This window comes from Chiloscyllium punctatum, chromosome 30 (genome assembly GCF_047496795.1).
Source record: "Chiloscyllium punctatum isolate Juve2018m chromosome 30, sChiPun1.3, whole genome shotgun sequence".
Classification (NCBI taxonomy): domain Eukaryota; kingdom Metazoa; phylum Chordata; class Chondrichthyes; order Orectolobiformes; family Hemiscylliidae; genus Chiloscyllium; species Chiloscyllium punctatum.
Genome location: NC_092768.1, coordinates 5,075,969 through 5,129,075, shown reverse-complemented (window position 1 = coordinate 5,129,075; position 53,107 = coordinate 5,075,969). Strand labels below are relative to the sequence as shown.

General features: G+C 46.0%; 1 protein-coding gene across 1 annotated transcript; it reads right to left on the bottom strand.

The window, feature by feature from the left end:
* Nucleotides 1–596: 596 nt before the first annotated feature.
* LOC140454968 (hepatic and glial cell adhesion molecule-like) lies at nucleotides 597–38,635 on the bottom strand. The gene is made up of 11 exons (XM_072549643.1): nucleotides 38,533–38,635; nucleotides 30,525–30,830; nucleotides 21,144–21,413; nucleotides 16,213–16,344; nucleotides 15,910–16,014; nucleotides 13,550–13,636; nucleotides 12,015–12,137; nucleotides 6,503–6,577; nucleotides 2,563–2,670; nucleotides 1,356–1,432; nucleotides 597–683 (listed from the first exon to the last, which is right to left on the bottom strand). The coding sequence occupies exons 1-11, from the start codon at nucleotides 38,600–38,602 to the stop codon at nucleotides 630–632; spliced, it is 1,407 nt and encodes a 468-aa protein (XP_072405744.1). The 5' UTR covers nucleotides 38,603–38,635; the 3' UTR covers nucleotides 597–629.
* Between the last annotated feature and the right edge of the window lie 14,472 nt (nucleotides 38,636–53,107).

The window sequence follows — 53,107 nt, the reverse complement described above, 5'->3', positions numbered from 1 at the left end:
GGCACGATGGGCTGAATGGCCTACCCCCAGTGTTTCTAACCAGAATAACCAATCGTTTATACTTAGCTTCAAACAGGCGAGCAAGGGTGAATGACCTTGCCTTCTTTTTAACTCCTTCAGTCGGCCACAACATAGATTTTAAATCCATTTCAGCACAAACATAGACCAGACTAAAATCAAAACGTAATTTAGGACATCAAAATAAACGAGCACATTCTAAGCTCTTCCTGAGTGAAAGAATGAAGAATTTTATTACCTATTTGACCCAGGGAAAAAGTTTCAACAGCAAGCAGACACACAAGCACAGATATAAAGTATCAAAACAAGTGTCCTGTATAAAACAAGTTCAAACAAGAATCAGCAATTTAAAATATCCTTAGAGGCCTTGAAATTTAGGTTTTCGCTGCAGTCCGTGCTTATTTTATTGATGATATGATAACACCACATTGCCCAGACTCAGTATGGAGTCACGGTTAGATCAGACCAAGGAAAGATGCAGATTTTCTTCCTGAAACGAGTCGCAAGCAAATCAATTTCTCAGTACTTACAGTCCACATTTCAGGCAGTATGTTGATCGTAGCAATGCACCAAGGTTTAAAGTGTTCTTTTGCATTGATCCCAGATTTAAGTCACTCGTTTGGTGATGGCTGTGCTCCTGGACTTGAGGGTGTTTCCTTCACCTTCTACAGAAAGTCAAAAGTAAATTTATTTAATGTCCGTGAACACCTTTTTAAAAAAATTGAAACATACAAAAAAAATGTATAATCGGTTATTAGTCCAACTTCTTCATGTGAATTTTGTTTGACTCTTTTTAAAAGCCAAGTTTTTTTTCCCTCGGAGATCTCAACCAGATTGATTTGTCACGGTTACGTTGTAAGGAGGTGTAATGTTTGCCCCATCTAACATTAAGAAACATGTTGACTGTGGACCATATTACAATACAGGTGTTTTAATGCAGCATTTCAAAGCATCTCACCTTTTCCTCCACTTGTATCATTTGCAAGAGACTATTTGCTGCAATCGGGAAAGGAAAATTGGCAACACGTTCACACTTTCCTGGCATTCAATGCTTGCACGTAAACTTACCTGCTTATACTTTGCCTCAAGGATTTGATTAATTCCCTTTTTAAACACTTAATGGAGAGGATAGTTTAAGAGGGATAACTCTCGTAGTCTGTACACCCCTCGGATCAAACGCCTCTCTTCCCGATGAGCTCAGTAGTAACTCCAGCTTTTCCCACCCTCTGAGCAAATGCCAAAATAAAAGGGAATCTTCCACTTGCACCACATTTATGAAAGATTCAGAGCAGAGTTGCCTGTCAAACTGGTCACTGCTATTGGAGTTTAATACTTACAGTATATTGATGCTGATCAGAATCTCCGAAACCGCTACTTGCAGGAGTTCCAGTCAGTTGTTTTACCCATTCGCTACCTGTTGACGTGAATACACAATAAATTATATTGATGTAAAGATTAACTAAGCAAAGGTTTTAAATCTGAAAGGACTGCGGATACTGGAAATCAGAAACAAAAACAGAAATTGCTGGAAAAAAACTCAGCAGGTCAGGCAGCGACTGTGGGGAGACAGAGAGAGAGAGAAGAGGAGAGTCACCACTTCAGATCCAGTGACTCTTCCTCAGAACTGGTGGTGTCGGTTAGTTCAGTTGGCTAACACCAACAACAGGGGGTCGATTCCCACACTGGCTGAGGTTACCACGAAGGACTCTCCCTCCCAACCGCTCTCCCCTCACCTGAAGATGTGGAGACCCTCAGGTTACATCACCACCAGTCATCTCTCTCATGATAGTGCAGCCATATGGTGCACAAGGGCTATGGTGACTTCACTCGATCTATTTAAGGCAGAGTAGACATTACTATTGTGCGGTTAAGGTAAACTCATTGCTTAAAGACAAAACTAACAGTACCAATGAGGAGAGAGAACTACAGTTCACAAAATGGCAGTGAACACAAAATGACTGAACAGCCTTGACAAAGATTCTCCAATCTTCCTGACACAAACGAGGCAACTTCAGTAAATGCCAAATTCTCAGCTCATATCTGTTTCTCATCAATTAGGTGGACGGTGATGGGCCAGGGTGGCATGGTAGTTAGCACTACTGCCTCACAGCACTAGGGACCTGGGTTCGATTCCAGCCTCGGGCAACTGTCTGTGTGGAGTTTGCACATTCTCCTCGTGTCTGTGTGGGTTTCCTCCGGGTGCTCCGGTTTCCTCGCACAGTCCAAAGATATGCACGTTAAGTGGATTGGCCGTGCGAAATTGCCCATAATGTCCACGGATATGCAGGCTAGGTGCGTTAGCCATGGGAAATGCAGGGGTACAGGGTGGGAGGGATGCTCTTCAGAAGGTTGGTGTGAGCTCGATGGGCTGAATGGCCTGCTCCCACACTGTAGGGATTCTATGAGGAGTTTGGGATGTTCCAATCTGCACTGCAGATGGTCATCAGGAGATGGCAAAGATGGAAACCCAGTCAAGGTTTCTGCTCACAACAACTGTATGTTCACTATAATAAATCTGAACCAACTTCAGCTGTCATTACTTACTTATTGTAAGAGGTAAAAAGGTCACAACAACAACAAGATTAATCAATGTCATCACCACAGTCGGAAGTATCGTTGATTGTAGAATGGTTGTTGAACCACAATCGCTATCTGTGAACACAGATCAATTAGAATTGAAGTTCAAATCAGGAAATTAGTTGGGAAGCTGATGGAATCTATTCAGAATAAATACAATAAATTCTTGCAACGCTCAGGTCATTAGAAATTTCGATACACTGTTCGGGGAAATGTTAGGTGTGACATGAGTTAGCATAGGTCAATCCCACATCAATCTCAAACTAGGATTAGAATAAAGTAATAAGTTTCAGTTATCCTAGTGAGCAATAACCACAAGATTCATTTCTTATTTATTTCCATTCAAGGGAAGTAGTTAGGTTAGGAAGAATTTTGAAAAATATATAAACACAAAATGCCACTGGCAAACACAGCCATGGGGAGTCTCAGGACTGAGCAGTTTAGAGGATAGGGGTGTAAATTAAAGCCAGGCCCTTTAAGCACCTCTGCTATTTTTGATATGTGAGAATGTTTCATTATTTGAGTCGAGTCATAGAGATGTACGGCACGGAAAGTGACCTTTCAGTTCAACTCATCCATGCCGACCAGATATCCCAACCCAATCTAGTCCCATTTGTGAGTAATGTACTGTTTGCATGACTTACAATATCAAGGGAGAGCATGGAGGTGATTTATTGAGACAGAGAATCAATTATGATTGTGTTGCTGAGCTACAGGGAAAGGTTGAATGGGCTGGGGCTGTTTTCCCTACAGCGTTGGAGGCTGAGGGGTGACCTTATAGAGGTTTAAAAAATCATGGGGGGCATGGATAGGATAAATAGACAAAGTCTTTTCCCTGGGGTGGGGGAGTCCAGAACTAGACGGCATAGGTTTAGCGTGAGAGGGGAAAGATAAAAAAGGGACCTAAGGGGCAACTTTTTCACACAGAGGGTGGTACGTGTATGGAATGAGCTGCCATAGGATGTGGTGGAGGCTGGTACAATTGCAACATTTAAAAGGCATCTGGATGGGTATATGAATGGAAGGGTTTGGAGGGATATGGGCTGGGTGCTGGCAGGTGAGACTCGATTGGGTTGGGATATCTGGTCGGCACGGACGGGTTGAACCGAAGGACCTGTTTCCGTGCTGTACATCTCTATGACTCTGTGACTGGTGGGACAGGTTTAATGGGCTGAATGGCCTAATCAAGCTCTTATTTTCTACCCTTTGAAGTTCCCAGAGTTGACACCTAGGATGCATAAGGTGAAAATCGAAGCCAAAACATTCAGCTGACGACCTTTCCCATCATTCGTAATGGGGGTCACATTAGTGTTCGTTTTCAAATAAAAGCCAAATAAGGAAACAAGGGAATTTGGAATGTATGAAGTAACCCTCCGAGGAAAATACCAGAGTGAAAGTATCTTCGGAAATCAACCAACGTTTTCTTCATGGAGATGGAAAGCTTCACCTCAGCAGATGCTTTCTTCATTACAAACAAATCTGACACAGTGTGACCAATGAAGCAGGAGGTCTGCTCATGACCAGTCAATCACTGACTCCTAATGAGTGGGAATCTATAGCCAGGAGTAACAGCCAGGTAGACGTTCAACTTCAGAACTTTCTTTCCAGAGTGTCAGTGCAAATGTGTCCTGGCTGGAAGTGTCCATTTTAACTCCAGGTGGGTGCTGCCGCTGTTTCTGTCTGTTCAATGGAATTGGGTTCTGGGCCAGCCCGTAGCTGAATCTGTGTTTGGTTGCTTTCAGGAATCAGCCTGACAGTGGACACTGAAGAGGAAAGTCTCTACAACAGCAATCCATTCTCTGCTATTTGAATGGAGGCGAGGGTCAATGTGTCTAAAGTTTGTTTCATTCTCCCTCAGTTAACTGTCGGAGTGAACAGAATTCATTGCACCTGGCATTCCCTGGAACACTTAGAAAACAGATAAATGAAGGTGCACTGTCTACCTCAGTAGAGATTTAGAGTTGTATTTAGTTGATGAAATTACGCTAATAGAAAGGTCAATAATTAATGTCTTAAAAAATAAACAACATAAATCACCACAGTACAACGACTTGAAATATTAAGCATATGTTAAATCTGATGAGAGTTTATTGTTTATTCTCTTATGGGGCTGGGTAAGCATTTATCGCCTGTCCCTAGTTGCCCCAGGAGAAGGTGGTGGTGAGCTGCCTCCTTGAGCCACTACAGTCCTTCTCATGTAGGTTGGCACATATTGCCCCTAGGGAGGGAGTTCCAGGATTTTGATCTATATTGAGTTCCTAGCCTTCGAATACATTGGTGTCCACTAACCCCTAGTGGGTTATGATGAGTGTTTTTCCTTTTTTTTGGCTGAAGGAGAGAGTATTACATTGAAATGTTTACCCTCCTCAGGACCCTTCTGACCAGCCACCCAGCCTGGACCCAAGGTGACAACTTAATCTCAGGCATCCCCCGACTGAACTGGCCAAGAGTACACAGGAATTAAGAGGCCTTCAATTCTTAGTGTAGAAGGGAACTACTGTCAAATGGTTGCCTCCAGACTGAGTGGCCTTACTGCTCTCTTACCTCATCCAACCTGACATTCAATCTGAGTTTTTTGCTTCTTTGATGACAGAATTAACCATGCCTCCAGGGCAGCGTGGTGGCTCAGTGGTTAGTACTGCTGTCTCACAGCACCAGGGACCCAGGTTCAATTCCAGCTTCAGGTGACTGTCTGTGTGGATTGGCATGTTCTCTCTGTGTGGGTTTCCTCCGGGTGCTCTGGTTTCCTCTCACAATCTAAAGATGGACGGGTTAGGGTGAATTGGCCATGCTGAATTGCCCATGGGTCTAGGTGGGTGCCTCTTCGGAGGGTCAGTGTGGACTTTCTGGGCCAAAGGGCCTGTTTCCCTGCTGTAGGGAATTTAATCACCTGAACTCCTCATTCCCTGCACCAACCCCCCCCACCCCCCACCTATTGCTTGGTGTCGATGATGACGTGACATAAAGCTGTGATTATCGAGAGAGTGGAAAAGCCAAGCCTGTCACCCTCTGCTCAGTGTCTTCAGTCCCCAAACCTACACGTTTCAGACATACCTCAACATCAAATGATAAAAAAATGTCTCACACGAGGTCAGAAATCGGCTGGTGTGACATGCATTGTGAGTAAGTGATCACACATTAGAAGGACAATGAAAGGCAGATAATCATAACGTGTTAAAGCCAACTAGATTCAGTAGTATAAGACTTGGGCCGAATTAATTGAAGGAAAGTAGGTTAGAGTATAAGGTGGGATCCTTCACAAGTATGTAAATAAGTTGATGAAGGGATTAGAAGAAAATCTCTTAAGAAGCTAAAGGCCATGAGGTATCAAGGAATGGGCCACTGGGAATCACTGATGAGAAAGATTGTACACATTCTAAGGAGATGACAGAATGAATACAGAAAATGATTCCTTCGATGAATGCGGGTTTTCAATGTGAAGAAAGGTTATGGATGTAGGTTTGCTCACTGAACTGGAAGGTTCATTTTCAGACATTTCATCAACGTAATAGGTAACATCTTCAGTGAGCCTCCGGATGAAGCACTGGTGGTGTAGCCCGCAAGTCAAGATGTTTGTTGATAGAGTTCCGGTTGGAATACCATGCTTCTGGGAATTCTCTTGCTGTCTCTGTTTGCCTTGTGCTAGGATGGATGTATTGAAGAAAAGTCACTCAAACATGAAAGGAAAGTTTAGAAGAACTTATAAAGCATGGAAGTACCTTTGCCATTGCATATTGATGGGCAACTGTGAGAAATGGCCACATTCAGTAAGGGCAATAGATTTAGTTGATTGAGCAAAGAGCAGATGACACTAGTTCAATGGGTTTCAGTGAAAATTTCAATAACTCCTAAAGACACAACTCCTGATGGGATGTTATACTCATTGATTTTATCAGTCCACACTCACCGGCTTGTTTCATAATTTCTCCGATGAGGATACTTGGCCCACACACTGTGCTGACATTCAGAATACCTTGGCAAACTGGGAACAGGAGTAAGAGAAGAATCATGGAGACAGAAACATACACACACAGATCCTATCCGTTTACAACTGTGCCCCGGAGTATTACAACTGGTCAAGGAAAGCACAGGGGAGAATTTACTGTTCCCGTCACGGTGATGATTGGATCATTTCAGTGTGTGAATCGCATAAGATCCAACAGGAAGGAGCAAGCATATGACAGAGCCCATATGATAAATCAGGGGCCTCCCCCCCATTGGTGTGTGCTAAGCGCCAGCTCTTCTGCGATAGGGAGAGGCTGAATAGGCTGGAGCTGTTTTCCCTGGAGCGTCGGAGGCTGAGGGGTGACCTTATAGAGGTTTATAAAATCATGAGGGGCATGGATAGGATAAATAGACAAGTTTTTTCCCTGGGGTGGGAGAAGTGCAGGGCATAGGTTTAAGGTGAGAGGGGAAGGATATAAAGGAGATCTAAGGGGCAACTTTTTCATGCAGATGGTATGGAATTAGCTGCCAGAGGAAGTGTTGGAGGCTGGTACAATTAAAGTATTTAAAAGACATCTGGATGGGAAAACAAAGAGGAAGGGTTTAGAGGGATATGGGCCAATGCTGGCAAATGGGCCGAGAGTAGGTTAGGATATCCGATCGGCATGGATGAGTTGGACCGAAGGGTCTGTTTCCGTGTTGTACATCTCTACGACTCTATTTATGTGCCATGAGGATCAAACAATTGCAACAAAAGGAACATTAAACCCAAAAACATGTGTTCAAGCCCAGCTCCAGAGATGGAGCATGTAATCGAGGCAAGCATTTCAGTGCAGTACTGCAGGAACACTATCCTGTCAGAGATGCTGTCTTTAGGATGAGATGATCGTCTGAAGTCCCTTGCTTCTATTCATTTGAATAAAGTTAAAAATCACACAACACCAGGTTTATTTGGAAGCACTAGCTTTCGGAGCGCTGCTCCTTCTTCAGGTGGTTGTGTGGTAGCAATTAAACCTGTTGGACTATAACCTGATGTTGTGTGATTTTAAACTTTGTCCATCCTCGCCCAACACCGGCACCTCCACATCAGGACTCATTTGAATGTAACACGTGGTATTTCTTCAAGAACAGGAGGTGAACTTGCTGCTATCCAGCAATGTTTGTCTCAAATATCACCACAATCATTCATTTGGAGTCATACAGCATGCAAACAGACCCTTCAGTCTGAATCTTCCATACCCACCAGGTTTCCCAGATTAATTAGTCCCATTTGCCTACCTGTGACCCATATCCCTCTCAGCCCTTCCTATTCATGTATCCATCCAGGTGCCTTTGTACCAGCCTCCACCACTTCCTCCGGCAGCTCATTCCACATGGGCACCACGCTCTGCGTGGAATAGTTGCCCCTCCAGTCCCTTTTCTAATCTTTTCCCTCTCACTTTAAACGTACGCCCTCTCGGTTTCAATCTCCCCACCCTGGGGAAAAGACCTTTGCTATTCACCTGATTTATGGACCCCATGATGTTGTAATCCTTTGTAAGGACATCCCTCAACCTCCAATGCTCCAGGGAAACAAATCCCGGTCTATCCAGCCTTTCCTTATAACTGAAACCTTCCAGTCCCAGTGACGTCTTTGTAAATTGGTTGTCCACCCTTTCCAATTTAACTGTACCCTTCCTACAGCAGGGCGACCAGAACTGGATGCAGTACTGCCAAAGTGGCCTCCCTAACGTCCTGACCAATCCCAACTCCTATACTCAATGCTCTCACCAATGAAAGCAAGCAAGCCAAACGTCTTCTTTGCCACCCTGTCTACCTGTGACGCCACTTTCAAGAAACTATGTATGATGCTTGTCGGGTCAGTTGTATATAGTTTGACCACTGTTCTTCAAAAGGTTCACAATTGGCTACGTACTGCCTAAAGTTGTGAAGAAATGTGAGTTTAATCAGCCAGTTGGCAGTGCACAGCGCTGTTCAGTCTAATTCACCAGAAGACAATCGCTGAACCACCTCATCCCAACATCCACAAACCAAGCCCTGGAACATTATTTAAAACCGAGCCAAGTCGGAAAACCAGAGCTGAGCTTTAAAAATCTACTATTTCCACCTGGTTCCAACTTGTCACCAGTCTCTCAGATTGTGATTTAAAGGTAATAATATTACTCTTTTGGGTTCTTCCTCTCACAAGAATTCATTATTCTAATTATGAAGAGGATCGAGGGTTATGGCGACGAGGCAGGAAAGTGGAGTTGAAGATCAGCCATGATCTCACTGAACGACAGAACAGATTCGACGCACAGGGGACAGAGTTCAAGCTGAGAGGACAGCAACATGAGGGGTAAATATTTTACACAGAGAGGGTGGTTCGTTGTGGAATCAACTTCCTCAGGAAGTGGTGGGCATCGGCACAGTTACATTTAAAATGTATTTGGATAAGTACATGAATCGGAGAAAGTGAAGACTGCATATGCTGGAGAATCCGAGTCGGAAAATGGTGGCGCTGGAAAAGCCACAGCAGGTCAGGCAGCATCCGAGAAGCAAGAGAGGCCACGTTTTCAGCATAATCCCTTCATTGGGAATGTGATTCCTGATGAAGAGCTGATCCCCAAAACTTCGACGCTCCTGCTCGTCGGATGATTCCTAACCTGCCGAACTTTTCCAGCACCACCCTTTTCCACAAAGTACATGAGCAGGAAAAGTTGGGAGGGATTGGGCCAGGAGCAGGCAGCTGGGACTAGTCTAGTTTGGGATTATAGGCAGAAGTGGGTACTGCAGATGCTGGAGATTCGAGTCAGGATTAGAGTGGTGCTGGAAAAGCACAGCAGGTCAGGCAGCATCCGAGGAGCAGGAAAATCAACGTTTTGGGCAAAAAGCCCTTCATTAGGACTGAGGCTGGATTTGTTTGGGTTACTCAATAGTTTGGGATTACGTTTGCCATGGACAAATTGGACTGAACGGGCAGTTTCTGTGCTGTATGCCTCTATAATGCTACTATATTGTATGAGCTTATTATAGCAATAATCAATTGCAATGGTATGCAAGGATATGGGGAAAAAGCAGGAAGTTAGCACTGGATAATACAGCCAGGCTGGATAACAGAGCTGGTGTAGGTATGACAGACTGAATAGCTTCCTCTGCACTGTAATAATTCAATAATTCTGTGATGATGAACCACACCTTAACTCTAGATTTCCACTCTGATCTTACTGCACTTCTGGTGGCTCAGTGGTTAGCACTGCTGCCTTACAGCGCCAGGGATCTGCGTTCGATTCCAGCCTTGGGCAACTTTCTTTGTGGAGTTTGCACATTCTCCCTATGGGTTTTCTCCAGGCGCTCTGGTTTCCTGGCACAGTCCAAAGATATGTAGCTTCGGTGGACTGGCCATGCTAAATTGTCCCATGGTGTGTGGGATTGCGCAGGCTAGGTGGTCATCCCATGGGAAATGTGAGGTTACAGGGATGGGGTGGGTCTGGCTGGATGACCTTTGGAGATTCAGTCTGGGCTCGATGGGCTAAATGGCCCCCTTCCACTCTGGACAGATTCTGCTTGCAAATTTACCTAAAACATCATTTACTTCACACAGATGGAGACCTCTTCCAGTGAAAGGTTATCTCAGGGGCTGTTGATATATCAACTTTACCCATCACTTTGGACTCTTTGTGATGAATCTCCAACCCTGGGAATTTCTGCATGTTGGAAACAGACGTTTTATCCGACAGCAAGATTTCCCCCGTTCAGTCAGCGGGTTTAGCAGCCTGTCTCATCAGAGACAGGCCAGCAACATGCTGACCCAACTAATGAGGGAAAGGGCTTCCCAAACATCTCAGAGAGACTCTAGTCGGTTTACATCCCCAGCTTGCTGCACCTGCACTTTGCCTGGCCCCAGATAGGATAATGAAGAAGGCGTTTGGGATGCTTTCCTTTATTGGTCAGAGTATTGAGTACAGGAGTTGGGAGGTCATGTTGCGGCTGTACAGGACATTGGTTAGGCCACTGTTGGAATATTGCGTGCAATTCTGGTCTCCTTCCTGTCGGAAAGATGTTGTGAAACTTGAAAAGGTTCAGAAAAGATTTACAAGGATCCTCAGTTCTTAGTTTTGTTTTAGTGGGTCAGGATGTACATTTAAAGCAAAAGACACAAGTCACCAGTGAATGACCAGCTATTAAAACAACACTTCCTGGAAAGGCAAGTGCGAGCATGTAAAGCTGTTCAACAATGGACCAAATATACTTGGGATAACATTAATAGAAGTGCAAAAAAAACAGCAAGAACATGGAGGCCCTGGCGAGGAGAAACAATAACAAGGCTGTTAAGTAATCGGTGTAGCTTTAGACAGTGAATCACAGTAAGGATGTGAAAATCAGTGTGGGCAGTCAGAAAACATAAAAGGACAACACCAGTCCCACCAAGACATACATTGACTAATGTCCTTTGGACAGTTACCCTGTTTATTGTGTAACCCATCTGTCCCCTTGAATCTCCTCCACCATTCAACAGGCCATGTCGTGGCTGTAAGGACATTGGTTAGGCCATTTTTGGAATATTACATGCAATTCTGGTCTCCCTCCTATAGGAAAGATATTGTGAAACTTAAAAGGGTTCAGAAAAGATTTACAAGAATGTTGCCAGGGTTGGAGGGTTTGAGCTATAGGAAGAGGCTGAACAGGCTGGGGCTGTTTTCCCTGGAGTGTTGGAGGCTGAGGGGTGACCTTACAGAGGTTTATAAAAGCATGAGGGGCATGGATAGGGTAAATAGACAAAGTCTCTTCCTCTAGTCCAGAACTAGAGGGCATAGGTTTCGGGTGAGAGGGGCAAGATTTAAAAGGGACCTAAGGGGCAACCTTTTCTCACAGAAAGTGTAACGTGTACGGAATGAGTTGCCAGAGGATGTGGTGGAGGCTGGTACAATTGCAACATTTAAGAGGCATTTGGATGGGTATATGAATAGGAAGGGTTTGGAGGAATATGGGCCAGGTGCTGGCAGGTGGGACTAGATTGGGTTGGGATATCTGGTTGGCATGGACGGGTTGGACCGAAGGGTCTGTTTCCGTGCTGTACATCTCTATGACTCTATGTTAGAGTAAAATGAGTGACAGTCGCATAAACCGTGGCTGTCCTGCCACACCTCACTCCCAAGCAAAACGACTTCATCTTGAAAACAGAGCGAGAATAAAAGTGAAGTTTACGAAAGCTCACTGCCTCAGTCATGGGTTGATTAAAATTATCTGTGGGGTAACACAGCCATAGAGATATCACCAACACACTTAATGATGTGGCAGAGACAGCAGCCAACTGCAACAGGCTGATAGGGCTCAAAGTAAAAGCCTTCAAATCACAGGGCGTTAGGTGCGGTGTAGTGGGATCAAATTAATGGGACTGTCTGAACAGAGCAGAGTTTGCCGATGAAAATTTCATTCAGTTGAAGGAAAGGTGTTGTTAAGACTGAGATTAATAACGACAATTATTAATTTACCTTTGTTCGCGATGATCTTACTCAATATGCGTTTGTCACGGATGAAACGACAAATTGAAAGTATCACTGCGAGATGGAGAATCAAAAACGCAAACAGAATTCCAGTGATTCCCAAGTGCCCTGCTGAAAGAACAAAAGATGCACAAAGTTACACATAGGTCAACAAAGGGATAACTATGAAAATTAGACTTAACTTCAGGCAATTATTAACTTACAGACTGATGGATTCTTACAAAAAAAAACAGTCAGCAATAAGTACACTGGTTGCTAGGCCACGTGTAGTCTTTGTGGCCTGGGGTGGGGGGGGAAAGGTTGTTCACATTTATGTTGAACGTTGCAATTGCAACCCCCTCCTTAATTTTTGGGAAGGGGCTGCTCCCGAGTTTCTGGATGAATTTCAGCCCCAGGCTCCTGATCTACAGGTACCCTGTGTCGGGAGGTTGTGGGAAATCGGGAGGCCAAAGATCAGAGTGTAACTATATAACTAGTCCAGGCAGTAGACCCTGGAAGAGGTGACCATGCTGGACTGACTGCCCCTCTTTTACTGTTAATGTCCACGTTCAGGAGTCCATGAAGACAGAGCACGAGGAGCGTTTTTTGAGACTGGTGGGCACCGTGTGGGATTGGGGCCCATCACCCATCGCGGTCAACATTATTTAGAGTTCCTGAGTTTCCAGTTCGTCTTTTGCAAGTTTCCTTTAATTGTTCATTTGCGTTTCTGATACAGTGTTAAATAGAGGGGCGCTGAAAAAGTCAACATATCGAGCATAAAGAATGCTCGAAACATCGATTCTGCTGCTCCTCAGATGCTGCCTGACCGGCTGTGCTTTTCCAGTGCCCCACTCTCTGACTCTGATCTCTAGCATCTGCAGTGCTCACTTCCTTTCTGTTACAGGGCCCAATCAGGGGCTAATTTTAGGTCTTCAAAGAAGAGAAGGCAGGCACATGGCCCTTTAAATCCGTATCGGTGTGTTGCTAGAGTAATCCTAAGCAGAATCACAATGATTTATTTTCTCCCTGAGATGATACGATGGTCCCTGCTTCGAGGAGAACAGAACAGCACCAGCTCCAGTGAACGGGATGCAGTGGTTCAAAACGCCAGCTCAATTCGACCTTCACACCGAAAGTAAATGCCACACTGGCCAGCGACACGCTGATCTTCTGAACGGAAACTTCCTTTTAAAAAAAAAGTATAGCTTGCTGGAACAGTTCTCAAAGTCAAGGATTTCCTGACGATCTCCCTCTTCATTCAACAGCAAGTTAAACCTACGGTTGGGAGAGAGAGTGAGGACTGCAGGTGCTGGAGATCAGAGGCGAGAGCGTGGTGCTGGAAAAGCACAGCAGGTCAGGCAGCATCCGAGGAGAGTCTCCTGCTCCTGCTTCTCGGATGCTGCCTGACTGGTTGCGCTTTTCCAGCGCCACACTCTCGACTCGAAACCCACGGCTGTGACTGGCTCTTCAAATTGCACAATTCTTCGTGGATTGTTGCTTTCAGAAACCATTCGCCGGCTCCGACTTTACAATGAAGCACTTACCCGCCTGTCCTGTTACATCAACAAATGGAATAGAATTTGTGATGATTGGAGCCACTGAAGTTAGTGTATGGGACTTGTCCAGGCAAACTGTGAACAAATGAAACAGGAAGAGTCAGAGAGCAACATCGGCGGGGGGGGGATAAACAACACACACACGGACAACCAAACTAACCCCGACCTGTCTGCCTCCAGGGAATGCAACTGGTGAAGTAACGCACGGGGAAGACTTCCTCTTCCTGGATCTGGATTGCTCGGGAGCACCGAGCCCAGGAAAGCTGGATGGGGGTAGGGGCACATTCCTGTTGGAGCCCAGTCCATTCTCCATCCATTTCAGTTAGTGAAAATCAGGCAGCCTCCCTCATGAACATGTGGTACAGCCAGCCTTGGTGTTTCGCAGGAATAATAACCCAAAGTCAGAAGGTCTGAGAGTGAAGCTCCATTTCAGAGAGCTGAGCTAATCCCCTGCACATTCTCCCCGTGTCTGCGTGGGTTTCCTCCGGGTGCTCCGGTTTCCTCCCACAGTCCAAAGATGTGCGGGTCAGGTGAACTGGCCATGCTAAATTGCCCGCGGTGTTAGGTGCGTTAGTCAGTGGGAAAAGTGTCTGGGTGGGTTACTCTTCGGAGGGTGTGAACTTGTTGGGCAGAAGAGCCTGTTTCCACACCGTTGGTAATCTAATCCAATCTAATCTAAATAAGGTAAACTCCAATTCAGCAAAGCATCGAGACAGCACTTCATGAAGGAAAGAACTCTCTTTCCAGTGAGATGGAGAGCCAAAGTCCCTTACTCCCTCTCAGCTAAAGGTAAAAGGAGACCATTTCCGAAGAAGATCAGATGCTTGGTAGTACAGAACTTGAACACTCCTGAGGAATAGGGGAGGCAATGGCCTAGTGGTATTAGCGGTGGACTGTTAATCCAGAGACCCAGGCAATGTTCTGGGTCCAGGGTTCGAATCGCTCGTCCTATGAATGAATAATTAAACAAAGTACATGCCATTGAGCTGTTTCATCCTGCACTCATCAGGACAAATGCAAGAATGCCACAACTCAAAGGGAGTAACAGTAAGTCTCCTTTTCTTGAGTAATGTCAAGGGCTGGTGAGCTTTCCTTGTATTCAGACTGCACTTCAAGCAAAAAGTGAACCAAAAAAGTCAAAAAACATCTTTACAGAAATTGCAGCTCCCAATATTATATGCAAATATAAAAGACGATCACTAAGACACCTCATCCCACCCACAAATCGCCCTCTCAAGGCTCTCAGTCAAAATGGCAGTGTGCAGTGCTGTCAGAACACAGCCCTCCATCATTTTCCACTTTCAGCTAGACTCTGTCACTGTTCTTGGAAACACAGAATCCTTACTGAGTGGAAAAATGCCACTGGCTCCACTGTGTCACCAGCGACAGTCGGACAGCAACCCATCCAGTCCCCCCCACCCTATCCCTGTAACCTGCATTTCCCATGGCTAACCGACGTAAGCCTGCACATCCCTGAACACTGTGGGCAATTTAGCACAGCCAGTCCACCTAACGTGCACATCTTTGGACTGAGGGAGGAAACCCACGCAGACACGGGGAGAACACACAAACTCCACACAGACAGTCACCCGAGGAGGGAATCAAAATCGGGTCCTTGGTGCTGTGAGGCAGCAGTGCTAACCACTGAGCCACTGTGCCATCCTCTTAACCACTTCTGTTTTCTGCTTTGAAGCCAACTTGGTGCGTTTCTGGAACCTGACCCCTGTCTGGCATCAAATGGCTTTCTTCCCTCGTTTCCGTTGGTCTGGTGGTCCACTAAGGAGCCTCGGCCCATTTCTGCCAACTTTGTTTACCCACGGGAAGGCCCATGCTCTGCAGTAGCTTTACTGTAAGGGCTGCAGGGGACACAGGTGTACCACAGGTGCTCCTCAAAATCCTACAGCCCCCTTTTACCCTCAGCCCAGTCTCTCAAATCTCCCCCCCCCCCCCCGACCTCTCTTTCACTGAGTTTGCACTGAGTTACCAGTCAATCCAGACTCCTTGGGCTCCTCTTCCTCATGGACTGCCTGGAGTCTGGAGTCTGTTCTGCAATGGAGCTGCCAGTGACTGAATTGGACAACTGCTCTCTGAGGCAAGACATCCTCCCGAAATAAGAGCAGAAGTCTTGCCCAACGGGCCATTAACACCGCTCCTGGTGTTAAATTGCTGTGGAACAGCCAGCGACACTGTCGGTAGGTTTTCCCATCTCCCTCCCCCCAACCAAACCCTGCCAACCTTTTAGCCGGTGACCACCGTGTGCCCTAACATCCAGCCCAGCGTGTCTGAAGAACGCTGGAAATGCAGTTGCTAAGAAATGAGAAAAGTATGAGGGAGCGAACATACGATACCTTCATTCAGCATCCAACATGCGCACGCAACAGAAAAGAAGATGAACGATAACACTGGTGCAGCCTTCAACAAATGCTGCATCTTCTCTCGAATAAACTGGCGCCCTGGAAAAATATGCAAACTGATTTCAATAGTACTCGAGCAGAGAATGTTCACCCAATCAAAGGATCGATTCTCAGAATGGGGGTTCGATATTGAACAGGGCACGGGCATCATTTTTCAAGGTTTTGCAGGACCTGCGGTGTTAAGTTCTAAGTTTTGAACCTTCAACACAAAACTATGCAACAACAATTTTCACTCACATTTTGTTATGTCCTTGTTCATGCTTGACTTTTTCTCCAAACAGGATGCAACAGCAGTGATCAGTGTGACGCCAGCAGTAACCAAAGCCGCCACAGAAAATGCCAAATTGCTATGGTGCAGACCTGTAAGGCCTGAAATGGAAATATTAGAAGCACGTCATTGTGTGAGCCAAACCAGATTTTAAAAATATAAACAGGAAGATTTGCAACCATTTAAGGATCCAGCACACTTCCTGCTACAAGAGTACAGGACAAGTGTCAGAGCCCTGTACAAGCTAGATGTCATTTACAGGTCAAATTAATGTGAGCAAATGTGCAGACAGTATTTCTGAATGCAATTAAACAGCTCTGAGAAGGAGATAACATTGTTGCTTCACATTATGTTCATGTAATCATACTTGATAATGTATTATAGAACAATGGTTCCCAATGTTTTCAGTATCAAGGCACACTTCAAAGAGACAAACATCTTAACAGCACACGCACTCTTCTCAGTTGAATTGATCGCTTACAAACATCACATTTTCTTGCATTTATGAGTCATGGCCTTATGACAGAGGTTTGCTACATAGAATCACTACGTTTGAGGATCTGAAATCCGAATACAGGCTGCAATAACTAGTTGTAGTCAGGAACAACCCATTTAATACATGCTCTTACTAACACAGGCAGCAATAAAATGGCTTCTTAATGCAAGTAACATGACAAAATGGCTTCTAGGCTGCAAATTGACAATTCTGCTTAAAGCTGCATAAAATGGCTTTTAACTCTGCGAAAAGCTGAACTAACCATAGTCTGTCTCAACAAAGATTAGCTTCCTTTACAGTGTAGAAATAACTAGACTGGATAAGACATTATTGGCCATCCTAACTGACCTTGCAAGTTCAGGTGCAGAGACTATTTTCGCAAGATGGGGGTGGTGAGGATGTGAAAAGTAAGGTTGGTTCCCAGGAAATATCTTTGGGCTAAGTTGCTGTCAGTAAAGCCATTTTATTAAAATTGATTGGTAATTGAATGCTCTGGAATGATGCCCTGTACTTCTCTCAAAAAAATTTATAAAAATGTCTTTGTCTTAAGCCATATGTGCAGTTTCTCCAAGGAACACAAAAGTATTTAACCTCTGTGTTACTGAGCCCAGCCAAGATTGAATAAAGTGTGAAATCTTACAGAACCAGACCGAATGGCTACTGTTTATTGGCTAAGTGTGGAACAGAGAGACCTCCCCACTCCCCCCAACCAAGGGAGGAGGTTGGGGGAGGGGTTCAGATCTTCACATTCAGCCCATCGAGTCCAGGACGACCCTCTCAACAACATCCCATGCCCAGACCCACCTCTTCCCCTACCCATGTAACCCTGCATTTCCTGTGGTTAATCCACCTCGCCTGTACATTCCTGGATACTGTGGACAACAAAGCATGGCCAGTCCGCCCTAACCTGCATATCTTTGGCCTGCGTGAAGGTCAGAGTGGTGCTGGAAAAGCACAGCAGGTCAGGCAGCATCCGAGGAGCAGGAAAATCGACATTTTGGGCAAAAGCCCTTCATCAGGACTATTCTTGATTTTACTGCTCCTCAGATGCTGCCTGACCTGCTGTACTTTTCCAACACTACTCTACTCTTGACTCTAATCTGCAGTACCCACTTCTGCCTACCTCTGGTCTGCACCTAGTGCACACAACAAGCTAAAGAGGGACCAAAGGCTTTAACGTTTCAAATCCACTGGGGGAAAAAAAAATACACTGTCCTTGACTGTAAACGCAGACACGGTTTCGAAACCTGCTCACCTCAACTATTTCCAACTCTTCACAAACAACGGATCAGACCATGACACAGGGTTAGTGGGAAACGTGTGATTGCCAGCCTGTGCACATCCTTTTGGCTCAGGGAGTAACTGATGAGAAGGCCACCCACAAATCCTGTTCTGTTGACGAGCTCTCCCTCCCTACAGACGCCAGTGTTGAAAATGCTGACTGACAGAGGTATGTCAAATACCCACGATGCCCGGTGCCCATAGGCACAATATTGGAGGTCTACCTACGAGGAGCTCCAGAGGCCAGGGCAGTTGATCGGTGTGGCTACTGCCCAATAGATACTGCCTTCAATAACAGACAGAAAGACTGTGGGGGGAAGAGGATTGGAAGCACGGGTGTGGCTTTGACATTCAGGAAAGCCGTGCCACTTCCTGAAAATTTCGCAGCGCCTGAAAACCCACCCGAGACCCCCATTATAGTGTGGAAAGAGGGCGTTGGGTCCATCAGGTCTGCACTGACCCAAACCACTGCTATTCCTCACTGACCTGCACATCTTTGGACTGCTGGATAAACCGGAGCTCCCGGAGGAAAACCACGCAGACACGGGGAGAATGTGCAAACTCCCCAAACAGACAGTCGCTGAGGCTGGCATCGAGCCTGGGTCCTTGGCACCGTGAGGCGGCTGTGTTAACCACTGAGCCACCGTGCCACCCACAAGCATTGTTCTTTAAACATATCACGTTCCGTGATGTTAGGTTCCAAGGGATGGCATGGTAGCTCAGTGGTTAGCACTGCTGCCTCACAGCACCAGGGACCCAGGTTCGATTCCAGCCTCAGATGACTGTCTGTGTGGAGTTTGCACATTCTCCCTGTGTCTGCACGGATTTTCTTTGGCTGCTCCGGTTTCCTCCCACAGTCTAAAGATGTGCAGGTTAGTGAATTGGCCATGCTAAATTGCCTGTAGTGTTGAGGGATTTGCAGGCTTGGTACATTAGTCAGGGGTAAATGTAGGGGAATGAGTTTGTGTGGGATACACTTGGGAGAGTCGGTGTGGACTTGTTTGGCCTGAATGACCTGTTTTCACACTGTCAGGATTCTATGATTCTAGATGGACAAAACAGCCTAACCTTCCCTCACTGCTTTGTTCAGGTGAAAGAAAGACTAGATGGATCCTCTGTTGCATTTATTGTAGAGTAGTAGGGCAAGGGGAATGGGTCTGGGTGGGTTACTCTTCAGAGGGTCAGTATAGACTTGTTGGGCCAAAGGGCCTGTTTCTACACTGTAGCGATTCAATGGATTCTAAGTCCCACATATCACAACAACTGCCTTCACTCACTCTCCATCTTGCCCCTGACATCAGCCCAACTCAAACACTCACCCAGCAGCCTGTCCTGCTTCCAGGTTTGACTGTTCCAAACCTGATAGAAACAACCGTCTGAATTGGAACAGAAATCGTGACGGTGAACTTGCTCTGTTTATCAATAAGAGGATGATTGATCCGTTTGTGTTCCAGATGCCATGTTACCATCCGCACATGATAACTTTTGAATCCCCTCCCCTAACTGGAATCTATGGTTAGCACTGCTGCCTCACAGCGCCAGAGACCCGCGTTCAATTCCCGCCTCAGGCAACTGTCTGTGTGGAGTTTGCACAGTCTCCCCATGTCTGCGTGGGTTTCTTCCAGGTGCTCCGGTTTCCTCCCACAGTCCAAAGATGTGCAGGTCAATTGGCAGTGCTAAGTTGCCCATAGTGTTAGTTTCATAAGTCAGGGGTAAATGTTGGGGAATGGGTCAGTGTGGACTTGTTGGGCCGAAGGGCCTGTTTCCACACTGTAGGGAATCTAAGCTTGACAACCTAAGCTGGTTTGCAAGGGCCAGAATGACGCCAAATGTGGGTCCAATTCTCCAACTGGCTGAGATTACCATGACGATCCCACCTCCTGACCGTTGCCCATTGGCTGAGGTTAAACAATAACCTGGCAGAAGTTGGTATTGCAGATACTGGACATTCGAGTCACGGTTAGAGTGGTGCTGGAAAAGCACAGCAGGTTAGGCAGCATTCGAGGAGCAGGAAAATTGATGAAGAACTTTTGCCTGAAACGTCGATTCTCCTGCTCCTCGGATGCTGCCTAACCTGCTGTGCTTTTCCAGCACCACTCGAATCTAGGCATTAAACAACAACCTGTCAGCTCTCTCTCATAGGTCCTCTGGGACTACGGTGGCTTACCCCTTTGTGAAGCCATGCTGACTCTACTGGGTTATATACATTTATAAAGACTCCATTCAATCCTTTGTAATCGACACTAAAATGTTCCTGATGATAGATGTTAAGCTGACTGGCGTAAAATTACTTGTTTTTACTCTCCCTCTCTTTTTGAATAAGGCAATACATTCAGTAGTTTTCCAATCTTCTTGGATTTTTCCATTATATGAGAATCATTGGAAGACTGCTCCCAGGATATTCACTTATCCCAGCATGCAATCCATTTGGTTCAGTGGACTTATCGGTCTTTAGTCCCATGAGATTTCCTGGTGTGCTTTCTCTAGTGATAACTATTATATTTATTTCTTGCCCCTCCCCTTGATGACCTATTACTTTCGGAATTAATTGTCATTCAAGTCCTCCACCATGAAAACAGATGCAAAGTATTTATTCAAATCTGCCATTTCCTGGTTTCCCATTAATATGTCCCCTGCTTTTTTTCTCTAAGGAATCCATGATGTTGGTCATTTTTCCCTTCTTAGATAATTAAAGAAGCTCTTTCTGTCTGTTTTCATATTATTTGCTAGCTTACCCTCACAGTTTGTTTCCTCCATCTTTTTTATTTTGGTCATCCCCTGTTGGCTTTTGAAACTCTCCCCATCCTCTGGTTTACCACTAATCTTTGCCACAATGTATGTCTTTGTTTTCGATTTGATACAATCCTTCACTGCACTGGTTAACCACAGTTGGTTCAATCCTTTCCCAGAATTCTCCTCCCTCACAGGGAGATACCTTTCCTGTCCGAAACAATTTTCTTAAACATCTGCCACGTTCATCAAGCGTCTATTCTGGCAAAATCCTTTCCCAGTTCAACGGTGTGGGTCAAAATAAGGGGAGACAAAGTTAAAAGTTGAAGGAAAATGGTAACAGCAAAATGTTTTATTTACAAAGTAAATAAGTCAACAAGTGGCTTGACTTACCGTGAAGCTTGAGAGAATATGACGCGTTCTTCTGACTAACAGGGTTTTCCACAGTGCAAGTGTACGTCCCGCAGTCTGACATTTTGGCTTCAGAAATGATAAGCGTGCTGTTGTTTTGCATTAACTGATAATATTGACCACTAGTTAACATTCTGTTGTCTTTCCACCAGTGGGTAGAGGTCTCTTGTCCCCCAGCCACTCGACAAGTGAGTTCAATAGCAGTATCCAGGCAGGTACAATTGTTGACAATTGAAGGCTCTCTCAGTGGTTCTGAGGAGGTAAAAGATAAAAAAAAGTATTAAGACAGTGTTATCACTCCACAACCTGTGTGTATAGTGAATAACAGCTCTGTCTTTCACATATGTCTCGGGTCGCTTTAAACTGGAGATGAACGTCTGATCCTCCAATCCTAACACAAAGACTATCTCCACCTCGGACTCAGTAACGCTGCACAGCTTTACCCTTGCTTCAGACCAGCTGATGTGCCTAGACACCATTTTCTCCTGCTCCACTCTCATCGAATTATTCCCCTTGCCGGACTCTTGCCCTTTCACCCAATGTTTGTTTTTTTTTCCCTCACATCATCCTCTTGCTTCTTTTGCACATCACTTTGTACAGATTCCCTGTCGTGCTTTTACAAGTAGGAAAAAGGTTCATCGTTTACCCATGGTGGGATTTGAACCCACACCCTGAGAACATTCGAGCCACTGTGATATTAAGCAGCATGCACAAGAGCTATATCACCATTTGCAGCTTCTTCTGATGCTGTGCTACAATCCCAGTCCAAGAAATCAAATCCAATCAATCTATTTTTCTGAACCTCCCATTGTACTTATCTCATTCGGAACATTTTAACTTGAAAAGTGAGAAGAACAGACAAAGGAAGCACATGGTGAGGACAGTGCAGGAGAGAGAGAGAGAGAGAGAGAGAGAGAGAGAGAGAGAGAGAGAACCTGCACAGTTACTGCCTTTGCTGTTTTTGAATTCATATGTCACTGGACATCAGAGTGCGTCTGGGAAAATTAACAAACAGTAAATTTCACAACTAATCTTGGAGGAACCTGTTTGGGCGAAGTTCACATCACAGAATCCGATAAGTTAATTGTTGTTTTAAGTCTGTCCAAGAGAAAGGCTGTATTAGTGAGTACAGTGGGTTCTTTTTTGATTATATGTTTTTGGAGATAAGTCTCTTGATTAAACTTAAAATATAAGCCATAGCTATTAATTTTACCTGGTGCAATGTTTGTAGAGGAATAAGACGGTGTTATTTTCTGGGTCTGTAGATTGTGAAGGTGCAAAAATGGCCTTTGCAGTGAGATGTACTTCTTGTCACTTGTGGGAGTTTAAAGAGATTTAAGGATTACTGCAGATTATATCTGCCACAAATGCTGTTGGATGCGAATCTTATCAGATCAAATGGATCGGTTGGAGAGATAGATGGAAGGGATTTACAACAGCAACAGGATGTAATGGATGGCAGTTATAGGAAGGGGGGAAAGTGTCAGATACAGTCACATAGATGGGTTAACTCCAGGAAGGGTAAGAGAGGTAGGCAGCTAGAGCAGGAGTCCTTTGTGGATATACCCATTTCAAACAGGTATGCTGTTTTGGAAAATGTAGGGGGTGATGGATTCTCAGGGGAACGTAGCACAAACAGCCAAGTTTCTGGTATTGAGACTGGCTCTAATGCAACGAGGGGTACGTCGGCTTCCATGAGATCAATTGTGTTAGGGGATTCTGTAGTCCGAGGTACAGACAGATGTTTCTGTGGCCAGCAGAGAAAAAGCAGAATGGTGTGTTGTTACCCTGGTGCCAGGAACAAGGGGGTCTCAGAGAGGGTGCAGAATGTTCTCACGGGAAAGAGGGGCCAGAACCAACGATGTAGGAAGGGAAAAGGTTAAGATTCTGAAGGGAGATTACAGAGAGTGAGGCAGAAATTTAAAAAGGAGGTCCTCAAGGGTAGTAATATCTGGATTACTCCCAGTGCTACAAGCTAGTGAGGGCAGGACTAGGAGGATAGAGCAGATGAATGCATGGCTGAGGAGCTGGTGTATGGGAGAAGGATTCACATTTTTGGATCATTGGAATCTCTTTTGGGGTAGAAGTGACCTGTACAAGAAGGATGGATTGCACCTAAATTGGAAGGGGACTAATATACTGGCAGGGAGATTTGCTAGAACTGCTCAGGAGGATTTAAACTAGTAAGGTGGGGGGGGTGGGAGGTGGGACCCTGGGAGATAGTGAGGAAAGAGATCAATCTGAGACGGGTACACTTGAGAAGTGAATCGGGCAGGCAGTGACAAGGTAGGACTAATCAATTAAACTGCATTAATTTCAATGCGAGGGGCCTAACAGGGAAGGCAGATGAACTCAGGGCATGGTTAGGGACATGGGACAGGGATATCATAGCAATTACAGAAACATGGCTCAGGGATGGGCAGGACTGCATGCAGGCAAGCATGCAGGTACAGCAGGTCGTGAAGAAGGCTAATAGCATGCTGGCCTTCATAACAAGAGGGATTGAGTATAGAAGCAAAGAGGTGCTTCTGCAGCTGTACAGGGCCCTGGTGAGACCACACCTGGAGTACTGTGTACAGTTCTGGTCTCCAAATTTGAGGAAAGACATTCTGGCTATTGAGGGAGTGCAGCGTAGGTTCACAAGGTCAATTCCTGGAATGGCAGGATTGCCTTACACGGAAAGACTGAAGCGACTGGGCTTGTATACCCTTGAGTTTAGAAGACTGAGAGGGGATCTGATTGAAACGTATAGGCTTATGAAAGGACTGGACACTCTGGCAGGAGGGAACATATTTCCGTTGATGGGGGAGTGCCGAACCAGAGGACACAACTTAAAAATACGGGGTAGACCATTTAGGACAGAGATGAGGAGAAACTACTTCACACAGAGAGTGGTGGCTGTGTGGAATGCTCTGCCCCAGAGGGCAGTGGAGGCCCAGTCTCTGGATTCTTTTAAGAAAGAATTGGATAGAGCTCTTAAAGATAGTGGAGTCAAGGGGTATGGAGATAAGGCTGGAACAGGATACTAATTAGGAATGATCAGCCATGATCATATTGAATGGCGGTGCAGGCTCGAAGGGCAGAATGGCCTACTCCTGCATCTATTGTCTATTGTCTATTGTCTTAATGTTCCAGGATACAAATGCTACAGGAAGGATAGAAAGGAAGGTAAGAGAGGAGGGGGAGTGGGATTTTTGATAAGGGATAGCATTACAGCTGTACTGAGGGAGGATTCCCAGAAATACATCCAGGGAGGTTATTTGGGTGGAACTGAGAAATAAGAAAGGGATGATCACCTTATTGGGATTGTATTATAGACCCCCTAATAGTCAGAGGGAAATTGAGAAACAAACTTGTAAGAAGATCTCAGCGATCTGTAAGAATAATAGGGTGGTTATGGGAGGGGATTTTAACTTTCCAAACATTGACTGGGACTGCCATAAGTGTTAAAGGTTTAGATGGAGAGGAATTTCTTAAGTGTGTACAAGACAATTTTCTGATTCAGTATGTGGATGTACCTACTAGAGAAGGTGTAAAACTTGACCTACTCTTGGGAAGTAAGGCAGGGCAGGTGACTGAGGTGTCAGTGGGGGAGCACTTTGGGGCCAGCAACCATAATTCTATTAGATTTAAATTAGTGATGGAAAAGGATAGACCAGATCTAAAAGTTGAAGTTCTAAGTTGGAAAAAGGCCAATTTTGATGGTATTAGACAAGAACTTTGAAAAGCTGATTGGAGGCAGATGTTCACAAGTAAAGGGACGGCTAGAAAATGGGAAGCCTTCAGAAATGAGATAACAAGAATCCAGAGAAAGTATATTCCTGTCAGGGTGAAAGGGAAGGCTGGTAGGTATAGGGAATGCTGGATGACTAAAGAAGTTGAGGGTTTGGTTAAGAAACAGAATGAATCATATGTCAGGTATAGACAGGATAGATCAAGTGAATCCTTAGAAGAGTATAAAGGAAATGGGAGTATACTTAAGAGGGAAATCAGGAGGGCAAAAAGGGGACATGGGATAGCTTTGGCAAATAGAATTAAGGAGAATCCAAAAGGTTTTTACAAATATATTAAGGACAAAGGGGTAACTAGGGAGAGAATAGGACCCCTCAAAGATCAGCAAGGCAGCCTTTGTGTGGAGCCACAGAAAATGGGGGAGATACTAAAAAAAAAATTTTGCATCAGTATTTACTGTGGAAAAGGATATGGAAGATATAGACTGTAGGGAAATAGATGGTGACATCTTGCAAAATGTCCAGATTACAGAGGAGGAAGTGCTGGATGTCTTGAAACTGTAAAAGGTGGATAAATCCCCAGGACCTGATTAGGTGTACCCTAGAACTCTGTGGGAAGCTAGAGAAGTGATTGCTGGGCCTCTTGCTGAGATATTTGTATCATTGATAGTCACAGGTGAGGGGCCGGAAGACTGGAGGTTGGCAAACGTGGTGCCACTGTATAAGAAAGGCGGTAAACACAAGCCAGGGAACTATAGATCGGTGAGCCTGACCTCGGTGGTGGGCAGGTTGTTGGAGGGAATCCTGAGGGAGAGGATGTAAATGTATTTGGCATGGCAAGGACTGATTCGGGATAGTCAACATGGCTTTGTGCGTGGGAAATCATGTCTCACAAACTTGACTGAGTTTTTTGAAGAAGTAACAAAGAGGATTGATGAGGGCAGAGCAGTAGATGTGATCTATATGGACTTCAGTAAGGTTTCGACAAGGGGAGATTGCTTAGCAAGGTTAGATCTCATGGAATACAGGGAGAACTAGCCATTTGGATACAGAACTGGCTCAAAGGTAGAAAACAGAGGGTGGTGGTGGAGGGTTGTTTTTCAGACTGGAGGTCTATGACCAGTGGAGTGCCACAAGGATCGGTGCTGGGCCCTCTGCTTTTGTCATTTACATAAATGATTTGGATGCGAGCATAAGAGGTACAGTTAGTAATATTGCAGATGACACCAAAATTGGAGGTGTAGTGGACAGCGAAGAGGGTTACCTCAGATTACAACAGGATCTGGATCAGATGGGCCAATGGGCTGAGAAGTGGCAGATGGAGTTTAATTCAGATAAATGAGAGGTGCTGCAATTTGGGAAAGCAAATCTTAGCAGGACTTATACACCTAATGGTAAGGTCCTAGGGAGTGTTGCTGAACAAAGAGACTTGGAGTGCAGGTTCATAGCTCCTTGAAAATGGAGTCGCAGGTGGATAGGATAGTGAAGAAGGCATTTGGTATGCTTTCCTTTATTGGTCAGAGTATTGAGTACAGGAGTTGAGAGGTCATGTTGCGGCTGTACAGGACATTGGTTAGGCCACTGTTGGAATATTGCGTGCAATTCTGGCCTCCTTTCTATTGGAAAGATGTTGTGAAATTTGAAAGGGTTCAGAAAAGATCTACAAGGATGTTGCCAGGGTTGGAGGATTTGAGCTATAGGAAGAGGCTGAACAGGCTGGAGCTGTTTTCCCTGGAGGGTCGAAGGCTGAGGGGTGACCTTATAGAGGTTTACAAAATTATGAGGGGCATGGATAGGATAAATAGGCAAAATCTTTTCCCTGGGGTCGTAGAGTCCAGAACTAGAGGGCATAGGTTTAGGGTGAGAGGGAAAAGATATAAAAGAGACCTAAGGGGCAACATTTTTACGTAGAGGGTGGTACGTGTATGGAATGAGCTGCCAGTGGAAGTGATAGAGGCTGGTACAATTGCAACATTTAAGAGGCATTTGGATGGGTATATGAATAGGAAGTGTATAGAGGGATATGGGCCAGGTGCTGGCAGGTGGGACTAGATTGGATTGGGATATGTGGGCGGCATGGATGGGTTGGGCCGAAGGGTCTGTTTCCATGCTGTACATCTCTATGACTCTACGGCTCTAAGATCTATTACAGCAAGGTCCCTTGCAAGCAGTGCTATCTGACTTCCCCAAAATGCACAAGAAAGGTTAACCTCAATCCTAATGCTGTCTGCCTTCCCCGATTCCTGATTAAAGGTTTCAAACATCCGTTTATTGGCAACGCTCAGGGAGGCACATGCTATATTTGTTATAAATGAACTCATCAGCAATTACTAATTAATGAACACAAATGAGAGATGGCAGTCAACGCACTGCGACTGCACCCCTTCGGAGTTTCTAGATGCCAGGGTCCCCTAGAGGGCACAGACCTGCTGTGAGGACTTGCAGGAACTCCAGCTCAGAGTTATTGAGCTAGATGTAGAGCTGGAGATGTTGCAGCAAGTCAAGAAAGGGAGGGAATGTTACCTGGCGTCGTGGTACTGGGGATAGTGTCGTGGTGCAGGAGGCAGTGTTGTGATACTGGGAACAGTGACACTGCAGGTAGTGTCACAGTGTAGTGGACAGTGTCGTGGTGCTGGAGACAGTGTGGTGGTACAAGGGACAGTGTCGTGACCACGACCATGTCCCCATTACCACCGCACTGTCCCCTGAACCACGACACTGTCCCCTGAACCATGACACTGTCCCATTACCACGACACTGTCCCCTGAACCATGACACTGTCCCATTACCACGACCATGTCCCCATTACCACAACACTGTCCCCATTACAATGACATCGTCCCCATTACGGACACTGTTCCCATTATCACGACACCATCCCCATTACCATGACACTGTTTCCAATACCACAACACTGTCCCCATTACGACACTGTTCTCATTGCTACGACACTGTCCCCAATACCACAACATGGTCCCCATTACCACGACACTGTCCCCATTACCACGACACCGTCCCCAATACCATGACACCGTCCCCACTATCACGACACTGTCCCCTGAACCATTACACCGTCCCCATTACCACGACACTGTCCCCATTACGATGACACTGTCCCCTGAACCACGACACTGACCCATTACCACAACACTGTCCCCATTACCACAACACTGTCCCCTACACCATGACACTGTCCCCAATACCACAGACACTGTCCCCTGAACCACGACACTGTCCCCGAACCACGACACTGTCCCCAATACCACGACACTGTCCCATTACCACAACACTATCCACTACACCACGATACTGTCCCCAATACCACAACACTGTTCCCAATACCACGGCACTGTCCCCAATACCATGACACTGTCCCCAATACCACAACACTGTCCCAATTACCACGACACTGTCCCAATTACCATGACACTGTCCCCCGAACCACCACACTGTCTCCAGCAGCACTACACTGTCCACTACACCATGACATTGTCCCCATTACCACGACACTGTCCCCATTACCACCGCACTGTCCCCTGAACCACGACACTGTCCCCTGAACCATGACACTGTCCCATTACCACGACACTGTCCCCATTACCACCGCACTATCCCCTGAACCATGACACTGTCCCATTACCACGACACTGTCCCCATTACCACCGCACTGTCCCCTGAACTACGACACTGTCCCCTGAACCACGACACTGTCCCCTGAACCATGACACTGTCCCATTACCACGACACTGTCCCCATTACCACCGCACTGTCCCCTGAACCATGACACTGTCCCCTGAACCACGACACTGTCCCATTACCACGACACTGTCCCCATTACCATGACACTGTCCCATTACCACGACACTGTCCCCATTACCACCGCACTGTCCCCTGAACCACGACACTGTCCCCTGAACCACGACACTGTCCCATTACCACGACACTGTCCCCATTACCATGACACTGTCCCATTACCACGACACTGTCCCCATTACCACCGCACTGTCCCCTGAACCACGACACTGTCCCCTGAACCATGACACTGTCCCATTACCACGACACTGTCCCCATTACCACCGCACTATCCCCTGAACCATGACACTGTCCCATTACCACCGCACTATCCCCTGAACCATGACACTGTCCCATTACCACGACACTGTCCCCATTACCACCGCACTGTCCCCTGAACCACAACACTGTCCCCTGAACCATGACACTGTCCCATTACCACGACACTGTCCCCATTACCACCGCACTATCCCCTGAACCATGACACTGTCCCATTACCACCGCACTATCCCCTGAACCATGACACTGTCCCATTACCACGACACTGTCCCCATTACCACCGCACTGTCCCCTGAACCACAACACTGTCCCCTGAACCATGACACTGTCCCATTACCACGACACTGTCCCCATTACCACGACACCGTCAGGTTTTACCAGATTTCAGACAGGAAAGGTGTGATTAGGTTGAAGGTAAGATCTTGCTTCCAAACTTCAGAGCTATGCAGCACTGTTTTAAAATTAGGGCTCAGCCTTTCATAAGGGGATTATCTTTCTTCCAGAAGATTGAGTGACTTTGGAATGCACATCCAAAGGGGATGGAGGGGGCAGTCAGTGGATATTTTTAAGGAGGAGGTGGAGAGTGCTTTGATCAGCAGGGGATCCGAATGTTATCAGGGCCAGGTGGGACGGTCAAATTCAAAGCACAAAGGTATCAGCTGTGACCCTAGTCGGATGGTGGAGAAGGTAGAAGGGGCTGAATGGCCTCATTCGAACGCTTGTGAGTGATTTGTTGAAAAGGCTTTCCTGTCCCAAACTTATCAAACTCTGTGAAGTTTCCTGACTGGATTAGGGCACAACTACACCTGGTGGGAGAATCCAAACAAAAGGGCAAAGATTTAAACTTAGACCTAGGGCATCTATGCAGTATATGCTTTTAGCACACACACACAGACACACACGGACACACACACACACACACACGGACACACACACACATACACATACACACACACACACACACAGACACACACACAGACACACACACACATACACATACACAGACACACAGACACACACACACAGACACACACACAGACACACACACACACAGACACACACAGACACACACACACACACACACAGACACACACAGACACACACAGACACACACACACACACACACACAGACACACACAGACACACACAGACACACACACACACACACACACACACACACACACACACACACAACACAGCCAGAAGCAACTGAAACTTCCAAGTCTAAGGCCGATGGGTTTAGTTTGACCTGCATCACTTTCAATGTATTTTCTACAACCTCTACCATCGGGGAGAAGGTGCAGAGGCTTGAACACACGCACCAGCTGGTTTCACAACAGTTTCTACCCTACTGTTAAGAATACTGAATGGACTCACAAACTCTTAACATTCGCCTGTACTTGTGTTTTTGTTTTTGCTGCTGCTTACCTATTATTTACTTATCTGTGCTTTTTAACTCTGTGAGCTGCCTGTACTGCTCACAAGACAAAGCTTTTTACTGTGCCTCGGGGCACGTGACAATAAATTCAATTCAAGTGATAAAAGTATTGAAATCACTTACCAATGAGTTTCAGATCCATACTCCTCTTCCAGTTACTACCCACAGTGATGGTATAAACCCCTTGGTCACTGGGTTTCAGATTGGTCAACGTCACTGATCCATTGGATGCATTAAAATGTAAACGGGATTTGAATGCCTCATTTGGTTTTTGTATTGGGAAATTTGGTATGTAATCCAGAATAGTGACAAGTTTTCCATCGCTGCCGGTGAATGTCCATTCAACTTGACTGTGGCTGAGATTAGCTCCATGTCCAGGATCCAGTAAAACTGATGAACCAATGGCAGCCAACACATCGCCCCCTCCAGCTGATTGACATGAAAAGTAAAAACAAATGTAATCCATTAACATGTGACAGTGAAGCACTGGAATGCAGCATTATTGTGGAACAGTGGTAGCATCTCTACCTCTGAGGCAGGAGGACCCAGGTTCAAGTAATAACATCTCTAAATGGGTTGATTAGAACATAGTTTTCCAGCATTGTTTTGTTCTTCTAGGTGTCACAAACCTGGTCCCTTCTTTCTAAAAGCTGATCCTTTTCTCAAGGATAACCGTGTCCTGGATTTTTTTTAGAGGGGGGGGCATAAAACTCTCCCGGCTCCATTTAGACTAGTTTGGTACAGAGATGAAAAAGGATTTCAAGAGGCCTTTTGTTTATATGTAAACAGATGAGACTTCAAGCCACTTCTAAAACATGAAGTGGTCATGTTTTAGAAGTGACCTGTATAATGAAAGGGGCGTGGTCAGCTCTCTAGCTGAGCTGTTCAGTCCAGAACTAGTTAGGAGTTCAGCTGCATGGAAACAGGCTGCTGAACTCTCCCTCTCTCCTCCTGCCCTTCTAACTTCAAACTGTAAGCGTTTGTCCCATTTTCACTGTTTTTTTAAGAGGGTTTGCTTATTGGGACTGCTGTGTATATGCGGAAGAGCATAATTAAGTCTAATTTGGATAGACTGAGTTCTGTCGGGGTTCGTTATTCTGTTCTTTGTGTTTCATTGTGTAATTTTGTGAATAAATTTTTGTTTGGTTTAGTCAACCCAGCTAAATTACTCCAGGTAATTTTCACTGTACACCTACCAAAACAAATTGCAAAGTTATAGTGTGGGCTCCCTGCTTAAGAATGTTTTGAATGGTCTGGCCTGGTCCATAACAGACTAGGGCACTTTGAGGGATTTTAAATAGTGAGTGATGGGTGCTCGTATCTTTATTTTGGGCGTTGGTTTGGTTGGGTAGACAAAAGCTTGGATAGTAATGGCTCTTTCAGTCGCCAAACATGTTCTGGAAGTGGATGCAGTGACTTTGGAAGTTTTACAAAAGGGGAATAAGACCAAGCTGCAGGAATTAGCAGAGAAGTTGGAATTGGAACTGCCTGCTTCTGTGAGGAAAGGAGAGAGAATTACAGCAGTAGCTCAGCATTTATTGCTGGAGAAACCATCAGAATCTGTAGTGATGGCAAAAATTTAATTGTAAATGAAGCAGCTTAAGTTAGAGGCGAGAGATAAAGAAAGGGCAACAGAAATGAAACAGTTTGAGTTACGATTAAAAGCAGAAGAGAGGGAAAAAGTGAGAGCAGCAGAACAGACATAAAAAGGGAGAGTGATTGAACTTCAGAAACTGATACTTCAAAAGGAAAGTCAGCTTAAAAGGAGATAAAAGCTGAGGGTAGGCGCAGTAAGGAAGTAGTGCAAACTCACGTGGAACAGCAGAGAGTTAAAACCCCAAGGTTAGCAGCTGAAGTGGCTGATGATTATGAGCTGGTCCATAAAACACAGTTTGGCTTTCACAATCAATTTCAGTCCACGAGGGATAGAAACTGGTGCAAAGAGAGATCCTCGTAGAGAGGGGAAGGTAGATGTCAGTGAAGATCATAAGGATAACTCACCCTAGGGTAAAGAAATAAACCCTTCAGGGGGACAAAGAAGTTATGGTGATTTCATTGTTAATAAAGTGGGTCACACAAAATCACAGTGTTAGTAGGTTAGGAGAAAGCCAGATGTAAGAAAGCTGGATAAGCCTGGGAGTGGTGCTGGACTAGTAGAAAAAGCACAAGGGAAGTTAGACAACTGCCTCAGAGTCTACAAGATGATCAGAGATTGGATAAGGAGTGCCAGATCTGCTTAAAAAATATACATGCAAGCGTAATGTTTATTCACATAAATAATAAACAGTAATAAATAAGGAGGTTACAGTATTAAGGGACACAGGATCCTTTCAGTTTGTGATGCTGAAAGACGAGGAGATGTATACTGAAGGACTATTGTCAGGAAAGGTACTGGTAACAGGAATCCATGGTGAGACAAAAAGTGCTCAGTTATGTAAAGTGAGGCCAGAGACTCCAGAGAAGGGTGGAGAATTGGTGGTAGGAGTACTGGACAAACTCTCAGCTCCAGGAATACAATTTGTCCTTGCAAATGATATCGCTGATTCACTGGTAGGCGTGCTGCCTACTCCAGTTGAAAAGCCAGTGGAGACACAGGCAACTGAAGCAATGCAGTAAGTTTATTCAGGAATTCTCCCTGATTGTGTGGTCACAAGATCAGAGAGGCACAAACTGAAACAGGAGAGATCAAAAGGCACAGATAAGGAAGCTGACGTCAAGTTATCCGAAACTCTCTTTGATCAGATCAGTGGGACAGAACAGGAGCAAATAAATAAACATGCTAGTATCTTTAGCTCTGCTAAGCTGGTTGAATTACAGCAAAAAGATGAGGAGTTAAAGCAGTGATGTCAAAAGGCTATGTGTTATTACTTAACGAATGATGTCTTAATGCGGAAATGGAGACCATCACACATTCAAGCAGATCAGAAATGAGCAGAGATTCATCGGATTATTTTGCCAGTGGGTATCGAAAAGAGGGGGTTGCAAGTGGCACATGAGCTACCACTTGGAGGTCTTTTAGGGAGGAGGAAAACACAGGCTAAAATACAAAGACATTTTTCCTGGCCTGGACTACACAAGGATGCAGTTGAATTTTGCCAGATATGTCATACATGTCAGCTAATCAGAAAACCAAAGGCAGTAACAAAACCTTTAATACCTATTCTAGCATTTGAGGAACCTTTCACATGAGTCTTGATTGATTGCATGGGTGCCCTACCTCAAACAAAAAGTGGGAATAAGTATTTATTAACAATCATGGGCGTACCGACTAGATTTCCAGACGCAATCCCATTCCACAATATCACAGCTAAAAGGGTTGTAGAAGAATTACTTACATTTTTTTTACGAGATATGGACTACCAATAGAGATCCAGTCAGATCAAGGATTAAATCATCCAAACTATTCAAGGAGGTTATAGATAATGTGGGAATAAAGTAATTCAAATCTACTACACACCATCCAGAATCGCAGGGAGCGCTAGAGAGATGGCATCAAACACTACAGACCATGCTGATGGCTTACAGTCTGGATTATCCAGATGACTGGGATTCGGGAATTCTGTTTGTACTTTTTGCCCATCAGAGATGCATCGAATGAATCGACCAAATTCAATCCATTTGAATTAATTTCTGGGCATGAAGTAAGAGGACTGTTAAAATCAATTAAGGAGAAATGAATAAGTCAAAACTCAGAAACTACCCATTTGACTATGTGTCAAATTTTAGAGAACGATTAAATAGAGTTGGACATTAAATGGTAAGACAGCATTTAAAAGTATCACAGCATCCAATGAAACAGAATGTGGCTAAGAAATAACCAATTTTGCAATTGGGGATAAGGTATTGGTGTTACTTCCAGTAACAAGTGAGCCTTCAAAAGCCAAGTTTAGTGGACTGTATCAAATCGAGAGGAAGTTGAGTGAGGTGAACTACTTGATAAGGACTCCAGACGGGAAGAAATCTCACAGAGTCATGGGAATGTACTCAAAAGGTATTTTGATAGGGAAGGAAAGCAAGAGGAGAAGGTGTTAATGATTACAGCACAGAAGGAAGAACCGAGTTCAGAGGATTCTGAATTGGACATTCCTCAAATCAAATTGGACAATGAGGAAGTTGTCAAAAATTGGGATAAATTATTGAGTTACCTTCCACAAGAAAATCAAATGAGCTGAAAGAGTTATTACTATCACATGGGTAGATATGCAGAAATAAACTGGGAAGTACGAGCCTATAGTGCATGAGGTAGAGATAGGAGATGTTGTTCCGATTAAACAACACCCTTATAGGCATAACCCTCTAAGGTTGGCACAGATTCAGAAGGAGATATAATGCATGGTCCAAGATGGCATAATCGGAGTGAGTTACAGTGACTGGAGCTCGCCCATAGTCATGGTGCCAAAGCCAGATGGTACCCATTGGTTATGGGTGGACTATCTCAAAGTCAACGCCGTTACAAAGATTGATGCATATCCAATTCCATGGTTGGAGGACTGTGCCAAAAAAGTGGGACAAGCAACTCACATTTCTAAGTTGGACTTGCTCAGAGGCTACTGGCAAGTGCCTCTGTCAGAGAGAGCAAAGGCACTTTCGGATTTTGTAAGCCAAATGGACTATATCAGCTTAAAGTCATGCCATTTGGTTTGAAAAATGTTCCAGCCACATTTCAGAGACTGACTAATAAGGTCATTGCTGGATTAACCAACTGTGTGGTGTGTATTGATGACCTGGTGACTTTTAGCCACACATGGAAGGAACATTTACAGCATTTATCGGACTTGTTCAATTGACTTTGGAAGGCAGGCTTGGTGGTAAACCGAGCTAAAAGTGAATTTGCCAAAGCCCAAGTCACCTTTTTGGGCCATGTTATTGAGTATGGACAAATGGCCACACGGGATGCGAAAACGAAAGTAATGGGGTAATTTCCCACACTGTCGACAAAAAGAGCAGTAATACGGTTCCTGGGGTTGAGTGGATTTTGCCAAAAGTTTGTACAAAATGATAGCAGGGTGGCTGCTCCACTCGCCAAACTGTTAAAAAAGGCCAAGAAGTTTCAGTGGACAGTGGACTGTGAGAAGGCATTTGACAGCCTGAAAGCTGTGTTAACCACTGCTCGGTATTAGCCACACTGGATTACACAAAGACTTTCAAGGTGGCTATCGATGCCAGTGAGGTGGGTGTCGGTGCAGTGCTCCTGCAGGACGATGACAAGGGGATAGAAAGGTAGAAGAGAGGAGATCTGATCGAGGTATATAAGATAATGAGAGGAATCGATAGAGTCAATAGCCAGAGACTTTTCCCCAAGGCAGGATTGACTGGTACAAGGGGTCATAGTTTTAAGATATTAAGAGAAAGGTATAGAGGGGACGTCAGAGGTCGGTTCTTTACACAGAGGGTTGTGAATGCATTGCCAGCGCTGGTGGTGGAAGCAGAGTCATTAAGGACACTTAAGTGACTGCTGGACATGCACATGGACAGCAATGAGTTGAGGGATAGGTAGGTTAAGTTATTATATTTTACATTTGGATTAAACCTCAGCACAACATCGTGGGCCTAAGGGCCTGTTCTGTGCTGTACTTTTCTATGTTCTATGTTCTAAAGACCCGACGGGTATTTTTTTCAGGAAGTTTGAACATTCATCAACAGAAACATTCAACGATGGAGAAAGCGACTTTAAGTTTGGTGTCTGCATTGCAACATTTCAGTCTTTATGTTACCAGCAATGCATCTGAGACAATCGTATACACTGACCGCAACATCTGTGGAAAAATTTAAGGACAAAAATGCCAGACTGTTCAGATGGAGTTTGTTGTTGCAGCCATTCGGTTTGACAACTGTGCATGTGGCAGGTCGCGAAAATGGGATTGCCGATGCAATAGCAAGACTCGAATGAGATACGCTGGTGTGCGGTAGTGGGTGTACCGCGGCCTGAATTTGCATGTGGTTATGCATGTTTATAGTTAGTACAGTGTACATTTGTGTTCTAGACTACTAACCAGTTTGTTTTTGTAGAGTTTAAAAAATGAAACCCTCTTTTGATATTGATGGGTTTTTTTTAAAAGAGGGAGGTGTCACAAAGCTCCTCGGTTTTTTTTTCTCAAAACTGTTCCTTTTCTCAAGGGTACTGTGTCCTTGAACTTTTTTCAGAGGGGGCCATAAAACTCTCCTGGCACCGATTAGTCAAGTTTGGTACAGAGATGATAAAGGATTTCATGAGGCCTTTTGTTTATATGTAAACAGGTGAGACATCAGGCCAAAGTGGTCATGTTTCAGAAGTGACCTGTACAATGAAAGGGGAGTGGTCAGCTCTCTAGCTGAGCAGTTCACTCTAGAACAAGTTAAGAGTTCAGCTGTGTGGAAACAGGCTGCAAAACTCTCTCTCTCTCTCTCCTTCGGCCCTTCCAACTTAAACCTGTTAATTGTTCCAATTTTACTGTTTTTTAAAGGGGGTTTGTTTATTGGGACTGTTACGTATATTTGGAACAGCATAATTAAATCTAGTTTGGATCGGCTGAATTCTGTCAGGGCTCTTTATTCTGTTCTGTGTTTCATTGTGTCATTTTGTGAATTTTGTTGCCTGTTTTAAAACCTGGTAGTCAACCTAGCTAACCTAATCCCGATACTTTTTACTGTTCTCTTACTGAACAAATTGCAAAATCATGGTTTGGGTTGCCTGCTTAAGAATGTTTTGAGTGGTCTGGCCTTGTCCATAACACGGTTCCTCTCACAACTGACATTTATATTTTCCATCGTTCTGCAATACTAAATGAAAAGGCCTAAGATGTTCACTCTGTTTTTCTCCACAAATGCTGCCAGATCAGCTGAGGATTTCGAACAACATCATTTTAACGATAGAAGTGCAGCTTAAGTTATTCAGAAAGTATAAATGACAAAACTCTTATTTTGGCTCTGCCAAATCTCTTTCAGAGCCAGCAAAGTGTTTCATGAAGTGAAGTCACCGAGAGGAAACATGACAGTCAATTTTCACACAGCAAGATCCCACAAAGCAGAAATGTCATCATGACCAATAAACGTGTTTGAATGAGGAGGAGCTAGCCAAAGACTGAAATGGCCACCGCATCTTTTAGGGAAATGGGGAGAAGGGGCACCGGGAAGGGCAAGGGGCAATGGGAAAGGGCTATTGGGGAAAGAGGCATGGGAGATGGAGGGGCAAAGGGTCATGGGGAAGGAAATGGTAGGAACACAGGGAGGAGGGTGAAGGTGCATGGGAAGAAATGGAAAAGGGCATGGGGTGAAGGGGCTTGGAGAGATTGAGGGGTGTAGAGAAAGTGGGGGTGTGAATGGTCATAGAGAAAGTGGGGAGGAAAATGGAGTGGGGGAAGGGGCACAGAGAGAGTGGGGGGTGAAGGGGCACAGAGAGAATGGGGAGGTGAAGGGGCACAGTGGGGGAAGGGGCACAGAGAGAATGGTGGAAAGAGGCACAGAGAGGGTGGGGGTGAAGGGGAACAGAGAGAATGGGGAGGTGAAGGGGCACAGAGAGAATGGAGGTGGTGAAGGGGCACAGAGAGAGTGGGGAGGGGTGAAGGGGCACAGAGAGGGTGGGGAGGGGTGAAGGGGCACAGAGAGAGGTTGGGGGGTGAAGGGCCACAGAGAGGGGGGTTAAAGGGCACAGGGAGGGGGTAGCAGGAAGAGAGGGGGAATGGTCGGAAGCAGGGGCGAAAGGAGAAGGGCCATGGAGATCAGGAAGGGAGGGATTAGTCCTGTAGGGAATGGGGTGGGGGGAGGGAGTTGGAGGTTTGGCTGGAAACTTCCTGCAATGACTGGGGTTGGGGAAGAGGTGTAGCTAGAGAGCCCTGGGAGGGAGAGGAGTGCCCCGTCGGGGGTGGGGGTGGCGCGGGAACCTGCCTGACCCAGGGGGGGGGGAACACAAGACAACTTACATTTACTGTCTTGGCAAGACCCAATGAGACGGGAATTAAACCTCAGGGGGATCTTTTAACTAAACAGCGCCTTCTCGATCGTGAACATGTCTCTGCAGAGACACACAGAGGGAGATTCCGGAGCCTGAGCTGCTCACGGCTCGCTCCGGGAGGAATGGTCGAAGTCCCTTTTCCCTGCAGATCCTGCGGGGAATTCAACCCCCGTCCCAACCCCAATGAGGGCAGATCCTCACCTCCTGCAGCGATCCCCCGGAGGAAGCCGAGCAGCAGCAGCAGCAGCACCGGAGCGGATCGGGGGTCCATCCGCGGTCCCCGGGATGTTCCGTCCGTTCTCTGGGAGAAACAAAACAAGGCGCCTGGGCTGGGCTCAGGGGGTCAGCGCTGGCTTTCCCGCCGCGGAGAGAGGACAACCAGGCAGAGAGAGCGAGAGCGAGCGAGGGGCGGGAATCAACGGGAATCCCGCCTCCCCGCCCGATCTCAGGTTGAGCTGACAGATCCTGTGCTGAGGAACCCACACCAACTCATCGCCTCACCCTCCAGTTACCACTTCCTGCTACATCCCCATCCCCATAATCCAGATTAAATACCCCCTTCCCCCAGCTCCAGGTTACTGTATTCCCCCCCCCCCAGCTCCAGGTTACTGTATTCTCCCTCCCCCCAGCTCCAGGTTACTGTATTCCCCCTCCCCTCCCCTCCCTCCAGCTCCAGGTTACTGTATTCTCCCTCCCCCCAGCTCCAGGTTACTGTATTCCCCCTCCCCCCAGCTCCAGGGTACGGTATTCTCCCTCCCCCCATCTCCAGGTTACTGTATTCTCCCTCCCCCCAGCTCCAGGTTACTGTATTCCCCCTCCCCCCAGCTCCAGGTTACTGTATTCCCCACCCCCCAGCTCCAGGTTACTGTATTCTCCCTCCCCCCATCTCCAGGTTACTGTATTCCCCCCCCCCCAGCTCCAGGTTACTGTATTCCCCCTCCCCTCCCTCCATCTCCAGGGTACGGTATTCTCCCTCCCCCCAGCTCCAGGTTACTGTATTCCCCCTCCCCCCCCCCCAGCTCCAGGTTACTGTATTCCCCCTCCCCCCCCCCAGCTCCAGGTTACTGTATTCCCCCTCCCCCCCCCCCAGCTCCAGGGTACTGTATTCCCCCTCCCCCCCCCCCCCAGCTCCAGGTTACTGTATTCCCCCTCCCCCAGCTCTAGGTTACTGTATTCCCCTCCCCCCAGCTCCAGGTTACTGTATTCCCCCCCCCCTCCCCTCCCCCAGCTCTAGGTTACTGTATTCCCCCCCCCCCCAGCTCCAGGTTACTGTATTCCCCCCCCCCCCTCCCCTCCTCCAGCTCTAGGTTACTGTATTCCCCCCCCCCCCCAGCTCCAGGTTACTGTATTCCCCCCCCCCCCCCCTCCCCTCCTCCAGCTCTAGGTTACTGTATTCCTCCCCCAGCTACAGGTTTTTCTTCTTCACACCTCCATCCCCCTTCTCTCGGATTCTTCATACTACCCAGGGGTTAAGGGTTAAAATGTTACCCATACTGCCAGTAATCACAAAGCAACTGACTGCTCCAGGTGTCGATAGACTAGCAAACCACATTATAGTACCAAGACATCACCAGTCTCAGATGTAGCAGAGATGAGGCTTATATTGGTATCTTTGAATTAATCTGCTCAGAGGTCCTACTACACACTTAGAGAGCAGATGGGACTTGCACTCTAGTCTCTAGACATTCAGAGGTAGGGACACTACCATCCTCTGTGTGGTCAACTATCTACAGAGATGAACAAAGCACGCATGTTCCCATTGCTGATATCTGAGCTTTCATGGTGCTTTTGAACTGATGATCTTTCCTATGTGAAGGGAAGGTGATAACCACCATAACCATGGAGACCTTGAGATGAAGGTGTGATTTGCAATGCATATATTTGGTATAAATCTGTGAGGAGTCTGTAGTTTTAGACATGCCAGTGATAAATCTAGCCCCTCCCTGTGTCCACACGATATAAACAATCATTAACCTGATTTCCTGAGTCCTCTTATCAATTTGTTCAGTTGTTCTGTACACCTCAATCTGCTTTGCTCCAAGGGGAACAACCCTGACTTCTCCATAGAGTCATAGAGATGTACAGCATGGAAACAGACCCTTCGGTCCAACCCATCCATGCCGACCAGATACTCCTTCACTTCAAAGCCATTGGTACCAGAGCTCCCCAGTAATCAGTGTTGGAACCTTTGCTCTTTTTGATGTGTTAATGACTTGGATCTCGGGATGTACAGTTTTAAAATGTGAAGATTGTATGAAATTAGGCTCCATACAGTGTGGAAATAGGCCCTTCGGCCCAACCCTTCCACATTGGCCCTCCAAAGAACAACCCAACCAAACCCATTTCCTGTACCTTATTACTCTACATTTACTCCTAACAAATTCACCTAACCTACCCTAACCTACACATCCCTGAACACTACAGGCAATTTAGCATAGTCAATTCACCTAACCTGCACATCTTTGGATTGTGGAAGGAAACCAGAGCAAGTCCATATAGACATGGGGAGATTGTGCAAACTCCGCAGAGACAGTCGTCCAAGGCTAGAATTGAACCTAGGACCTTGGCAATGTGAGGCAGTAGTGCTAAGCACTGAACCACCGTGCCAAAATGTGGAAGCCTTATAAAGTATGAGTACACACATCTGTGGAATAAGTGAATGAGTGACAGGGGAGAAACGTGGCATGATCTATTTTGGCAGGAAGTACATGGACACACAATGTAAACTAAAGGGTACAACTTTAAAGGGAAGCAGGAAGACTGAGAAGTGTGATTGCATAGGTAATTGAAGCTGGCAGAACAGGTTGAGAGCACAGTTGATAAAATGTACAGTGTCCTGGGTTTTATTAATAGGAGCACAGAGGACCAGCGCGAAACTTCTGTGTTGAACTTGTGACGGACACTAGTTCGGCCTCCCACTCATGAAAGAATCAATGTGAGAGCATGGGTTTAAAGCTATTCAGAAAACAAGCAAAAGTGACAGGAGGAAAATCTCTCTGACACAGAGATTAGGGTCTGGAATTCACTGCCTGAGAGTGTGGTGGAAGAAAGTTCAGTTGCAGCTTTCAAAGGGACTTGGACTGTTATCTGAAAAGGAAAAAATGTGTCAGGTTATGGGAGGATGGAGGGAATGGCGCTACGTAACTGAACTACTCATTGGGAACCTGGCACAAACACAATGGGCCAAATGGCCTCGTATTATGTTGTCACAAGTCTATAATTGTGGTAAATCACCTCTACACTCACTGAGGCACTTCACACCTCTCTGCGTCACATAGTGACAAGAACTAAATACAGAAATTGGAGGTGTTGTGGACAGTGACGAAGGTTACCTCAGAATACAACGGGATCTTGATCAGATGGTCCAATGAGCTGAGGAGTGGCAGATGGAGTTTAATTTTGGTAAATGCGATGTGCTGCATTTTGGAAAAGCAAATCAGAACAGGACTTATACACTTCATGGTAAGGTCCTGGGAAGTATTGCTGAACAAAGAGACCTTGGAGTGCAGGTTCATAGTTCCTTAAAAGTGTAATGGCAGATAGATAGGACAGTGAAGAAGCTGTTTGGCATGTTTTCCTTTATTGGTTACAGCATTGAGTACAGGAGTTGGGAGATCATTTGCAGCTGTACAGGACATTGGTTTGGCCACTTTTGGAATATAGTGTGCAATTCTGGTCTCCCTGCTACTGGAAGGATGTTGTGAAACTTGAAAGGGTTCAGAAAAGATTTACAAGGATGTTTCCAGGGTTGGAGGATCTGAGCTACAGGGAGAGGCTGAACAGGCTGGAGCTGTGTTCCCTGGAGTGCCGGAGGTTTATATAATCATGAGGGGCACGGATAGGATAATAGACAAGGTCTTTTCCCTGGAGTGGGAGAGTCCAGAACCAGAGGGCATAGGGTGAGGGGGGTAAAGTTTAAAAGGGACCTAAGGGACAACTTTTTCACAGATAACTGAGAAGGTGAAGGAGAAGATTTTGCTCATGCTACAGTCACACCAGACTTCGCAAAGTTAAAAATCACACAACATCAGGTTATAGTCCAACAGTTTTATTTAGAAGCACTAGCTTTCGAAGTGCTGCTCCTTCATCAGGTGGTTGTGGAGTATAAGATCTAATCACTGAGTTTATAGCAAAAGTTTACAGTGTGATGTAACTGTAATTATATGTGAAAAAGACCTGGATTGTTTGTTAAGTCTTAAGAGACTTAAAACAATCCAGGTGTTTTTCAATATACCGGCACGTCCAAATCAGACTTCGCAAGGAATAGATCCTCAGAGTGCCAAGGGACAGAGGTACCCAGGGATCTACCTGTGTAGGTATTTGAGGGTGGCACAATGTACCAACAAAATATTTCATGAAGTACATCTGGTTCCATTCTCCACAATCTAACTGTGGACAGAGAATCACTTGCAATGGCATCTCCTCCTGTACCATTTTCTGTGATGTTCTTCAATGATCTGTGCTTGCCGCACTCTGTTTCCCAACACATCCAAATGCTGTCCCTTGCTGATAATCTGCAACAGCTTAAAAGTATCAACAATGTGGCCAAAAGAAGTTATTTTAAGACTAACAGAGGAGGCAGCTTTAAAACATTAGTTGCTGCATGTTTGGAAAACAGCCAAGAAAGCAATGAGCCTTGATTGTGACACAATTGAAGAATAAGTGATTAATCAATAGGAGTGTGAGTAAATGTTGGGTCTATAAACTGTAATTGCTTTGAAAATAACACACAAATGTGGATCCTTATTTTGTAAAATGGTAATTTCCAGGCCAGAGATAAGGGATGTTAAGATAAAACCATGAATGAATTTGTTTCATTTCATTAAATAGGGTAAAGAATAGGTCGTTATTCAAGGAATATAGAAAAATCAGATGGAAACATTCTGAGTATAGCCAACACAGCACTGCATTGGGAAGATCTTGTGGTGCAATGGTAACAGCCATACCTCTCAGCCAGGAAGTCTGGATTCCAGGAGTTCGTTGTAACATTTCTGAAATTACAAAATACCTCTCGCTGTGTGGGGAAAATGCACATAGAGGTAAGAAGCTGTTTGTGGATGTCAGAAGCCAATTGAAATTAAACAGCAAGTTGGGTTAAATCAGTTACCATTTGAAAGGCTGATTTGAGGTCAGAAAAATGCCAGTTAATGATCTAAAATGGAGGTAGGTAGGGCACATGTGGTGCAGTGGTAGTGCCCCTATCTCTGAGCCAAGAGGCCCAAGATCAAGTCCCAGCTGCCACCAGATAATAATATGTGAACAGGTTGATTAGAAAAATAGGTTAAATTTAAAATAAAATTATGAAATCGAGGTAGGGAGGGTCACTTGTGGTGCAACAGTAGTGTCCCTATTCTCTGAGTCAGGAAGCACAGGACCAAATCCCACCTGCTCCAGAGTTGTGTATAGAAATGTTGTTTGGAAAATATATAAAATGGAGGTTGAGAGGCAGCCATTTTGTTATGCAATGGGAGAGAGGCTTCATTTGATCACCTGAGGAAGTCGTGGAGTCAGAGCACACAGAGTCCTTTCAGCCCAGTGGGTCTGTGCCAACCTTTCTCACTAAAGATGTGCAAGCTAGGTGAATTGTCCATGCTAAATTGCCCATTGTGTTAGGTATATTAGTCAGAGGGTCTGGGTGGGTGACTCTTCGGAGGGTCGGTGTGGACTTATTGGGCTGAAGGGCGTGTTTCCATAGGGAATCTAATCTAATCTAATCTCATTTTCCCAGCTCTTGACCCATTGCCTCGAATGTTATGAAATTTCAAGGGATCATCCATGTACTTTTTGAAGGTTGTCAGGTTTGTTGCCTTTAGTCATGAAAATCTGTTTAGTTCTTGAGTTGAGCTTTCACTTTTTACTGTTACTTGGAATTCTGTCCCCCATCATCCTTAACTTGTAATATTTTGACTGCTCAATGTTAAATAAACCTTTTGAGTTAACCATCTGAACCATTTGCGAGAAAGTAGAGATTGCAAATACTGGAGATCAGAGTCGAGAGTGTGGTGCTGAAAAAGCACAGCAGGTCAGGCAGCATCTGAGGAGCAGGAGAATCGTCGGTTCAGGCATAAGCCCTTCAGCAAGAATGAGGCTTGTGGGTCGGGGGGGCTGAGAGATAAATGGGAGGGGGTTAGGCTGGGGTGAAGGTAGCTGACAATACAATAGTAGATGGAGATAGGGGAGAAGGTGACAGATTGGAGAGGAGGGTGGAGCGGATAGACGGGCAAGACAATGGACAGGTCAAGAGGGTGGAGCCAAGTTGGAGGCTTGGGACTGGGATAAGGTGGGGGAAGGGGAAATGAGGAAACTGGTGAAATCCACATTGATCCCGTGTGGTTGAGGGGTCCCAAGGTGGAAGATGAGGCATTCTTCCTCCAGACATCGGGTGGTTAAGGTTTGGTGACGGAGGAGTCCCAGACCTGCATGTCCTTGGCAGAGTGGGCTGGGGGGTTGAAGTGATCAGCCACAGGACGGTGGGGTTGGTTTGTGTGGGTGTCCTAGAGTGGTTTTCTGAAACGATATGCAGATTGGCATCGTGTCTCCCCAATGTAGAGGAGAAGCATTCAGTCTTGTTTATGGTTGAGTCTCCTACAAACTTGGATAATTCATCATTGGGAACTCGATTTTAAAACATCAAGTTTGATAACAAAGTCAAACAAAATGCATGGGGTGGTGACAACTGGGTGAGACTTTAGATTGAATCTCTGTTGGTAAAAGATGAAAGGAAATTTGTGAATTAAAACAATTGCATGTTGGTTGATGCTAACTGATGTCAAGATGAAACCAATAGGAAGTGAAAATCACTACAGTCCCTCTTTTATTAAACAGAGATAAATGTTGGTGGTTTAACCTGAGGGTCACCACTCCTCAGGCAAGGGGTAAGTTTGAGAAGGAGAGTCCTTTGTAGTGACCTCAGTCAGTGCAGGAGTTGAGCCCATTCTTTTTAGCATCACTCTGCATCGCAAGGCAGCTGTCCAGCCAACTGATAGGGTAAATAGACAAGATCTTTTCCCTGGAGTGGGGGGCCAGAACTTAGAGGGCATAGGTACAGGGTGAGAGGGGAAAGATATAAAAGGGACCTAAGGGGCAACTTTTTCACACAGAGGATGGTGTGTGTATGGAATGAGCTGCCAAAGGGAGTGGAGGAAGTTGGTACAATTACAGCATTTAAGAGGCATTTGGATGGGTACATGAATAGGAAGGGTTTAGATGGATATGGGGCAAATGTTGGCAAATGGGACGAGATAAATTTAGGATATCTGGTCAGCATGGGTGCATTGGACTGAAAGATCTGTTTCTGTGCTGTACATCTCTGTGACTGAAAAACTCCAGTGATAGGATGACAGTTTTATTACATTAGTAGCATTGGCCAGTGAGATCAGTGGAGTGTCCCGAAACCTGTTGATCTTCCAGCTGAAGGTAGTTGACCCCCGACTGAGTGTTGCAGACTGGGACATTCCAAGGTCCAGAACTACATGTTGAGGGACGCGTGGAAGCTTGGGGCAGTTGCCGCCAAGGCGCAGTGGGGAAAGACCACCGTGTAAGGTTTGCCTGCCTAAGAAGAACAGGGGGCCCACTCAGTAACTGGGCCCTGCTGACACCTCAGCTAAATATCTGGATGGTCAACAACAGAGACTTGTATATACGAATAATTGATTCCGACCTCTGTATGAAAAGAAATGGAATGTATATGTACGAATGGCATCACCAATTGTGTAGATATCAAAATAATTTGATGAATAAAGTATATTTTTGAAATAAAAAATGAGATCAGTGGAGTGTCAGCAGTAATTTTCTGAGGCAGAATGAGAGATTGTTTCCCTTAAGTTAGAGTCATGTGACTTGAAAGTTGCCCTAGGCATCTATTGGAATGAAAGTCACGTTGGGTCAGACTATTCTCATTGCCATTTAAAGGTATGTGAATTAGCTTAAGGAGGCAGAATGCTTTTGCAGCTGCTAAATTAAAATATTGCACAACACCAGGTTATAGTCCAACAGCTTTATTTGAAAACAGGAGCTTTTACATTGCTGTTCCTTTTGAAAGCTAGTGCTTCCAAATAAACCTGTTGGACTATAACCTAGTGTTGTGTGAACTTTAACTTTGTCCACCCCAGTCCAACACCAGCATCTCCACATCATTTGTAGCTGCTGTTGGCCTTTAGTTTGTGTGGATACAGTCAAATTCCTGTGTTTGTTTGTTTCCTTGATGTGCTACTGTACAGAACAGAACTGTGTTCATGACTATATGTGTAAACATTCCTTATATGGATAAAGCATATTTTAAAAAAATGTGTTGGATTGGATGGATCCAGATCTGTGGCACTATCTGCAGTGACTGAAACAGACAGAAGTTGTTTGAGAACTCTGATCCCCTTTCACTCCTTTGAACAGAGGAGTTGTCAGTGAAATATCTTGCATGAAGGTGAATCTTACAATACTTTGACTATAAACGTCAATTTTGTCGAAACTCAGGAAGGGTTTTTCTCAGTGAGGCCTGGTCAGGTTTCTTGCCATATCGTCCCATTAACTATCAACCATGCCCCCGTGTAAAACACAGATAAATTGTTAACTTGGCTGGACAGCAAGGGATGCTGGGTACACTGGCCAAGTATTCTGAATTCACAAAATCCACACACCAACCACAGTGCAAATACAGCCGTCAGATGCTAATTGCATTAGCATAATGTGTTCTGGCCAGACCTATCCACAAAACAAAAGAGAGCTCATTCAGAAAGGCCTGCTGCATAAAGAAACTAACACTAGCATGCCATCCAAACGATTGACTCTGTTTCAAACTATGACTTGGAGGTGCCAGTATTGGAGTGAGGTGGACAAAGTTTAAAAATCACATAACACCAAGAGGTACTAGCTTTCTGAGCGCCGCTCCTTCATCCAAGGAGATTTTCCAAATAAACCTGTTGGAGAATTTGAGCTATAGGGAGAGGCTGAACAGGCTGGGGCTGTTTTCCCTGGAGCGTCAGAGGCTGAGGGGTGACCTTATAGAAATTTATAACATTACAAGGGGCATGGATAGGATAAATAGACAAAGTCTTTTCCCTGGGTTGGGGGGAGTCCAGAACTAGAGGCTATAGGTTTAGGGTGAGAGGGGAAAGATATAAAAGAGACCTAAGGGGCAACTTTTTCACGCAGACGGTGGTACATGTATGGAATGAGCTGCCAGAGGATGCTGGTACAATTGCAGCATTTAAGAGGCATTTGGATGGGTATATGAATAGGAAGCGTTTGGAGGGATATGGGCTGGGTGCTGGCAGGGGTGACTGGATTGGATTAGGATATCTGGTCGGCATGGACAGGTTGGACCGAAGGGTCTGTTTCCATGCTGTACATCTCTATGACTGTAACCTGGTATTTTTAACTGTTTCAAACTATTAAGTGTATCTCCCTGATTCGCCAGAACGGTAGAAAATTTCAGAAAACAGGGTTTACCTACAGACCTCCCTTGCAATCTCTTGGAACTGGACTTGGATTGTCTGAGGTCTTCTGAGCAGACCAGCCTGGTAAGAGGCAGAGACCAGCTGAGCATTCGGAGAGAAAGGAGGAGAGCAGCTTTGCAGACCCAGAGACAGAACCACACACACACACACACACACACACACACACACACACAGACTGTGTAACTCTACATGAGATTCAGGAAGCATTGCAACCTAAAGGGACCAAATAGGATTAGAACTTTGATCCTAATAAAGTTGAGACTGTTTTGTTTTGGTACTGGCTCTTGCCTTTGTAGTGATTTAACTGCTTTGGTATCGTGGGACACCTGGGTAAATTCATTCGTAACATTCTGGTCGGAGTTGTCTGTAACTTGTTTAAAAAGGAACCTTATTCTTAATGCTCTCAGAGGTTGGGAGCTAATGCTTTGTTGTGCTGAGCTGTTTATTTATTACCTTTACTGATCTGCTGACTTTGCATATGAGTATTGATGTGTTTTTTTCTTCTGCTTTTATGTACTATAAAGTAATGTGCTTTTTTCCTCGTTGTTTGTTGGTGTAACTTTTTTTCTGTAATTTTATAAAAAATCTTTCTTTCAATAAAAATATCTATTAAAAAAAGAGGAACCTTAGAGATAATGCCCCTCACTTCCAATGCAAGCCTCATTCTAGTCCCTCACCTTAGCTAAACGTGTCTAACACTCACCTTAATAGACCGCGCTATCACTGATTTTAAACTTTGGTGAAGACCAGCCAAGAATTGGCAATTTGGAGTTACCCTAGACTGACGACGTACTGACCCAAAGCACATTATGCAGCACGATAGCTACCTCCTCGTACTCTGTCTTTATTCCAAAAATATACTTCATTCATAAAAAAAATGTACAAACGTAGTTACTAAAGCAGTTCAGTTTTGAACGATAGCATATAAAGAAAACAGAACAAACATTGGCATTGGGCTCAAACAAACCAAAGACATCTGTTCCTTGCACAGGATTATGTTTATATGCATCTGAGGCCCCTATTTCCCTTCAGCAGGAAGCCCTCAGACAGTGGTCTTTCCCCACTGCCCCTTGGCAGCAGCTGCCCCAAGCTTTAGTGCGTTCCTCAGCACATAATCCTGGACCTTGGGATGTATCAGTCTGCAGCATTTGGCTAGGGTCAACTCCTTGCTCTGGAAGACCGACAATACTTCCTGGTACGTGCATCCGCCACTTTCATGCTATGTTTGCTGTTTAATCACTAACGTACTTGTCCTTAGCCACATCCCATCCTACCACCGTGTCTAATTCACACCAGCAGCTTGTGATTGTCCATTGTAGGACCGTCACAGACAGGCAAGCATTTGAACATTTCCAAAGATGAGCTTTTCTTTCAAGTTATCAGAAGCCAATGCAAGCCAGTTGACTAGAGGCTGGAGTTAGCACCTCGCAGAGTAAGCAAACAGTGCAACATTGGCATGATGACCGATGGCTATTTGAGGTTGCATTTCCTAGCCTTCACCTAATGGAACTGGGTGTCAAGGTCAGCTCCTGTCCAACCTATCGAACCCTAATGCAGCTGAGCTCTCTCTTGTACACTGGGAAGCTTCCACCTTCCTACTGTTCCTCCTTCTCCTTGGAAGACTGTTCCTGTTCACCCACTTTCTCAGCATCCAGTACATCCTTTCATTGTGAGCTGGAATCATGCAGGATATGATGCAGCACACTCTGAACGCAGTACCTCGCTGGGATATATCTAACTCCTTCTTGAAAACACTCGATGCTTTGGCTTCAGCTGCTTTCTGTGGAAGAGAATTCCACAGGCTCCCTCCTCTCTGGGTGAAGACATTTCTCCTCGCGGAATTCTCTGCTACAGAAAGCGGTTGAAACCAAAGCATTGGTTTGGAGGGTCATGGCATAAACACAGGATTAGTTTAGTTTGGGAAACCTGTTTGGCATGGACGAGTTGGACCAAAGGGTCTGTTTCCATGCACTATGACACCATGAGTTCGAATTAGACCTTAGGGCTAAAGCGATCAAAGGATATGGGAGAGACAGTGAGAACAGTATTGAGTTGGATAATCAGCCATGGTCATATTGAAAAGGCTCAAGGAGTCAAATGGCCTCCTCCTCCTATGGTTCAGCACAAGTGATAACTGCTCTGTGTGGTACTAAGTTATAAAATGAAAGAATCCAGGCAACTGATAAGGGATTCGTACCATAGATTGTATCACTTTTATGACCATACGCAATATATTTCTCCTTATAACTGTAGCGTGGGGGGGGGGGGAGGGGGGAAATCAGAACAATTTTAAAACACAATTTCTGAAGACAATCACGCTGCGGATGTGCGGCTCCGACCATTTGACTCCCGAGAGACAAGTTGACAGCAAAACAGCGGGAGAATGAGCCTCGGTGAAGGGAGTCTTTGAAGAAAGGCCAGTCTACATCGCCACCTACTACCAGCATCTGCAGTCCTCACTTTCACCTCCCGTCAGGGAGTCAAGACACCAAGACACTAGCAGTTCACCTGCACCCGAGGACGAAAGCTCAGTCCCCAGTCTAATAACACTACTACGATGCCTTGGTGAGGCATCTGGAGGTGACTGGGTGATGCAAACAGCGCCCAAAACTCAACATCGGAAAACACGAGGATTCTGAAAGCATCAACAGAGAGACGACCTAACGGAAGCTAATTGTTGGATCATGGCCCATTCTTTAAGGGGGAGCTACATAGGTGGATGAAAAAAACGTGTCATGGGACGAAAAGACACGATCATGTCTGGAATGGAAATGGAGAAGTCATTAAAAACGTGAGCTCAGATGTTGGAACAAACACCGAATGAAACCAGATTTGTAAAGTTTTACCTCTGCGCAAAATGGAGAGGGGACTTGGATTTGAGAAGTCATGAGTCACCTCAAAAACTCAGCTCCCAGCTTCACATGACACAACCCTCCACAGGCCGGCGCCAATTACCAATTGACCCTGAGTGACGAACACAAAATAAACTGATACTGGATTGATGTCGTTTCTTCTTCATGTGGAGCAGGGCACAAATGGTGTGAGAACAGAATTCAGTATCTGTATAAGAGGGGGGGTGGGTGGAGCTGTATGTGAGTCAGTGTCTGTGTGTGAGGGGGGTGTTGTATGTGAGTCAGTGTCTGTGTGTGAGGGGGGTGTTGTATGTGGGTTAGTGTCTGTGTGTGAGGGGGGTATTGTATGTGGGTCAGTGTCTGAGTGTGAGGGGGGAGGTGGATGAGGGTCAGTGTCTGTGTGTGAGGGGGGAGTTGGATGGGGGTCAGTGTCTGTGTGTGAGGGTGTAGTTAGATGGGGGTCAGTGTGTGTGTGAGGGGGAAGAGTTGGATGGGGGTCAGTGTCTGTGAGTGAGGGGGTGTTGGATGGGGGTCAGTGTCTGTGTTTGAGGGGTTAGTTGGATGGGGTTCAGTGTCTGTGTGTGAGGGGGAAGACTTGGATGGGGGTCAGTGTCTGTTTGTGAGGGGGAAGAGTTAGATGGGGGTCAGTGTTTGTGTGTGAGGGGGGAGTTGGATGGGGCTCAGTTTTTGTGTGTGAGGGTGAAGTTCAATGGGGTTCCGTGTCTGATTGTGAGGGCGTTGTTGGATGGGGGTCAGCATCTTTGTGTGAGGTGGGAGAGTTGGATGAGTGTCAGTGTCTGTGTGTGAGGGGAGAGTTGGATGGGGGTCAGTGTCTGTGTGTGAGGGGGAGTTGGATGGGGGTCAGGGTCTGTGTGAGGGGGAGTTGGATGGGGGTCAGTGTCTGTGTGTGAGGGGGGAGTTGGATGGGGGTCAGTGTCTGTGTGTGAGGGGAGAGTTGGATGGGGGTCAGTGTCTGTGTGTGAGGGGGGAGTTGGATGGGGGTCAGTGTCTGTGTGTGAGGGGGGAGTTGGATGGGGGTCTGTGTCTGTGTGTGAGGGGGAGTTGGATGGGGGTCAGGGTCTGTGTGAGGGGGAGTTGGATGGGGGTCAGTGTCTGTGTGTGAGGGGGGAGTTGGATGGGGGTCTGTGTCTGTGTGTGAGGGGGGAGTTGGATGGGGGTCAGTGTCTGTGTGTGAGGGGGGAGTTGGATGGGGGTCAGTGTCTGTGTGAGGGGGGGAGTTGGATGGGGGTCAGTGTTTGTGTGTGAGGGGGGAGTTGGATGGGGGTCTGTGTCTGTGTGTGAGGGGGTGTTGGATGGGGGTCAGGGTCTGTGTGAGGGGGGGAGTTGGATGGGGGTCAGTGTCTGTGAGTGAGGGGGGAGTTGGATGGGGGTCAGTGTCTGTGTGAGGGGGGAGTTGGATGGGGGTCAGTGTCTGTGTGTGAGGGGGAGTTGGATGGGGGTCAGTGTCTGTGTGTGAGGGGGGTGTTGGATGGGGGTCAGTGTCTGTGTGTGAGGGGGAGTTGGATGGGGGTCAGCATCTTTGTGTGAGGTGGGAGAGTTGGATGAGTGTCAGTGTCTGTGTGTGAGGGGGGAGTTGGATGGGGGTCAGGGTCTGTGAGTGAGGGGGGAGTTGGATGGGGGTCAGGGTCTGTGAGTGAGGGGGGAGTTGGATGGGGGTCTGTGTCTGTGTGTGAGGGGGAGTTGGATGGGGGTCTGTGTCTGTGTGTGAGGAGGGTGTTAGATGGGGATCAGTGTCTGTGTGTGAGGGTGTAGTTAGATGGGGGTCTGTGTCTGTGTGTGAGGGGGGTGTTGGATGGGGGTCTGTGTCTATGTGTGAGGGGGTGTTGGATGGGGGTCTGTGTCTGTGTGTGAGGGGGGGTGTTGGATGGGGGTCAGTGTCTGTGTGTGAGGGGGGAGTTGGATGGGGGTCAGTGTCTGTGTGTGAGGGGGGGAGTTGGATGGGGGTCAGTGTCTGTGTGTGAGGGGGGAGTTGGATGGGGGTCAGTGTCTGTGTGTGAGGGTGTAGTTAGATGGGGGTCTGTGTCTGTGTGTGAGGGGGGTGTTGGATGGGGGTCAGTGTCTGTGTGTGAGGGGGGAGTTGGATGGGGGTCAGTGTCTGTGTGTGAGGGGGGAGTTGGATGGGGGTCAGTGTCTGTGTGTGAGGGGGGAGTTAGATGGGGGTCTGTGTCTGTGTGTGAGGGGGAAGAGTTGGATGGGGGTCAGTGTCTGTGTGTGAGGGGGGGAGTTGGATGGGGGTCAGTGTCTGTGTGTGAGGGGGAGTTGGATGGGGGTCAGGGTCTGTGTGAGGGGGAGTTGGATGGGGGTCAGTGTCTGTGTGTGAGGGGGGAGTTGGATGGGGGTCAGTGTCTGTGTGTGAGGGGGAGTTGGATGGGGGTCAGTGTCTGTGTGAGGGGGGGAGTTGGATGGGGGTCAGTGTCTGTGTGTGAGGGGGAGTTGGATGGGGGTCAGTGT

Excerpts from the sequence above, each read along its gene's own strand:
- LOC140454968 (XM_072549643.1), bottom strand. The coding sequence starts at position 38,602 with ATGGACCCCCGATCCGCTCCGGTGCTGCTGCTGCTGCTGCTCGGCTTC. Across the intron at positions 16,345-21,143 it reads ATATTCTCTCAAGCTTCACG|GCCTTACAGGTCTGCACCAT; the intron begins GTAAGTCAAGCC and ends TTTCCATTTCAG. Across the intron at positions 6,578-12,014 it reads TAAGATCATCGCGAACAAAG|TTTGCCAAGGTATTCTGAAT; the intron begins GTAAATTAATAA and ends TCCTGTTCCCAG.